General features: G+C 34.7%; 7 protein-coding genes and 1 pseudogene across 12 annotated transcripts; 5 read left to right on the top strand and 3 right to left on the bottom strand.

Annotated features, from left to right (window-relative positions):
* Positions 1-20,417: 20,417 nt before the first annotated feature.
* On the top strand, positions 20,418-26,332 carry LOC122585165 (U-box domain-containing protein 15-like). The gene is made up of 4 exons (XM_043757273.1): positions 20,418-20,865; positions 20,985-21,113; positions 24,402-24,848; positions 25,005-26,332. The coding sequence occupies exons 1-4, from the start codon at positions 20,485-20,487 to the stop codon at positions 26,055-26,057; spliced, it is 2,010 nt and encodes a 669-aa protein (XP_043613208.1). The 5' UTR covers positions 20,418-20,484; the 3' UTR covers positions 26,058-26,332.
* Positions 26,333-27,253: 921 nt separating this feature from the next.
* Positions 27,254-29,049, top strand: LOC122601831 (annotated as a pseudogene).
* Positions 29,050-31,035: 1,986 nt separating this feature from the next.
* Positions 31,036-35,718, top strand: LOC122584899. The gene is made up of 4 exons (XM_043756974.1): positions 31,036-31,150; positions 32,281-32,914; positions 33,012-33,095; positions 35,461-35,718. The coding sequence occupies exons 2-4, from the start codon at positions 32,296-32,298 to the stop codon at positions 35,520-35,522; spliced, it is 765 nt and encodes a 254-aa protein (XP_043612909.1). The 5' UTR covers positions 31,036-31,150; positions 32,281-32,295; the 3' UTR covers positions 35,523-35,718.
* Positions 35,719-36,182: 464 nt separating this feature from the next.
* Positions 36,183-37,260, top strand: LOC122585943 (zinc finger protein ZAT3-like). Its single transcript, XM_043758058.1, has one exon. It carries the CDS (start codon positions 36,214-36,216, stop codon positions 37,204-37,206), a length of 993 nt encoding a protein of 330 aa, XP_043613993.1. The 5' UTR covers positions 36,183-36,213; the 3' UTR covers positions 37,207-37,260.
* A 7,572-nt stretch (positions 37,261-44,832) lies between these two features.
* Positions 44,833-54,499, bottom strand: LOC122603207 (pentatricopeptide repeat-containing protein At2g17140). 5 transcript variants are annotated; one of them, XM_043775861.1, is made up of 9 exons: positions 52,014-54,499; positions 51,726-51,914; positions 51,477-51,617; positions 50,673-50,814; positions 49,925-50,217; positions 49,636-49,728; positions 49,423-49,568; positions 45,549-45,628; positions 44,833-45,128 (listed from the first exon to the last, which is right to left on the bottom strand). In XM_043775861.1, exons 1-2 carry the CDS (start codon positions 54,497-54,499, stop codon positions 51,803-51,805), a joined length of 2,598 nt encoding a protein of 865 aa, XP_043631796.1. In that variant the 3' UTR covers positions 44,833-45,128; positions 45,549-45,628; positions 49,423-49,568; positions 49,636-49,728; positions 49,925-50,217; positions 50,673-50,814; positions 51,477-51,617; positions 51,726-51,802. The 5 variants fall into 5 exon arrangements, with proteins under 5 accessions (XP_043631796.1, XP_043631787.1, XP_043631813.1 ...); XM_043775852.1 differs by having other exon boundaries at positions 49,423-49,728; XM_043775878.1 differs by lacking the exon at positions 49,636-49,728.
* LOC122603238 (protein NLP4-like) lies at positions 45,978-49,385 on the top strand. The gene is made up of 5 exons (XM_043775898.1): positions 45,978-46,106; positions 46,301-47,302; positions 47,404-47,451; positions 47,528-48,380; positions 48,459-49,385. The coding sequence occupies exons 2-5, from the start codon at positions 46,586-46,588 to the stop codon at positions 49,196-49,198; spliced, it is 2,358 nt and encodes a 785-aa protein (XP_043631833.1). The 5' UTR covers positions 45,978-46,106; positions 46,301-46,585; the 3' UTR covers positions 49,199-49,385.
* Positions 54,500-55,691: 1,192 nt separating the features above from the next.
* Positions 55,692-60,326, bottom strand: LOC122584800 (putative receptor-like protein kinase At5g39000). Its single transcript, XM_043756864.1, has 7 exons — positions 59,231-60,326; positions 58,371-58,427; positions 57,223-57,473; positions 57,002-57,137; positions 56,696-56,838; positions 56,485-56,608; positions 55,692-56,324 (listed from the first exon to the last, which is right to left on the bottom strand). The coding sequence occupies exons 1-7, from the start codon at positions 60,267-60,269 to the stop codon at positions 55,996-55,998; spliced, it is 2,079 nt and encodes a 692-aa protein (XP_043612799.1). The 5' UTR covers positions 60,270-60,326; the 3' UTR covers positions 55,692-55,995.
* Positions 60,327-60,925: 599 nt separating this feature from the next.
* On the bottom strand, positions 60,926-64,715 carry LOC122606714 (probable serine/threonine-protein kinase PIX13). Of its 2 annotated transcripts, none has more exons than XM_043779572.1 (6): positions 64,419-64,715; positions 62,935-63,284; positions 62,417-62,552; positions 62,116-62,258; positions 61,904-62,027; positions 60,926-61,553 (listed from the first exon to the last, which is right to left on the bottom strand). In XM_043779572.1, the coding sequence occupies exons 1-6, from the start codon at positions 64,486-64,488 to the stop codon at positions 61,096-61,098; spliced, it is 1,281 nt and encodes a 426-aa protein (XP_043635507.1). In that variant the 5' UTR covers positions 64,489-64,715; the 3' UTR covers positions 60,926-61,095. The 2 variants fall into 2 exon arrangements, with proteins under 2 accessions (XP_043635507.1, XP_043635516.1); XM_043779581.1 differs by having other exon boundaries at positions 62,935-63,270.
* Between the last annotated feature and the right edge of the window lie 7,374 nt (positions 64,716-72,089).

Here is a 72,089-nt window from a genome sequence, read left to right as displayed (position 1 = left end):
GGGGCCCAATAAATCCGAAAATGTAAAATGATTCAAAAATTAAACTAAACATATATAACGACTTATCATGGATAGTAAATTAGAACTAAATTTGTAACATATCTTAAGTCAATTAACTACATAAATATAGTGATGGTGTTGTCTTCATGATATTATACTACAATTATTCTAGAATACTTGCATTTTGACTACGCGATATATATAACCAAGTTCATCAATATTAACTTATCGGGTTTCGGTTTGGGCCCCAAATTTTATTTTTTTACCCAAAACCAATCCAATACCCGATACTTTTATTCGGTTATAACCAATTAACCGACGAAATCCAAACAACCCAAACCCAGTTAACCCAAATCCAATTGGATTAGGCGGTTTTCCGGGTGAAACCAAATAATGAACACCCCTACCCCTTGTCCCTCACTCAAATGCTCCAACTAACACATATTTTTCGTGATGTTATCGATTCGGTTTTTGATTTTTTTGAATTGGGTGACTTCCATTCTAGCTTTAACGGGGTAACAAGAACTTTTGTCTCTTGCAAAGTTGCAAGTGTTGGGTTATATAACTATTTATCATATTAAATCACAAAGCGCGCAACGGAAGACAGGATCTATGCAGTTTAATTAATTAACCAAAGTATAGAATATGTACCTTATAATGGAGAGATTAAAACAAAAACAAGGTTTAAATTAACCTCTCTACAATTGCACACTCAACATTGGAACGTATGTATGCTAGTACTTGATCACGAACCGAACAACCCTTTGTTTCTAGCTATTAATTTCGACCCAAACAAAAACCAAAAACACCTTTTTTCATGTGGAGGTCGAACGAACCAAGAAGGAGGGAGAGAGAAGAGATTTTTAGGGTTTTAGAAAACCTAATTAATTGTGCGTGACAAAACAATTAACCTAGGCCTCTATTTATAGTGTTTAGGAACTTAATGACCAAGTCTTGAGGGTTTTGAGGCCCTAGTCGACCGTCCCCCCCCCCCTTTAGAACATTCTAGAGGGGTTTCCTAAGTGTTTCCTAATTCCAACTCTTTTCCGTTAAGTCCGTTAGTTAAGTACCGTTAACTTTTAACGAACCTCCGTTTGTTTTTCGTGATCAAATTAATTAATAAATTACATTTAATATATTAATCAATTTATAGTTACATTCACGTTGAGGTGTGACCCCGTAGGCTTAAATACTTTTCGGACATACGTTCATTTTACGTGATCATATTCTAACAGCTCCCACTTGAGCTCGTAACGAATGAAGGTAATAACATTGGTAAGCGTCTAGCAACACGCCAATGCTCCCGAAAACATTTAAGTACAGTTTTAAATGGTTAAGGTATTTATTATCCCTTTGTTCTGATACCTTTGTTAAATATGAATATGGATTGAGATCATTTCATAATTTAACGATTATGTTTCTCATTTTATAACTAATTAATGATTACCAAATATAATTGAGAACCATCTGGATTTATTTGGGCACGGCCATGCAAACATCTTAATTAGTTCTAATGAGGGCGCCAAACGGTATCATACTTCAATTTCAAATTGAAGGAACAAATCCTATATTGACTACACGTGTCAGTCATCATATTTCACGACGTTTTCTGAAAATAGCCCTTTATGTACCCCCTTATTCAGGTGAGTTAGAGCTATATCAAGTAAATGCGATTCATATATGCTGACCTACTTGTATCTCAAGTCAAAGGATCAATAAAAAATAACCATTTGCGAATTTCACTTAATGACGTCGATCCATAAACTGATAATACGTTAGTGGGGTAGTCCGATATGCATCCACTATGGATATCATGTGAGTTTGGTGGGAACCATCCATTACATATTCCAAGAATATAACCAATCACTCACATTTGTCTTCATTTAATTATATTCCCATATAATTAATCGACAATGGACAATTTAGAATATTTAATAATATATAAAATATTAAATAAAATATTCAAGGATTAAACATGCAAATATAAGACACAATTTAATATTGAATGAAATCAAACATATCAAGTACTTTATTTCATTATAGAAAATATAAATCGTTCAACATCCTTTATCCAAATACTGAAACAACAGATTTACATGAAATAACTAGCTAATTTAAGTGTTATGCCATCGGCATGCCTTTCAAGCTTGGGCCTAGACAAAGCTTTTGTGAAAGGATCAGCTAAGTTAAAATCTGTGTGAACTTTGAGTAAATTGATCTCTCCCAGTTCGATCTGCTCTCGAACAAAGTGATATCGTCTAGCATAATGTCTGGCACCTTTCTGAACTCCGGGTTCGTTGGCAATGATTAATGCACCGGTATTATCACAGTACAAATCAGTGGGTAATTCATTTAAGGGGATCACGTCAAGCCCGCTAATGAACTTCCTTATTCAGACTGCTTCCATTGCGGCTTCTGAGACGGCAATGTACTCAGACTCTGTTGCAGACATGGCGACTGTGGCTTGCTTCTTGCTTTTCCAGTCCACAGCTCCTCCGTTTAAAACGAAGACGAATCCTGATTGAGACTTCGTGTCGTCTTTGTCAGTTTGAAATCCAGCATCACAGTATCCGGTCACTTTGAGCTCTAAGTCTGGATTTCCTCCATACACCAAAAATATATCTTTAGTAGCTCGTAGGTACTTCAGAATATTTTTAACAGCAATCCAATGGCTTTCACCAGGATTCTGTTGGTATCGGCTAACGATGTTTTGCGCGAACGCCACATCGGGTCTAGTGCATCTAACCACATACATAATAGATCCTACAACCGAAGCATAAGGAATTCTACTCATACGCTCCACCTCACTAGGCGTAGTAGCACCTTGTTTGACAGATAAACTAAGTCTTTCTTGCATAGGTATAGACCCACGCTTAGAGTTCTCCATCTTGAATCGCTTCAAGATCTTATCAATATAAGCACTTTGACTTAGTCCAATTAATCGCCTTGATCTATCTCGATAGATCTTGATTCCAAGAATGAATGCCGCTTCTCCTAAATCTTTCATGGCAAAACACTTTCCAAGATGGGATTTAACATCTTGCAACATTGGAATGAGTTTTCCTATGATTAATATGTCATCGACATACAAGACAAGGAAAGTAACATTATTCCCACTAGCTTTGTGATATACACATGGCTCATCGGGATTTTGAACGAAACCAAACATTTTTATTTCTTCATCAAACCATTTATTCCAACTTCTTGATGCTTGCTTTAGTCCATAAATGGATCTTTGAAGCTTGCATACTTTGTTGGGATGTTTCGGATCAATAAAACCTTCCGGTTGATCCATATAGACTTCTTCATCCAAGTAACCATTTAAGAAGGCAGTCTTAACATCCATTTGTCATATCTCAAAGTCATAGTACGCTGCTATGGCTAAGAGAATCCTAATAGCTCTAATGTCCGCAAATGGAGAAAAGGTTTCTTCATAATCAACACCGAAACGTTGAGTATAACCTTTCGCCACGAGACGAGCTTTATAGGTGTGTACATTTCCATCCATGTCAGTCTTCTTCTTGAAGATCCACTTACACCCAACAGTTTGAGCATTTTGTGGAAGATCAACTAAGCTCCAGACTTGATTGTCTTTCATGGATTTCATTTCCACCTTCGTAGCTTCAAGCCATTTGTCAGATTCCGGATCTGATAATGCAACGTTGAAATTCGGAGGCTCATCGAGATCTCCAACAACGTCTTCTTCTACCATCAGACATAGTCTTTCGGTAGGACGTCTTGTCCTTTCAGACCTACGAAGTGGAATCGCTTCATTATCATCGACTTGAGGTTCATCACTTTGAACATTCCCCCCCCCCCCCAATTTGATGATTGCTAGTATCTTCAGAAGGTGACACATCTTTCTCTTGAGTCTCATGAAGTTCTACAATCCTCCCACTGTTCTCTTGAACTAACTTCTTTTCAAAGAACTCAGCATAACGAGCAACACGAACAGTGTTTTTGGCGGGATCATAGAAGTCGTAACCCATCGTTTCCTTAGGGTATCCGACAAAGATGCACTTAGTAGTCCTGGGTTCAAGTTTGTCAGGCGTATCGCGTTTCACAAGTGCCTCACATCCCTAGACTCTTAAGTAAGACAAATTAGGGACATCACCATGCCATAATTTGTACGGTGTCTTGTCAACCTTCTTGGTTGGAACCATATTGAGAATGCGTACAACAGTCTCAGAGCATAATCCCAAAACGAAAATGGGAGAGTTGTACGGGTCATCATTGATCTCACCATGTCTAGCAAGGTTCGATTTCTCCTTTCAGACACTCCATTATGCTGAGGAGTGTATGGAGGAGTAAGCTGTTGGACAATGCCACATGCTTTAAGATAATCCTTAAACTCTTGGCTTAAGTATTCACCACCTCGATCCAAACGAAGAATCTTGATGGTTTTACCGATTTGATTTTCAACTTCATTTTTAAACTGCTTGAATGTTTCAAAGGCTTCATGTTTATGTTTAAGCAAGTAAACATAACCATAACGACTGAAATCATCCGTACAGGTAATGAAGTAGCTAGCTCCTTTTCTTGACACATGTCTAAATGGGCCACAAACATCGGTATGAATGAGTCCAAGAAGATCTTTAGCCCTTTCTGGCGAATGCTTAAGGGTTTTCGTGTCATCTTGCCGGAAACACATGACTCGCATTTATCAAATGATTCATCATTCAATTTTAAGATCCCTTCACGTTGAAGTCTTTCAATGCGGTTTTTGCCAATGTGTGCAAGACGACAGTACCAAAGATAGGTAGAGTCTAAGTCAGTCTTGGCTCTTTTGCTAACATTATACATTGAATTATTTGAAACACAATCACGCATATCAATTTCATAAATACCATTAAAAGCAATAGCATCAAAATAATGAACATTATTTTTAGAAACTGAAATACCAATATCATTAAAAACATTAATGAATCCGTTGTCTTTCAACAAAGAAACTGAAATAACACCTCTAGTAATAGAAGGTGCATAATGATAATTGTCTAGAACAATAATTAAACCGGAAGGAAGAACTAAATAAAATTCTCCAATCGCTTCAACAGCTGCTGGTAGACCATTGCCTACTATCAACTGCAAAGCTCCGGGCTTTAGTTTCCTCCTTTTTCTAAGCCCCTGTAATTCATTACAGATATGAGTTCCACAGCCAGTGTCATAAACCCACGATTTACGCTTAGTTAAGGAAAATAATTCAATTGTGAAGATACCTGAAGTACTAGCGCCGCTAGCATTCTTCTTCGAGTTCAACTCGGCAAGATACTTAGGACAGTTCCTCTTCCAGTGCCCGACTTCATTACAATGATGACAGCTCTGGTCTTTAGCCGTTGTACCCTTTTCGTTAAAGGCATTTCATTGCCCTTGGCGATTGATTGTTTTCTTTTCTGGACTTTACCCCCTTTGTTTGCAAGGAAATTTCTTTAGAAGCTGTTTTTCATACTCAATTATCATGGCATGGAGTTCAGTGACGGTATTACCCGTCCCATGTAAACGATAATTGCTCACAAATTTCTCAAAGTCTTTGGAAAGTGACTTGAGAATTATTCCAATCATAAATGGAGGAGCATAAGCATTATTCAGTTTTTCCAATTCCTCAAAATACATTTTCAATTTTAGTATATGAGGTCCAACTAGTGTTCCTTGCTTGTGTTGTAGGCTAAGAATTGCTTTATGCAATTCATACAAATATTGCCTTCCAATCGCGGTATCGGTTGCACTCAACTCATTAGTTGCAGCACCAATTCCAGGAACAACTAACCTCTCCTCATCAAGGACTTCATAGTTATTTAGAACCATTCTCGGTCTATGAATGAGATCATTTAAGTTTTGTCCAGAACGAATTTTCCTTTCAATCTTTTGCCGAAAAGCACTGGTGTTTGTGGAGGGATTCATCGCCATCTACAAAACAGATTAAGTTCAAAAATCAGTATTTTCGATAATCAATCCTTAAGAAATTAATTACCCAAATGTTTATAAAATAAACAATTAATTTCATTAAGGCTAGGATCCAATTGACATGCAACCATTTCATCAGTTGATCTGCTAGAAACAATTGCACTCAAAAGGTAAGTGAAGATCAGCAATTGCATTACAAGTGCATTTCCTAGAAAGTATGGGACCTACGTAAGACACTCGATTCATCAAGCGATCTTTTGTAGTCATGTTTTGTCCTATCTTTTGCCACGGGTCAAGGTCTCACCGCTTAACTCGTTTTAAGTCGTCCAACTAAGAACGTGCAAAATTGACCACCACTGTGTACCAGTGAATGGGTTTTGCCATGCAATCGCCATTTCACCACTGTGTACCAGTGAGTAAAATGACGACCCCATGTGTCCTTGACAAATTGGATGGCAAGTGACTTAAGTTTATTGGGTCATACAATTTGATATGTGATCAAAAAGTTATGTTTAGAAGATTCATGCATATCATCTAAACATAATATTTAATAAAATCATTTTTATAGTCTTTAGAAACACAAGAGAGCTCGGTAGCTCCATTTGAACGCACAAAGAAGCGCAAGGGCAAAGGTATGCGATGAACGCGATTTAAAAACCCGCCCTTTTAGAAGGCTAACGCATTCCGGCTTATACCTCTCTTAGAGTTTGTTCAAATGGGTGAGCCGGTGTATCTCAAGGTTGTAAGACTCCAATTTTATTAAAAATCTCTTATTTCGATATTGCTTAGTCAAGTTTATCTTTTCTCAAAAACAATTTTACATCACAATTTATATCTCAATAAATATGCAAAATCATAAACTATAACTATTAAGCATGCAACGAGTTATGGTAGGCCACCTAAACATGTCACTATGGTTTATTCATGTCTAACCCAGCTCCCCCTTCAAAGAAGAGGACCACATACATCAAGTTGCCTTGATTGCGTAAGCCTTAAACATATACATCACAAACAATTATCATATAATCACATAGTTTGCTTTCTGGAAAATCTAGTAGCTTCACGACCTGTTAAGACCTGTTTCTGGTCCGATTCAGATTTCGACCAGAACTACAAAGTTTTAACCCTATGTGTTGAGCATCTACAGTTCAAAGCATGACCTCTAACTCATTACTGATTAAAAGATATGAATTTTTTAGTAAACTGTCGCAAAACAGAAAGTTTATACGAAAAATTCACATTGTCACATAATTATATATACAATTATCGAGCATAATTAACCCTAATGATCAAGATTTCATATCAATATATCTAAGTAAGAATCATGAATGATTTGCATGAAAAATTCATGATTTTTACTTCTTTTTTTAACAATTAAAATTAAAGGTACAACATATAATTACATACAATTTATCACATACACATGTAACTAATCAAAACTTGGATTAGGAACCCTTAAAAAAAACTTTTTTTTTTTATTTTCTGGAAAATTTCGAACCATATATATATATTAAATAAAACTTTTTTCATATTTAAATAATGTAATTAAATTACAAAATCAATTTAAATATATACATATATATATATATCCGAAAAATTCAATAATCAAGAACCCTAACCCCCCTTCAAGTTTTGATCTTTTGGTAATCAAAAAACATACATAGTAGGCTCTGATACCACTGTTGGGTTATATAACTATTTATCATATTAAATCACAAAGCGCGCAACGGAAGACAAAATCTATGCAGTTTAATTAATTAACCAAAGTATAGAATATGTACCTTATAATGGAGAGATTAAAACAAGAACAAGGTTTAAATTAACCTCTCTATGATTGCACACTCAACGTTGGAACGTATGTATGCTAGTACTTGATCATGAACCGAACAACCCTTTGTTTCTAGCTATTAATTTCGACCCAAACAAAAACCAAAAACACCTTTTTTCTTGTGGAGGTCGAACGAACCAAGAAGGAGGGAGAGAGAAGAGATTTTTAGGGTTTTAGAAAACCTAATTAATTGTGTGTGAAAAACAATTAACCTAGGCCTCTATTTATAGTGTTTAGAAAACTTAATGACCAAGTCTTGAGGGTTTTGAGGCCCTAGTCGACCGTCCCCCCCTTTAGAACATTCTAGAGGGGTTTCCTAATTGTTTCCTAATTCCAACTCTTCTCCGTTAAGTCCGTTAGTTAAGTACCGTTAACTTTTAACTCTTTTAACGAACCTCCGTTAGTTTTTCGTGATCAAATTAATTAATAAATTACATTTAATATATTAATCAACTTATAGTTACATTCACGTTGAGGTGTGACCCCGTAGGCTTACAGAATTTTTCGGACATACATTCATTTTACGTGATCATATTATAACAGCAAAAATATTAGCATTTTATTTTATTTGACACCGGTAAAGGTATAAATATATTGAGGTAATATAGAGGGTAGAACTAGAAGTAATTACTTTTTTCATTCAGGAAAAGAAGTAAAACCGTTGAAGCATAAATAGTTATTCAAAGCAAAACGATATATTGTGTGGGTTTAGCTCGGATTGGTTTTTGACAAAAACAAACCATATTCATATTGATTTAGGTTTTCTTTTGTAAATAACGGAAAAAAAACACAAAAACCAAAGTTTGATACGAATCATTTCTACCATATTTTTATATGTTTTTATGTGTATGTGGACGAGTACGTGTAGAACTTACAATAGTTGACATATATGAAGTGACTGGTTGAAGAAACGAACTGGTTTTCTTTGATCCAAGATGTCCACATTCATGTCATATCTAAATGTCTGAATCTATATCTTGTAGCACATTTAAGGTTTTAATAGAAAAAAAAAAGGTTTGCGCCTTAATTTAAGTTCAAAACATTTATTAGTAAAGTTGGGAATTTTGAAAAAGTCAATATTCAAATATGAGTTTTAAACGTTAACTTTTAATGTTAATTTAACGATCAAGATCCATCCAACATTAATAATAATGTTGTTTTTTTTTTAACTTTAAAGGATCCTCGTATGTCACGTCATGTATATCTGCTCGTTTAAGTTGTACAAAATCGTCATCAACATAAGCATAAAACATATTAAAATATAAAATGTAAAAGAAAATAAAAGGGGATCCATATTCCTAGAATTCAAATTTTAAAAGAAAATCTATTAGTTTGGTCAAATATCATCATTTTATACTTATATGATCTTTTGAAAAGGGATGTGCTATATGTACCCCCAATTACTAAATGTACCCCCTATTAAAATCTATCAATTAGTTAACTTTCTATTTTAACACTAATCAGTCAACTTTCAATATTAATAACTAATTATATGTATTCAAACAAGCATTTAATATATCATATTAAATGCTAATACATTTATCTTTATATATAAATATCAATCTTTTTCTCAAATTTCATAAGCAAATCATTAACAAAATTTAAGTACAAAGTAGAGGTAAATTATAAAAACATAAAGGAATCACCACCATCGTCGTACACAATCTCCGGCCACCACCACATACACAATCTCCGGCCACTATTTTGTTTTATAGATGTCGGATTCTAGTGAAGTTGTCACTAATAAGGTAGACATTTTATTTACACATTATTATTATTATTATTATTATTATTATTATTATTATTATTATTATTATTATTATTATTACTATTATTAATTTATTTAATTTATAATTATTATTATTATTGTCGTAGGTATTCATGTCACGTGAAGATTTGACAAATTGGGTGCAAACAGCGGCTCGTTCTTTTGGTTATGTCATTAATACTAAAAGATCTAAAGCAAATGCAAAAGGTTTCACTTATATAAAGATTAAGCTATCTATAAACTATTAAGAAAAATAAATTTATAATGAAATATCTTGTGTTAATGAAATAAATTATAAAAAATATTTTATGTAATGATTAGAAAGAAAAAAAAACTAATAAATGGGGTGTTTTTAAAGAGATATTTTATGATTAAGAAAAATAAAGAGGTATTTAAAGACATTATTAATGATTAGTGTTAAAATAGAAAGTTGACTAATTAATAGATTTTAATAGGGGGTACATTTAGTAAATTGGGGGTACATATAGACACTCTCTTTGAAAATTCATTAAAAAGTATATCGTAACTCATTTTAAAATTCCTTTTAATTAAGATATGGGGAATGATATGAAAGAATTAATATGAAAGAATATTTACATTTAAACATTTTCTTAAAATATACATAACTAGCTATCAATAATTTAATGTACTAGATATTTTATGATATAAAAAGATATTTATATCTGAACTATTTTTTAAGAATAGTTTATTAGGTATTAATATATGTAAACGAACATAACGAACAATTGCTCACGAATATAAACGAATTGAACGAATGTTCACAAATTACAAATTATCGAATGTTCACGAAAGTAAATGAACGAATAAGTGCTTTGTTCATGTTCATTCATTTAATTAAACAAACAAAATTTTGTGTTCATGTTCGTTCATTTAATTAAACGAACGAACACGAGTGAATTTCCTGCTGAAAGGTTCATAAAACAACTAGTGACATCAGTTGTGTGTTTAGGAATAAAAAAATATGGAATAACATACAAAATCTTAAAAGATAATTTTAAAGTTCAACCTATTTAAAAGGGTAGCGAATAATGAAAACATTTGAGCCTCCAAAATAATAGGGGGATTAGTTCCAAAGGTAATCTCAGGTTGAGATACCAGATGCGAAGTTCTAGTATTCACCTATGAAACTCCAATGCTAAAAGGGGTTTCCCGATTAGCGTCAAACATGGTTCAACAAATTCTTGTCATGGTATTCGTAGTGGGTTTTGTAAGTGATACTTTGTGTTTGGTCTCATAAATGGCGCCAAATGATTGAGCACCAAACCACGCCTACTTTATTTGCTAAGCGAAGTTCTTTATGGAGGAGTGATTACGGTTTTAGGGTTTATTGGCAATTCTCCAAAGGTAGTTTGACACCTATTAGAGTTGTGTGTCTTTATTCGGTCGATTGTGATCCTGGCAAATGAGGAGAATGACTTCTCCTTTTATAGATGAGGTTTAGCTTGGGGAGAAAATTAAGATTTATTAACCTCCTCAAAGATTTAGGCATATCAATCCTATTGATATCCGACGTGTTTCCTTACATAACTATCCTATATATTAACCGGATATATATATATATGGGGTTTGCTAAATACAGCCCTTAGGGCTGTGTTTAAGGTGCATAAATTGTTTGTACATTTACCATGAAAATCAGGGGGCGAGCTTTTAATATGGAAGGTACAAGTTTTTTTATGCACGTTAAATACAGTCCTTAAGGCTGTATTTAGCATTTCCCTATATATATATATATATATTCATTTATTATGAATATCTTTTTATATCTTTAAAAAACTTGAGTTTACTGTAAATTGTTTTACTACTTCCAGACTTAGGTCATTCGTATGTGGGCTTTGTGGGCGTTGCCTTTTCATATAGCTAATCGGAGGGGTATATCATCAGTATTCATTGGCATAGTTGCCCTTTTTGAAACGCTATGTGTAACATGTTTTCGAAACAAAGAAGATGATGTTTGTTAATTTACGATTAACATATATATGTTATTTTTTATTTTATTTTTTTTTCGTGAGAGAGTTTTTATGAGAGAATAATGAGATGACAGGTAATCTGGCACACTCACCCACGTTTTTTCAGTTTGCCTCTAAACATTCTGAACCAACAAATTGGGAAGCAAACGGAAGCCCCAATGATAGCAAAGTGAAGGTCCGGTGTGCTTAGTCAACAACTTGAGAATGTTATGATGGTAATTGGGATTAATATTATTGATAGAATGAAGGCTATATATATAGCCAATGTACAACTTGTTGAACAAGTAAAAGATATTTATCTTCCTAATATAAAGATTACAATATATGTCTAGGATTCTAGTTACTCATATTAGGTAGTTTCCTTTATACGCCCCCGCAAGATGGCAAACCCATCGGTTACACCCATCTTGGATCTGAACTTGAGAAATGGACCTTTGGCAAGTGGTTTAGTCAAGGCATCAGCAGGGTGATCCGCTGAGTGAATATGAAGAACCTTTAAATTTCCTGATGTAACCTGCTCACGTACAAAATGATAATCAAGTGCTATATGTTTCATCCGAGAATGATATACGGGATTAGCACACAAATAAGTCGCCCCTGTATTGTCACAAAACAGATTTGGGGGGGAAGAGACCGTAACACCAAGTTCTTTGAGTAAGTGTTGAATCCAGGTAACTTCGGCAACAACATTAGCAAGGGCCTTGTATTCCGCTTCTGTGGAGGACCTTGAGACTGACCTTTGACGAGAAGACCTCCAAGAGATAATGTTCGATCCCAAATAAACCAAATAAGCAGAAGTAGAACGACCACCATCGTTGATGCCACCCCAGTCTGAGTCTGCAAAAGCAGAGAGAGACATGGACGAGCCACGACGGAGAAACAATCCATGGTATATGGTACCCTTAAGATATCTTAGAACACGCTTAAGTGACTGGTAATGTTGCTGGGAGGGTGAGTGCATAAACTGTGACAATCGATTAACAGCAAAGGAGATATCCGGACGAGTAAAAGCAAGATATTGAAGAGAACCTACAATCTTGCGATAAGAGGTGAGATCAGCAGACGGGGAGTTGTCAGATGAACAGAGAACTTCAGAAGACCCGAGAGGTGTGACGACGTCCTTTGCACCATCCATATTAACATCACGTAAAAGATCCGCAATATGACGATGTTGAGAAAGGAAAAGGCCAGAAATAGTTGAAATAACTTCAATGCCTAGAAAATGATGCAGCAAACCAAGATCTTTGACAGAAAAACGATTAGAGAGAGTAGTGATAAAGTGTGCAACAAAGGAAGAATCATTGCCGGTCACAAGTATGTCGTCAACGTATACAAGAAAGTATATGATTTTTGAATGCTTAATATATACGAAGAGCGACGCATCAGAGCGGGATTTGGTGAAACCAAACCGAAGTAAGAAGGATGCGAGTTCTAGATACCAAGCACGAGGTGCCTGTTTCAAACCATAGATGGATTTGCGAAGACGACACACATGATTGGGAAACTGTTCATTAATATAGCCTGGTGGTTGCTGCATATATACCTTTTCATGTAAAGTGCCATGCAAAAAGGCATTGTTAATTCTAGTTTGATAGTCAAGGATTACTTTTTCTTAAATTCTAGATTTGCTTGAGGACAAGCAATGCTCAAGTGTGGGGGGAAATGATGTGAATAATTTATATCCATTACCCACATTGTTATTGGCCATTTTAATACATGTTTTTAGTCGATTTTGTATGCATTTGGCGCGTTTATGGTGTTTGTTAGTGTTTACAGGCTCTAAATAGGTTACGCGTCTAATTGGTACATTTTCGGGTGTTTATTGGCCAGAAAGTACGTTATGTTGATGAGAGTTGATTTGAATGGATGAGACGGCATAGCTTAAGAAGTAATCGAGACTGAAAGAAGTTGGTTCTATACAAGCTCTTAACTGCGCCGCAGTGGGGATGCACAAGCCCACTGCGCCCCAGTCCTGATCCACAGAAATTACTGGACAAACCCCCACTGCGCCACAGTGGGGATGGCAACATAAGGACTGCGCCGCAGTCAAGTGAAAAAGAAAAGAGGCCGTGGATTCATACTGCGCCGCAGTGGTGGTCACACAAGCCACTGCGCTGAAGTCAAGTCAACCAATACCCCACTGCGCCGCAGTGTGGAGAAGTTAAGACCCACTGCGCCGCAGTAGGTGCACGGGGAAAAGAAACCTAGGTCGGTTCTGCATCAGATTTTCAGATGGTATTTAAGCAAAAACCTAAGTCGAAAATTAGGTTATCCAAACTCTTTCTAGGAGCTGCTCTATCAGGATTCTTCCTTCTCCAATCAAGTGAAACACTTAGGCGGACTCATCGAAGATATTACGGGCACCCATCTAGATCGTATCTACTTATTGTCTAGCATTTTATTTTCTTCAAACAATTGGTACATCATGTTTCTCTTCTATTTTATTCATTATTGTGAATTAATCATGAGTGGCTAACTGTTTAATCATCCACCTTGATGAAACTAGACGGATAATGTGATTGCAATATTTTTAATTCAAAAGGGTTTATTTAATTATCGTTGTTCTGTGATCTTGATGATATTAATTCTTTTCATTAATTAATTTCGATATTGGTTGCATATGATTCTTCGTTGGTGGTACCAATTGAATGTGTATGTGATTTTAAAACAGTTACTTGTCTATAAGTAATTATCACTAGTTCATGGTATGATAGTGAACATCAATTTAAGAAAAGATTAATTTTGTCAACGTGATTGATATCGGTTGGTGGTACCACGTTATTGTCACATAGGTTCAATTGATAATTTGATAGTCAATAAAACTGATTGTTAGAAGAATTGTCTTGGTTTTGGTGGTACCGGCTTGGGTAATTCGGCTAGTAGTTAGGTGATTCGATAATTTGTTCACGGTTGGTGGTACCACGTGAGTAGCTTAATCTTGTCACGATTATCTTTTAAACTCTAGAGAATTTGTTCTTCATCAAATGCAATCACATTTGAAGTTAAGGGAAGTCAAGGTGGATGACTTTTAATTATACTGTCTGAACTGTTCTTTTAAATTTATGCAATCATTTTGCAAACCAATTTATTTAATTGTCAAAAGGAATTTCGAAGCAACACCTATTTTCCAAACCATTTTACAGGCAACTAATCATTTTCACAGTCCCTGACAACGAACTCAGACTTACCTCTTAACTATATTACAAACGATCGGGTCCACTGCCCGTGAGTGCGTAGTAGTGAGTTCTTTGGTAATTCTAGTTTTTAAATTTTAAAGCTCGATTTTGCACATCAGCAATAAAGAGCACAAGGCGAATGGTAGCTAAAGGTGTCAAAATAGTCTTTGCCATATTGTTGATGAAAACCCTTGGCAACAAGACGAGCTTTGTACTTGTCTATTGACCCATCAGGTTTACGTTTAATATGAAAGATCCATTTGCATCCGATGGGTGTATGGGAGGTAGGCGGTGTAAGCTCCCATGTGCCATTCGAAATGAGTGCATTGTACTCATTATCCATGGCCTGATGCCAAAGAGGGTCCTGGGCAGCTTGTTTGACCGTTGATGGTTCAATAGAAGGTGGAATAGGATGAGAAGTGGTCATGTTAACAAACGATTGATTGTAGTAACGTGGATTGGGTTTACGGGTACGAGTGGTAGTAATCTGTTCGGGAGGAATGGAGGTAGTGGGAACAGGTTCTGTTGTCGTAGTGGGAACAGGTTCTGTTGTAGTAGTGGGAACAAATTCAATGTGCACTTGAGAAATGGGAACATGGTCGGTCGTAGTAGCCTGTTCAAAGGTAGTTAGCGGGGAAGAATTGGAATTTGTGGGAGTAGGTGGCTTGACTGTGGTGGTTGGAAGGGGAATAATAGGTGTAGGGGAATGATCTGTTGGTTTTTGCGAGTTAGGGGAATGAGAGAGTAATGGAAGTTCAAGTGGTACATCTTGGTTGGTTGAATGATGAAATGGAAATTTATGCTCAACAAATTGAACATGACGGGAGTGATAAAGACGGTTAGTGATAGGATTTAGACACTTGTAGGCTGATTTGGAGTTGGAGTAACCAAGAAATACACATTTGACAGAATGAGGAGCAAGTTTGGAAGTGGCATAGGGTCGTAGCCACGGATAATACTCACACCTAAAGGGCTTATGTTTAGTGTAGGATGGAGAGGTGCCATAAAGTGCTTGAAACGGGGAGTTATGGTGTAGAACAGGTGTGGGTAAACGGTTGATCAAATAGACCGCCGTTTGAAAAGCATGTGGCCAGAAGTGAGTCGGAAGACCCGAGTAGTGAAGAAGTGCAAGGCCCATTTCTACCACATGGCGATGACGGCGTTCTGTCGTGCCATTTTGTTCGGGTGTATGAGGAGGGGTGGTGAAGTGAGAGATGCCAAGAGATTGAAGAATGGGTGTAAGGGCAATATATTCCCCTCCATTGTCAGAGAAAATAGATACCAGGGGATATTGAAAGTACTTTTCAACTAACATTCTGAATTGTGGAAACAAGAGAGAGACATCAGATTTATGTTTGAGAGGATACAACCATATAAATTTTGTGTGATAATCAACAATTATAACATAATATGAGAAACCATCCACAGATTTAGTTGTAGGTCCCCAAACATCAGTATATACAAGCTGTAGGGGTTTGGTAGTATGAAACGAAGTCTTATGAAACGGAAGTTTGTGGCTTTTATTCAATAAGCAAGAAGTACAATGAAAACTAGAATCTTTTACATTGAATCATAGACCTAACTTGCGAATAATTGAACTTAAAACAGAAACTGATGGATGTCCAAATTTGTGATGTAGCTCAAGAGACGAGGTGGAGGTAAGTCGTCTGCAATAGAATGCATCTCGAGCATGTAGTCAGTAATGGTACGGTTTCCACGGGGATTGCTAGATAGTTTAGATTTGAGAGCAATAATCCGGGATCTGGAGGAACTCACGTAGCTTGCTGTAAGCCGGGTCCAAGCTTGTTGTGAAGTGTCAGCAGAAGAGACAATTGGTTGAATCTTGTCATCGCAGCTTCCGAGTAAAGCACTTAGAAGCATCTGATCCTGACGATACCATAGAGTGTATGCCGGATTAGGAACCGATTGGGTTTCATCGATTTGTTTATCTTTGTCTTTGTCAATGGATTGCGTGAGAAGTAGAGGTGGAGCAGGATGGGTACCATCAAGGAATTTATAGAGATCAAGACCAATGAGAGTGGATACAACTTGTTTTCTCCAAATAGGAAAATTAGTGGTTGTGAGTTTAATTGGAAAGTGAGAGGTAGCTTTAAGCTTGAGTATGGTTGGCGGGTTGGATGATTCGGCCATGATTAGGATGTAACTAGGATGGTGTATTCTGATATATATAATATATATTGTGAATTGAATGGAGATTTGTAATTGAATGGTTCAAAATTGGTAGACGTAAAACAAAAAAATATGGCTTTGGGGATGGTGAAATTTAATTTAATATAAAGCTATGGTGGAATTGATATCTGCACTTTTCTTTAAACGAAGAAAAAGTATGAGGTTTACGGATAATAAGTTGTGATTTTGGATCGAATGCTCGTCGGAGCAATTAGGCTCTTGATACCATGTTATGATGGTAATTGTGATTAATATCATTGATAGAATGAAGGCTATATATATAGCCAATGTACAGCTTGTTGAACAAGTAAAAGATATTTATCTTCCTAATATAAAAATTACAATATATGTCTAGGATTCTAGTTACTCATATCAAGTAGTTTCCTTTATAGAGAAGACAAACAGCCTTTGGAGACGATTTTAGGATTATAATTATGATGAAATATTGAAAGCGAAAAATGATGTAAGGCTGAATACATAATGTGAGAAATCGATTTCCTTATTGCCGGAGGAATTATACATCTACAAATTAAATGTCTTACATTACATAATTATGAAAATGACTGACCAATACAGATGATCGATATGTAAATCCACCTTCATTTTTTAGTTGCTAGAAAGAATATAACGTCAGTAACTATTGCTCTTTGCATGTAGATCATATATCCGTAGTTGTAATCAATCACGGGGGTTGTCCTCAATCAATTGCATGATATATTTTATTTGTAATTTATATTACTTTTAAACTATTCTAACAATTAAAAATGAAACTTAAGACTTTTAAAAACATCATTCATCATCGATCTCTACCTCAAAGATGTAAAAAATTGAGACTCAAATCCAAAGAATCTAGTACAAAACGTTACTTACCTAATTGATAGTTTGGTGACCTCATTGATACTTTCGTACTTATATCAACTTCTTTTTATATCTTTTCTACATGTCGTGATTGTCGTCCCGCTTTGACAATTTTAGCCTATAGTAATATTGTTATGGCTATCACCATCATAAATTCATACCCTTTATTGCAATTACCATTTCCATTTTAACAAACCTGTTTTGTTTCTTTTTAACAATTCTGATTCTATATATCTACATGCATCTTCTCCGTCACTTATCCATCAAAGCAAATTTGAATCACATACGCAAAATTTTGGCAATTAATAAATCTCATTCTATATGTCTCATTGTTCAAAGTCCATTTGAACTCACTACATTGTCCGCCGTGACCATTATTATTTTTTTGACGCATGTATTAAAATTTTTTTTTAAATAATACACCTACAATTTCTTTCTAAGAGGCAAGGGTGTAGTCGGCAAATAGCATCGACAAAAAGCATCGGCTAACATTGGCACATTGGTAATCCTATAGCACATGCATCGGCTTTTATCGACAAGTTTAATCGGTAAATTTTGACAAGGTATATCGGCTAGTTTTGGCCGATGCTAGTGAACATTGGACTTGTGCCACGCGGTTGTTGGGAGCGTGTCTATTTTTTGCCCCTTAACTTCTACAAATACAATATACATACATTTTTCATATATAATTAAACAAAACACAATTTATTCTTATTAAAAAACACATTTTACACTTAAAAGAAAACACATAATTAAAAAAGACAGCACATGATAAAAACACGAAATAAAATGCGTACGATTACTCATCATCATCATCTTTGATTGACATACTTTCTAAGTCACGGTAAGCGTAATCGTCGAGCCACCACTTGTCGTGTTGCGGGCATTTGACTTCCCATGTGGTTTTGTCTTCCCCGCAATTGTCGTGGAACGATTCGGCCCAAGTTCATTGGTCACCCAACGTGTGACCGGCCTTGAAAACATCGTCGACTACACTCTTGACGTTGTTGATCTCCCCCTGTAGAAACGAAGAATAGTGTTATTCGTGCTTTGAAACATTGCGGCCTGACGCTTGTATTACTTCTACCTTATGCTTGCATCATCGTCTTTTTTCACTCAAGTCACCCATGACCCCAAAGAGTTCAGTTTGAAGAAGAGTATCCTTTTTGATATCAGCCATGATTTGTGTTTTCATCTCATCTTCGGTCAGATGAGGTCGGCGAACATTCTTTTTTGATGACGAGGATGTCATTTGGTTAAAAAGAGTGAGTTTTTAGAATGATGAACATATTTTTGATGATAATATGCAACTGAATTGGGCTCTAGGTTCGTATTTATAGAGTGACAATACAACTAGCCGTTCAGGGACTGGAAGTGTAAATGTGTTTGAATTTTTAGTCGTTTGAGGGACTCAAAGTGTAAATATTTTGACTTCTGCCGTTGGAGGGTCTAATTGTGATATTTTGAATTTTGAACGTTGAAGGAGTGTCTTTGTAGTCTACTGGTAAATAATGTATTAAGAACATTATCTCAAAACACAAACTTTTATACATTTGAAAAATGGCTTCTTTCATCAAATAAAATGGTTGTCGATCAAGTGCATGAGAGTATCATGACTGATATCTTCTACCACCAAATGGTCAAAGAGAAACTTGTTGCAGTTATGCGAAAACTAAATGCAAAGAAGCAATGATGTCGAGAAGAAATCGATTATATACAAACCGGGTATTGTACTGACCTTGAGTGTCAATACTTTACTTATTTGCAAGGGAAAATCGACAAGATTCAAATTGATGTCGAAGAACTTGCTTCTGCGGTCATCACCTTGGATCCTATGATCATATGGGCAAAAACAATGAATAATTTATGTTTTTAAAGCGTTCTGGAACACTATTAATGTTGTATGTTTCTCTTTAATAAGTTTGTAATGTTTTTAAATTATAAATAAATTTCCATTGTTTAATTACCAAAGGATTTGAGTTGTATCAACGCAAAGCTATTTAAATGAAATCTTTTATTTATTTGTATTGTGTTTTTAAAATTAATGAAAGTTTAGGGTTTATTTGGTAAGTTTTTTTGTCAAAAAATTGACAAGTTTTATCACTACACCATGCCTTTTGGCTACTTTTTTGGCTAATTTTGGCTACTTTTTGGTTAAAACACATGTCATGATTTTATTGGCTTAAAACTTGTCAAAACTTCCCAATTTGACAACGATTTGGCACTACATCTTTGCCCCTAAAGATCATATGTTACATTATTATTATTATATATATCTCTATATCTATATCACTATATAAATTATTTAGACCCATATTGAATGTTTATATTTTTAGATATGCAAAATGACCAATACATTTTTAAAAAAAAATTATATCATTTATCTCTTAACTTTTATAATATTGACATTATCATATTTACATTAATAACGACACTACTTGACGTCATCGTCACTATGCATCTGTCACATTAGGGAGTTATAAACTTATAATCAAATGGAGTACAACAATTAAGAAAAAAATAACAATAATTGCTACATATAGAATCATCTTGGACATAAAAGAAATCTAAAAATGGGGCCGCCATTTACTGGTGCCTTTACTGTCACTCACACCCCCCTCTTATCCTCCATTTCATTCTTTTCTTTTTCTTTTCCTTATAAATCAAAAAATAACAAATACCCAACTTTCCTCGAAAGTTTGCATTTAAAGCATTCTTTCTAGCAATTATAATCAATACCTATTAAACCTCAAGATTTTGATATCTTGATGATATATGGCAGTAATAGAGAAAACCAAAATGGAAAACAATAACAATAATAATAACACATCAAGAAATACTACTACTACTACTACTACTAATAATAATAATAATGATAATGAAAGACAAGGAAATGATGATTTGATAGAAGATATGATGAAAATGATAGAAACAATGGGATCTTACATGTGTTATAGAAAAACACAAAAAAAGGAGTGTTTGAAGCTTGTTAGAAGATTGAAGCTTTTAATACCACTTTTGGAAGAAACCAAAGAGATAAATCAAGTAATACCATTATCAAGTGGTGTGTTTCAAGGTTTTGTTTGTTTGAAGAAAGCACTTTTTTCTGCTAAGAAGTTGTTGAAACAGTGTAACTTTGGAAGCAAGATCTTTCTGGTGATCATTCATTTATTTATTTATTTATTTATAGGTTAATTCATGATATATATATAATATGAATATTGCATAATCAATACTATTACTAAGTTTTGTGTGTTATATAATAATATATATAGGCATTGGAAAGTGATGCAGTAATGAGTAGGTTTCATTGTGTGTATGATAAGTTGAATGAAGCTTTAGATGGGTTGATGATGTTTCATGATCAGCATCAACTTGGGATCTCTGAAGAAGTTCAGGAGCAGGTACATTAAATTAATTCTTTCAAAACTTTCAATATTATATGGTTTTTTTTTTTTTTTTTCTGATATCTTTTAATTAGCTCTAAAAGTATATATTTTATCTTTACCATAAAAATCCAATTAATTACCCAATTTCGTCTTTTACAAAGGTGAAGTGTCACAAACCTAAAAATAAAAATAAAGACTGCTCACGACATTTTGTATAGAATAAGGGAAGTGATAATGGTGTCACAAATTTTGATACGTATTTTACATGTATTATAGCATACTGTATAAGTATGTAATGCTAACATTGATAAATTTATCAAATTTTGTAGTATGAATATCACTTCTCATATAATAAAGATCAAACGGTTAGAGAGATCGATTTTCTAACTCATCTATATTTTAATTTTTATTTGATTATTATGTAAGTATAGATCCTTTCTCATTCCATCGTTTAATTGATGCTTTTAGCTAGGAGTTACAATTTAGTATCTTCTAGATATTCTAAACAATGTTTTTGCTTTTTACTGCTAAATCAACTAGTGTTAATTTATTGTTTAATCCATAAAATTTCCGTTTACAACTTGTCTAGCCCAGCTAACAGATTTAATAATAAAATAATATTACTACATTATTTTTAACAGATAGCCTTAAATTGCGGCCGACTTTACAAAAGCGATATCATTTGGCTTTAGCATTACAAACTAATGGCTTTCCCATCACAATCACATAACGGATTTTACAATTTTATTTCTATATTTGATATTTTTTTAAAAATTTTATGTAAAATTAATTTGCCAATACAAATTCAAATAAATTAAAACAAAAGTTTAATAAATTACTATATTAAAAATCTCATGTAAAAAAACTTTCAAATGAAAGATCAACTTCGGATACAAAACAACTTAAAACACATCCAGCTACGATGCATTTTAAGAACACACTTCTAAAATGATGTACAAAAGGAAGCAACTTGGAATTCATTTTCAACTTGAACTAAATGAATAACAATTAGATTCTTGGCGAGTCAAAGAGAGGGGTCAAAAATGTAACAATTAGATTCTTGGCGAGTCAAAGAGAGGGGTCAAAAATGTGTCTTAAAGCAAGTTTATTAATGTAAGGATTAAACATATTGAGATGCTTAGCATAACAAAGTAAATAAGGTATTTTTAAAAAATATTTGTATATCTATACTATATTATAAAGCAGATTCCTTTCAGATTTTCAACATTGAGTTGAAATTTTCAATATTGATTTTAAGTACATCCCCAAAATACCTCTCTCATCTATTCTATATTTATCTAAAATAACCATAATACCCTTTCTCTCTCCTCAAATCTCAACCAATCATCTTTTTTTTCTCTCCTCCATAAATCATTTATTCCTCCAATTCATTCAAAATCTTTTATCTCAAAAATCATACGTCGATAAATTATAAAAATTGTATGGGTGTTCTTAAAATTTCATGCTCTTTCATTAGAGATGTCATTCGATATACTTTCGACGAATTTTTAAATCCGAGGGCGGAGGCCGTAGGCATTTGACTGTCACATTCTTTGACCTAGCTATCACCCCCACCATCTCACTGCCGCAACGCGCAGGTAATTAGTCTCGTTTTACTAAATCAAGATGTCAGAAGAGTAAGGCATTAATTTATGTCAATATGCATATATGTGACAGAGAGAAAATACTTAGAATAACAAAGTAAATAACGTGCAATATGAGTTGTAAGTTGTAACGTGCATTTACTTTCCCATTTATTTATTGATGATATTATTAGCTGCAAAACTGAAACACTTCATGTTCATTTGCACATGCTGCCATTTCCTAGTACCCCAATATTTTTTATTTGACTTATAATGGTCAAATACTATATTTCTAAGCTCCAGAATGTATAAAGATTATTATTAGTATTAAATTATCATTAGTCATTACTACTATTTTATTACTATTATTATTTATAACCAACGACAGTTAACGGGCCTACACAATATTTAGCTGTTACGGGTATGTTTGGTTAAACTAAATGTAATCTCGCAATGAAGTAGTTAATAAATATAATGAATACGGTAATTGAATGAATCGTGACTAGTCCATTGCTATATTTTCCACAACGAAATGGAATCAAGTAAAGGACTAAAATACCCCATAATACAAAGTGATTCTAACTTTAATAGTTATGGCTAGTGGGGAACATTGGAAAGGCTTGGATGCAACTTAACTTTTATTTCCAGATGGAATCGACAAAAAAAAACCATGGTTTCCCAAAGAATCGATGTTAGTTTTTCTATTTTCTTAAACCACATTGCATATGTAATGCATCGTCCGATTCCTCGATTGCAAACAAACACATTTTTTTTATTCGATCGTAATTATCTATACTATTCCATCTTCCATTTCTGCATAACTAACACATACAAAATGTCATAGGTTCAAGTGGGGCGTTTTTTATGAGGCCTAAAACGAATTTTTAAAGTTGGACTCTTTCATAATAAAGTTAAAAGATACTGTAATTTATGGATTTTGATAATCAAAGCCCTCATGTCTAAGAAGCATACTAAGGGGGTGCTTGGTTGGGGGTATTGGGAGGTAAGGATTGGTAATGAGTATCATTAATGATGCTTGGTTTGTTTTACATTGAGTAATCATTACCCAAAACTATATAATACACCATTACCCAATAAATTAAGGATAATAAAACTAGGTAATCAATACCCCACTAAATAACCATATTTTTGTAACCTCCTCCCACATTTTCATACGGTTGATTCATTTACTTTATAAAGCACATTTACAAAATGGTTATAAATATAATATGACTTATTTATATATTATAAAATATCCAATTTTTTCATCAAAATTAAAAAATAAACACGTATAAAATATACTTTGTATATATGTATAATGAAGAAAGTGTACGTTAACATTTCATATATATTATTAACAGAAGGTAGTTTTATTTATAAATCGAGCAACATTAATGATAAATGGAATACTAAGCAACGCTCACTACATTCCTTAGTATTCCCTTTGCTTTTCCCATTACGATTCCTTAACTTAGAACCAAGCACAACATATCGTGCATACAAAAACAATAATCGTCACCTAAAAATAATTTTCAAATTGTCATGTGCAATATCTTACTAACGATTTTTTCATCGCTGTAAGGGTTAAAATTAGCAAACTCTTTAATTTTTCTTTTGAAGAGCAAGCTATTCTACACCTACTTCTAAATGACAAAATATTACTGAATCAAAACTACTACCATGTTAAGCTATTCTGAGTTTTTAGTGTCAATTTTTGTAGATTGAGCTACTTCGGAAGCAATTACAAGAAGCCAAGCGACGGACAGATACATTAGACATAGAGCTAGCTATGGACATGATGATCATTTTCTCCAAAAATGATGAAAGAAATGCGGATATTGTGATACTAGAGAGACTAGCAAAAAGACTTGATTTATATTCAGTCCCAGACTTGGAACTCGAGACAGTAGCTGTTAAAAAGCTTGTCAGAGAAAGGGGCCCCACGAAGCATGTAGAGAGCACAGAACAAATTGTGGATCTTTTGAAGAAATTCAAACTAGTTGCGGGTTTTGATGAGAATAATAATGGCAATGTTACTAAAGTTCTTGATGATTCGCCGTCTCTAAGATGCTTGGAGAGGTGTCGTTCTATGCTAATTCCTCATGAGTTTCTTTGTCCAATATCACTTGAGATCATGACAGATCCTGTTATAATTGCTACTGGACAGGTACATTTTCTTCACTCTTTGTTTTTGATTTTTGAGCTCATATTCTATGTTTTTGTGATTTATGTTCATGATCTGCTATAAAACAAAGATCTTGTAGTGTTTTTTACTAAATCTGTGTGTATATTCTGAGTTCTATTTTGGTTAAAATATTTGTAGACATATGAACGGGAAAGCATCCAAAAGTGGTTAAGTTCGAATCATAGAACATGTCCAAAAACTGGCGAAACTTTGAGTCATTTAGCAGTTGCCCCAAATTTTGCACTTCGCAATCTAATTCTCCAATGGTGTGAAAAGAACAACTTTGAGTTACCAAAGAAGGAAATTTACGCAATTTCAGAAGGACAAAACAGCTTTATAGATGAGGTTTCTTTGTTGGTTCAAGATATGTCGTCAAGTCAACTCAGTACACAAAGTCGTGCTGTTGAGAAGATCAGAATGCTGTCAAAGGAGAATCCCGAGAACAGAATTTTGATAGCAAATTGTGGAGCAATCCCGCCTCTGGTCAAACTTTTGTATTCCTCGAATTGGAAAGTCAAAGAACATTCAGTCACCGCTTTATTGAATTTGTCACTTGATGAAGCAAATAAGAGACTCATAGCACGAGAAGGAGCGATTCCTGCTGTTATTGAAGTTCTTCAAAATGGGACAGATGAGGCAAGAGAAAATTCTGCTGCTACTTTGTTTAGTCTTTCAATGTTAAATGAAAATAAAGTGATGATTGGTAGCTTAAAAGGTATTCCGCCATTGGTAAAACTGCTACGTAATGGAACAATTAGAGGCAAAAAAGACGCTGCAACAGCTTTGTTTAATCTGTCATTGAACCAATCAAACAAATCTCGAGCTATCAAAGCTGGGATTATCGAGCCATTGCTTCATCTTTTGAAAGAAAAGTCAATGGGGATGGTTGATGAAGCTCTTTCAATTCTTTCACTACTTGCCAAACAGCCCGAAGGGCAAACTGGGATAGGACAGTTATCGGTTATTGAGACACTTGTTGGGTTTGTAAAGGATGGGACACCAAAGAACAAGGAGTGTGCGACTGCTGTTCTTCTTGAGCTCGGGCTGAACAATTCTTGTTTGATACTGGCTGCACTTCAATACGGTGTCTATGATCATTTGGTCGAATTAAGTAAATCAGGAACAAGTAGAGCTCAAAGGAAAGCTAATGCACTTCTGCAACAAATGAGCAAATGTGAGCACATTCTGTAAATGAAATTCTTTTATATACTGTCACATTGGTTTTCTGGGTCTATTTATAAACAAAAATGGCAATTGCGTAAGAGTAATTAAATGCATGCTTGATTTATTCGGATGCATTGCGAGATGTATAGTATGAGTGTGTAATATACTCCTTTCCCAACAACATACTTTGATTTATTTAGTATGTTGGATAGCTCGATGAGCTGGAAGTAAAATTGTAATGTACGATTGTTTTATTATATATGAAATATATGATATTGCAGACGATTGAGATCTGTTTGAAATATAGTGTGTATATGTCATGCATAGAAGAGGCAACGTATATCTCTTATCGTGGTCCTCTTCATCCAGCCTCCTATGCTCTGCGTTACTCGGACCTTTAATCCATCCGTTATAAATGGTCATTTGGTTATCTTGTAAACCGTCATTCAAATGATTACATGTCATCTGAACAGGGTCATTTGATCTTCCACACCATCAGGTACAAATGGTCATATTAACTTAACAAGCATCTACAGGTATTTTCCATATACCATATGTCATAGTATTCTTTTCGAAGGATATCTAGACTTCATTTTTTACAATCTGATTTGTTGATAATCCTGCAACCCAGTATCCTAGTTTGCAACTGCATGATTATAGTTTGCTCCGACTTACAAGGTGAAGTTGATGAGATGTGTGATGTCCTGACATCATTATCGGCGGAGAAAAGTTTATAAAATCCCATCTACTTACTAGGCTCTACAAGTTTCAAGCAGGTTAAAACTCCCTAGAGATGGTTTAATGCTCCTTATTGCCCTGTCAGTGTTGCAAATCGTTTCACAGCTTACCTCAGCATTCCTTGTTGCTTCCATTGTTGGCCTAAGATCTCCCCCTTCATTAAAGTTTCAAGCAAGCTCAGGATTGTGGTCAAAAGTTTCATTCATCTAAGGGTTGTCTGTAATCACCCAAACATCATCTTTAGATATTTGTTAAGTTTTGCTGCTGGAAACTATCAGATAGTGCTCAGAAAAATGGTTTAAGACTGGAAGGACTCCATATGTATCTGGTTTTGGTGGGTTTTGTCTTTGAGGTTTGGATCACACAAATATAATGCAAGACGCGATTAATGTTTTGGTGGGCTTTGTCTGCGAGGTTGTGTCAACTACTAGTCTAATATGTTAAAAGGATGTTACCAACATTTGTGCTGGTCGAAATCCACAACTATGCAGCATGTTCCAAGTGATCCTGAGGGTAAAAGAGTACCTGTATACCTATTTACACGAATACCCCGATGATTTCCACTTGTTAAGACATAGAGTCCACTAAGCATATCTTGAGTTGGTGCAGAAATGGGATCTCCAATAGTTGTAGACAAAAGATTCATATGAGCAAACATAAGTAAACGTGCCTCTGCTTGAGCCTCCAAAGATAAAGTCACATGAACAGCCATTTGATCCCTGTCAAAGTCTGCATTGAAGCCCTTACAAATTAATGGGTGTAAACAATATTTTGAGAGTTGTACTTACATAAGTATAGACAGTCTAAAACAAAAAGCATCTTGTATGAACAGATTGAATTGATATCTATGTTGCAAATGTAATTGTGTGTTCTGACACCGGAGTTTTCTTACACCATCTTTCTGCACTATCTTTCTTTGTAAAGTTTGTCGTCTTTGCCTTCACCCGCCCCACACATCGCCTTAACCTCCCTCCATAGTTGGAAATCTCTTGTAAGTTGTAGGTTCTGGCAAACCCTTCTTCCTATATATCAAAGATTTGTTCCCCAAATACGGACCCATTACGACTCTCAAAACGGGCACTCGAACCCTGGTCATTATGTCCCAAGCTGATTTGGTCCACGAAGCATTGATTCAGAAGGGAAAGATTTTTGCTATCCGGCCAGCTGATGCTTATGTTCAGTTGAAACAAGTTCAGTGTCAATGCTGCATTGTACGCTCCTGTCTGGAGGCCATTGCGCGGAACATGGTGCAAAAGGTTCTTAGTTCTAATAAGTTGCGTATATTTGAGGAAGTGAGAATCAGATGCATTGAAAAGCTTGTGGATAGGTTGAAGGCTGATGCTGCAGCCAATGGTGGTGCCGTTTGGGTGCTGAAAAATGTGTGGTTTACTTCGTAGTGTATACTTTTATCAATGTGTTTTGGAGTTGAAATGGATGACAAAACGGTCGAGAAAATGGATGAGATGATGAAACAAGTGTTGATCAAGATCCATCCGAGAGTAGATGATTTTCTGCCATGACCGTTTTCTTCAAACAGCGGAAGGGGGGGCTTGGAAGTCAGAGAACAGCAGATCGCGTTGTTAGTTGCTTTTTATTCAACAGCAGCATGTAGTAATAGAAATTACATGATGTGAATCCAGTGCCGTGGAATTCTGTTACCTTGATATTCTATTTGGTTTTACTGTTGAAGGACAAAAAGATCCACCAACCACCACAGAGATTGTCATGTTATGCTCAGATTTTCTCAATGGCAGTACAGATGCTACTGTCACTGCCATTGCGAGGTTTGTCCAAAGCCCTTCCATTTAATCACGCCTTCACGACGAGAAAAAACTGGTTGTGGGAGACCAAAAGGTTGACGAGAAAGACATTGAGAAAATGCCTTACTTAAACGCAGCTAAGGAATTGTTCCAAAAACATCCTCTCAGTCATGTCTCTTTGACTTATGTAGTAATCTAATCTGCAAAACTTGGTGGATAGGATATACCAATGGAAACCAATGTGGAGATATATTTAGGTGGAATTGGAGAGGGTCCTAAACTCAGGACACACCCGGAGAGATTTGACCCACCCAGACAGGTTTATTACTGGTGTTGAATTGCAGATAACAGGAGTGACTGAAGTGAAAATGATACCTTTTGGAGCAGGGAGGAGGATTTGCCCGGGGGTGGAGATGGCAATGGTGCATATTAGTTTAATGATTGCACCAATGGCTCAGGAATCCGAATGGACAGTGCTGATGAAAAACAGTCTTACAGCTAAGATCGTGCCTCGGATATGAACTTTAGGACAATGTCGTATGTCGTATCAGCATGATTTCAGTTTTATTAATTAGTGACAAGTTATTTCGTTTATTACGTCTAAACACACGAAACAAAAATGCAGGATGTACCAAACAACGAAAAAAGTACTAACACAGAATTGTAAGCAACTCGATAACAACACATAACATATCAGACCTTTCAAAAAGGAAAACTCGTTGCCAAACAACCCACATAAAAGAAGCATAATGAAGAGGCCCCAATGTTGACTTGACTCGAGCACATCCAAACCTATGATAATCATCATGAGATCCATCAACGACTGCAGCAAATGAAACTGGACACCCTTGAAAGTGAAAATATACATAACTGCAGAACTGCATCATGACCTAAACCACATTAGGCTTCCAGAAATAAGGTCTTGTTGGTTTTCAGATGTATTCTCGAATAGAACTTTTTATTATAGTCAACTGAAAATAAACATTTTTAAGAAGATAAATATATCCATTAGAATAAGTTATGCCAGTATGCAATAGATATGTAGTTAAAACATTGATTAAGATTTTTCATGTGAATTAGAGACCAACATATACAGAAAAACTTTTCGAACAAGAACTAGTTCTGTCAACAAAAACAAGTCTTAGATATCAGCTTTTCATAATAATTTCGCCGAGATACTAACTTATATGAATAGAACTACTTGGGTACAAGGGTGTTATACAGAGTACTCGGCTGAATGTGCAGGGCGTCTTTGCCCTGCACTTTACACCGCTCCCCACGGGTTTTTTTCTTAATGCAACTAGTTCCCAAACACCAACATCATCTCAAAATCCATTGCGTCTCGATTGCTCACCTACTTGCCATAACTTTAGCTCGACGATTTAAACCAAAAACAAACATCATCTTCAAATCCACCTTTGCAACTACATCATCATCTCCGGCAAATGCATAACAACGTCTAATGCTCAGGGCCTAATTTAACTTAACAATGACGTTGAGTCGTTGATGCCGTTTTAACATTCAATTTACGGGGTATTTGTTAGGCTTATCATTGATAAATTAATGTTTTTGTCGCTTGACTTATAATCATATCATAAATTTGTATGAGGCTTATCATTGATAAGAACAATTAACTAAAACTTATGAGGATATTTGTTTCATAATTCTAGTTTTGCTTGGATTATAAGTGTTCTTTGGCTATATATATCTCCAATATTATTTTTTTACACCAAATTTCATTTCCCTCATCTTGCACAGTTGCACATGATAAAATCTAAATTCTAAATTTGTAACATTTTGGATTTATATAAAGTATTAATCGAGATATATTTGATGTAATTAAAATGACCAAAAATTAAACCATTTCAATACTTTTCTGGATTATAATAATAGCAAGAAGATCACATTATTTTTTCTTTGAAAATTGTATAAAAATCACTTTTTTTTTTCTTTTTATTTAATAAATTTGTATCCAGGTTTCGATATGTAAACGGTAGATTGATAGGAACCGTTTGATCCTATGTACCGAATTGGTACCCACATAACCCCCAGCAGAGATAGTGTCAAGGTAATTCAACCCCTTAAATTCAATTCTGTCTCCGGCAAGATTCGAACCCAGGTTGCTCTTAGAAAGTGGCAGCTGGTGGCCAACTCTTCTCTACGAAGAATTGGTTCAGGTTTCGATATGTACATTTAAAAAATTGTATAAGAAATTTTTTTCTCTAGAACCCAGGAGAGGGGTGGCTTCGGTTCCAACTGCTAGCATATTGTCCGTTTGGATGTTGCTGCTAGGGTTCGAATCACTAACCAACGATCAGTCTAACTCTTGCTAATTTCCTGTTAACCGTATCAGTTAATATCAATAAAAATACTAGTAATCAATTATTTAATAATAATAGTTTCGTTAAAAAAATAAATAAATTTAGTAATAATCAAAATAAAATAAATAAATAATGTGTAAACCGGTAATGTTTATATAAATTGTAACGGGAAACTAACAACGAACAAACACACACAGCTTCGAAGTTTACTTCATCTCCAAGCAGATTATTAGTTTCACAATCTCTGACACATCCCCAACCAAAATTCTTATTCTCTCTCTCTCTCTCTCTCTAGGTTACGGTAATTCTTTCTTTATTTCTTCCCTTTTTTTTTTTTAACTGAATATTATCATTATTATTTACTGCGTTTATCTACTTCAATTCAGTAAATTCCATTCATGTGTTAAATTTGGTATTATATGCTGCTGCTGCTGCAATTCCTAGACTATTAATTAATTTTGTTCCTATCATCAGCCAGCCCCATATATATACAAATAATATATATATATATATATATATATATAGATATTCCCTAATTAATTACTGTTTATATATAGAGGAGTAAGTAGATATATAGGAAACCCCTGTAAGTTTTTGTTATTTTTTTCTGAAGATTTTTTGTATTCCATGCCTAAGTAGATCTACTAGCCCTAATTGTTTAAGTGAAATACTATATTGAGCATTTGGTTCTGATTTAATTGACCTAATCGGTGCCCGTTTCCTAGACTAATTTCCCTTCCCATCCCAACCCACCGGTGAGGTCGGGAACCCCAGTTTCCACCTTGCCACTAGGCTAGTGTGGAGACGGTTAATTTCGGTAGTGGAAAATGAAGCAACATATCCAAATTATATCTATCAGATCAACTAATCTCATCAACTCACTTGTGTGTTGATGATCAATTTTGGACCTTATATGTGTAAGACCGTTTAGTTCCTAACAATGGGCCAACACGGCATATCGATTAGATTGTTGTGTACTCGTGTTTGGCAATGTCGAAAGCATACACTACAGATTTTCACACTTTAGTTAGGATGGTTAAGTTTTTTAATAACTTGGAGAAAACATAGAGAGTTAGAGACTTAATTCAGCATTTACCATCAGATCCTGTATCAGGTGTAGTCGCTCACTCGATAGTGTGTATGTTAAGGTTATGATGCAAAATTTCAAAAATCCGTTGCATTTTCTGTGGGCTTAATATTTCTCGAGATAGCACAATTCTCTTCTCTTCTAGCCATTTTGAATTAGCGTAAGTGAGTAATCTAACAAGTAACTCCGAGATGACAGTGTTGTAATGGAATAAGGGAAAATGATTTCCAAATAGATGTTTGAAGCTGATGTGTAAAATCCATAACAACGATCTTTGTTTAGTCTCGGATTTTTTGAATAAATGACCTATAATTGCATCTCATGAGTTAATTCTTTGTTGACAGGTTAAATCACTCTGAATGGTTCAACAAACAGATTCCAAGTTTAGCGAATACGTTCTGGCAAATTCAGAAACCAGCTTTACCAAACATGATAACAAGACATCTTTGAGAGATCTACAAAATGAGGTTCCAAAATTAGATGGAGGCTCTCTTTCGAAAGAAAATGGACCTGATGTTAAGGTTTCTGGCATCAAAAGACCCCAACCAGAGTCTACAATGACGTCTACTTGCCAACAATCGTCTTCCACCAGTAGCGGGCCTCTTGTCTATGTACGCAGGAAGACAGAACCAGAACAACATAAAAACAGCGCCACTGATAAAGCAAATGATCAACCTAGCCGACTACATGAAAATGATGGGAAGAATAATGGGCAAAATTCAGTGAACGATTCTACTATGTTATGTATTCGCAACGATATTTCAGAGCCAAAGACTTGTGGAGGCATGTTATCTACAGTTCCTTTAGCCACACTTGATTCTGGAAAGTCCAATATCACCTCACATGTAGCGGATTCTATTCGTCTTCAAGTGGACAATTCAAAGGGATTAGGCATTCACCTTTGGGAAGAGCGAAAAATTCGATTGCAGAATTTGTTAAAGGTCTTGGATCTTTCTAATCAAGATGAATATTGCCAGAGTATGTGCTTCCATTTACTTATGTTATGTTTTCCCTTTTGATTTTTGTTATAAAGTCCTGTTATATTCTGACATGTTTTATTTTCCTGGTTTGTCAGTGCTCCGATCTCTCTCCTCGGTTGGCCTTAGCAAAGTTGCAGTTGAATTAGAGAAAAGAGCAATCAAGCTCTCTGTAGATGAAGGTAATATTAATATTGAACAAAGTATATACTGACATTCCTTTTTGTTTCAAATTTGATAGTTTAGGTGAGAGACAGAACTTTCTGATGCGACGTTTATAATATCTTTTAGTGAACTGTGACTCGAATGCTATTGTTGACCGCTATGCACTCAAGAGTTGTGATTGATTAATAGAAGGATGTGTTCTAGATTTAGGAAATTAATTCAAAATATGTTTTAGGTGAATCTCCTATTGAAGGCATTAATACATATGTTTAGCGTAAGTGAGGTCTTAAGCAGAATGACCTCATAGAATCTTATTGATTGATTGTGTGATTGTAAAGTATGGAATTTGATGTAGGGGAAACATGTTAATATCAATGATTAAGTGAAAATCTAGAGTGTAAATAAGGGGCCATTGTACTCGATTGTTAAATAATAGAAAGTTAATTAGAGTACATATATATATAGCACTACTTCTTAAAAAAGAGCACAACTGGAGTTGTATGGGCCCTGCATAATACTATATATATAGCACTACTTCTTAAAAAAGAGCACAACTGGAGTAGTATGGGCCCTGCATAATGTCTCCTCAAGGGTACCAATCTAAGCTATAAACAAGAGTCAAGTCAAGATGTTTGGAGTCTTCAATGCACAACTGGGAGACTGTTAGAAGGATGGACTACCAAACTACCAAAACAAGTGATGGTCAGTGCTGATATAATATGCTAGTCTGTTATATTACTTCATTATTGCAATGTATTACCATCAAGCTAAATTGGCAACTACCTAACGTGTGTACCGCCTCTTATACCCAACTAACCAAGTAACCAGTTTAGATAACAGATAAGTAGTCAACTGTCAAGTGTGTCATACCGTTCTGTGGTAGAGAAACAGTAGCTTGCTTTATACGTTTCTGTCTTAAGATATCAGGAATGCAATGTTTTAAATCATATATCTCCCTAGTCCATCTTGTATGGGCAACTTGCATGACTGGAATCTGAATATCTCATGTCCTTTCTGTGACTTCAACTAGACTGCACACACCCTTCAATATAAATCAAGATCTGCGGCAGATCTCAATGGCTTGTATTAGGGGAAACATGAACTAAGTCATCCATACTGGAAGATATAGTTTCTTTTTCATCTTTCGGTAATTGGTTAGTGGTATTCATAATTATTAGACTAGGCTAGACGTTTGGACTCTTTTGAGCAGTAACATTTTGATTGATTTCATGAAGTCACCCATACTTGAAGAGTAATAACAAGGTTAGATTATTCTTCGTATAACAAATATACTATTAAATGTAACTAATTTCAAGGAAAAGAAATCAGTTTTTCTTAAGATTTCACATTTCGATCCTTTGTCATCTTCTTGATACCATACATGCGAGGGAATCCTTTGCCTGCAATACTCAATATCATTCGAGTGGGAGATACATCAGGTTAAGCTTCACAGCTTACACTACCTAAAACTGCCCTTAATTGAACTAAGATACGAGGTTTCTCCCATTTTAGAGATATTGCGACTTTCTGTGACTAAGATAGCCTCTGCAACCCTGTCGGCAGAAAGTTGATATGCCTTATAACCCTGTAGCCAGTAGCCTTGTATAAGTAGATGAGCATACCAAGTATATATGGATATGGGGTAGCATCAGCTTATAGAATCCATAGGGGCATCACAGATGCAGAATGTAGTATGTTATTCTTAGGACATATACACCAAACGTAGAAAATCATCAATCTAAATGCGAAAAAAGAATTTGCCTCGAAGGTAGCATCAGTTGGGAAAAATCAAACAGGTATCAATATGAACATGGGTTGTCTTCTCATAACATGTGATGACTATGTTCCAACCATCGAAAAAGCCCATACAGAGGATAGGCTGGTTTGCTTGATTCCTGTGATGTAAGCTGAGCCTGTTGGTCAATACTGGAAATGAACAAGTAGCAGTAGTATATGCTTTAGTGCTAGAAGCATGAGAAGTAGACAAGGTTCTTTCCTTTGCTTATAGGTGGAACGTTCTAAGGAACGACAATTCAAAATAAAAAATTATCAAGTAGGACCCTCAACTATTTGTCTTAATCTAGTAATAGAGAAGGTATACATAATTACATCCACAGGGCAGCCATCTGTGATATTGCCAAAAAAAAATTCAAACTCGACACATGTAATCAGAATTTCTGAATCCACTTATTCTCTTCACACTTTTTTTCTAGTTATAATATCTTCTATAAATGTACTCTCTTTTACTAGTTTTCTGCTGAACTGGGTTTCTGGGTAATTTCTGCAAAGCTATATCCAGCACATCATATTTGTGAATTATGCATATTTTCAACATTCAGACTAGAAATGAACTAACATTATCTGTTTTGAACTTGCCTGCAGCAAAAGAGGTGCAGCGGGCAAAACATATGGATATGCTGGATAAATTTCCAACTAGTCGATGAAGTCAAACAATACGGTCAACTAACTGAACCCCGAGTTTATAATCTTCCCAATCTTAATCCATTGTATAATTCTGGTTAGCTCTTCCTGCGCCCGTTTAACTTGACCGATTATGTCGTTAAACTTCTGTTTCTGTAGCTGAAAATAAGTCAGATGCAATTGTTAATAGTTACCGTCTTTTCATTTTTTTTTTCATTTATAATTTGTATTTTTTTTTTTTTTTTTAATTTCCAATCTAGTTGAATCTTCCTTGATTGATCAATATGTTAGGGAGTTAAACATAATAAATCTGAATTATAAGGGGGTCATTGCAACTATAAAACTGATAAAAGAACATACTCCGAATAGTTAGGAGCAGTATTATCACTCTGTTAAATCCGTTCTCTCTACTTTAATAAAGGAATGCTGTTACATGTTGTACCTTATGAAGTAAGTATTGTACACTGCTCTGGATTTAACTAGTATATTAAAATAGTAGTATTAGTCTTGGATTAAGCCAAATCCATCCAAAACGTCGCATAACTGAAAAATAACTGCCTTTCTCACATACACACACATTTACTGTGTGTAACCGCCCCCCACTACCATAAGAACCCACATTTGCCCATTTCTTCCCTTTTTTTTCTTCTTTCTTTTCTCGGTCTTTCATTCCGTGTGTGTGTATTTTTTCATAAATCGGTTTCTGACGAAAAAATGGATGAAGACGTGGTGATGAGTAGCAATACTTCACTAAATTTGCAACTCTGTTCTTTTTCTCCGGATTCCCACGAGATTTTCCAACACTATGCTGATGAAAACGCCCGTCCGATCAATGCAATCATCCCCCAACAGCAGAACCCTCGAAAGAAACGAACGAAGATGACGAGGGTCGAGAAAATGAAGGCCGATGTTGGTGGTCATTCAACAAGTAAGCCCAGGTATTATCCAAAGAAACCAGACCCCAGTGCTCCCAAAATTACCCAACCGTGTAGTGAATGTGGGAAGACGTTTTGGTCATGGAAAGCCCTGTTTGGACACATGCGTTGTCATCCAGAAAGGTCGTGGCGTGGGATTAATCCGCCGTCTGATTCATACAATGGGCCTGCATTGCTCATGGCTGCTGATCATGTTGGCCCGAAATATGCAACTACCAAAGAAGACCGCTATGTGGCGTCATGCTTGTTGATGTTGGCCAAGGGGCCAACCCAAATGGGGGATAATGAAGAACAGTATTTGGGCGGTGGGCTTCAGGGGTTATTTGAGTGTACAAGTTGCAACAAGGTGTTTGGGTCACACCAGGCATTGGGTGGACACAGGGCAAGTCACAAGAATGTAAAGGGCTGTTTTGCAATAACGAGAAATGAAGGGGGCGAGGATGTGGATGAACAAGAGATGAAGGGTCATTATGATAAAATTTCCGAAGGAGGGGCAAACAGTAATATGCCGATGATGATGAATGTAGGTTGCAGCAGTGAACATAAGTGCAATATTTGCTTAAAAGTGTTTTCAAGTGGACAGGCACTGGGTGGGCACAAGAGGTGCCATTTGGAGAAAGAAGACGATGCAGGAGTACCGTCGTCTATAACATCGCATGGTCATTTTAATCCCGATTCTACATATATGCTCGATGTGAATGTTCCTACACCTCTACGAGAAGATCATTCAAGGTGTTCAAATGTGGCTTTGGACTTACGATTAGGACTTTGATATCATCATGTACAAGTAATATTGTGTTGCCATTAGATATATGACATTATATACTTGATGTATTAAATGATATAATAATTGTTTCACTAATAAAGTCGAGCATGTTATTTCATGTGATTTTTTTTTTTTTTTTTTTATATTTCATTCATAGTGTGACCTTATGTTTTCTAAATGAGAGCTGATGAGGCCATCTCTATTTCATTTTGGGTGTTCCCACACTTGCACTAATTGGACTTAACAAGCCCACACATTCCTACTGCATTATTAATCGTGGGTTCTTTATTTGAAGTATTTATTTGTTCATCTTATTTAGTATCGGATTAAAGATTGAATACCACCAGCTTCTTAAAACATTTAAACCTGGTTCATTTTCCACTTTTACCTGTCTCGTTTTCTAAAAAGTTTTACGTTTTGAAGAATTTATAACGTGAAAAATAATCATGTGGTTCATGTACACCGGCGGGGTGTATTAAACTATATGTCTATATGCTAACATATTCAATGAAGTCAGTCTAATTTGAATGCTATTCTATTAAATTTAAGCACTTTTGTCAGTTTGTGACTAAAAAATGTACAGTATCTGAAAACTTAAACAGTTAAAATAAAAGAATTGTGGAATTTTTTTTATTCATAGCCGAAATATGATTGGTATTTGAACCAAAAGGGTCGGGTCACCATATTTAGGCAAAACAAATTTTACCCAGCCGTGGTGGAGTATGACAAATTGACAAGTACATGGGCCGGCCCACATGTATTTAAATTTTGTGGAATCATTTTTTATTCTTTTTAATCCAAATGACAACTATTAGGCTCTTATAGTCTTAGGTATAAATATTTTAACTTATTAAAATAATAAATATCTTTATGTTCTGCCATATGATTAGATTATATATAAAAACGAAATGATTAATGAGTTAAAATATAATGATGATGTATTGCTACATGAAATGTAAAAGTTGTATTTAAAATAGTGTTGTGTATTACATATTTAGGGTGTTTTCTCAAAGGGGTTTCATCTTGTGATCAAAGGTTCATATCTTATTAAAGACATTTGAAACAGGGACTTTTATATAATTATACACATCCAATACATAAGAGAGTAACTCCTTTAAAGTATTACCAGGGTTGTAGCTCGAGGTAGGATTGTAACATCCGAGTCTATTTTGTGAGTATCATTTGTACTTCTGAAGTGACTCATAAGGATTAAAACAAAAAAAAAAAAAAAAAAAGTGGTTCTAAACTTTGTTATAATCGTATATTAGTTTACAAATATCTATACATGTCATTATTGCGGAAGTTAAATAAGAAATCATATATGTGGTGGAACTTATACAACACTATTATTGTAGCTACAATAATTTGATTAAATTACTTCCTCTTGTGGAACTTATTGTTTACTTACGTCATACTTATCCTACCAATAATAGAAGTTTTGTAATTAAAAAAAGAATGAAATTATTGAGGGATTTGACTTTTTAATAAAATTAGTGTTTGACTTTCTAATTTAGATTAGTGTCTGACATTTTAGATTAACAAAAGTTTGACTATCCTGAAGTCAACTGCACTTACATTTATATATACGGATTCATGTAACATCTCTTCTCCCTTCTGTGCACGCGTGACTTATCCATCATTTGTAGTTTACCGTTTCTCATCGTGTCACTAATTCATTTTGATTTATACATACCCTTAAAATAGTGTCTAAAAACATGTCTTATAATAAATTTAAGACACATGACAAGATTAAAAATGAAGACAAAAAATAAGAGATGATAAAATCTATCATATTGCTATACATTTTCTATTATACATACGCCTAAACTAGTAAATTATATATAACTGGAAACATATTTAAAAAAAAAAAATCAAGACACGTGAAAAGATTAATACGAAGATCATAGAAAAAAATTTAAAATTATACTTATGTTAATTGTTGAGTTGATTAGCTAGGTTTATGTTAAAATTAATATATACGATTTAAGCCTTTGTATCATCAGTCCATATTATAACTTGGAAAACTTACATATAATTGCTTGAAGGTTAAAGTAGTTATAGCACCTAATTTGAAAATCATACAGTATATTTGCTCAATTAGGTTTAACCAAGGAAAGTGATCTGTACACCACCAGATTTTGACCGTACACCACCAAACATGCTATATAGTATTGTACTGTATAACACTTTAAATCATATTTAGTGGTGTACGGTCAAAAACAGGTGGTGTACAAATCATACCAAAACTTAGCTGATGATGATATGAAATATCATATTGACAACCATAGTCCATATTTGGCTGATAGAATCTTTAATAATTTCATATAAACATTGAAATGTATGAGCTCGAAGTTTGTTTGGTTCACAAAAATTATGGAAATTTCGAAACCGTCATTGTGTGTATTAATAGCCCATAACTTATTTGAAGCCGGAAAAAAAAAATGTCCAAACAGAACTTGATCACCTGAAAGAGTTAACGTAATGATTAAGATTTAGAATTTGTACATCACAAGTTTTGTACTTCTTAATTAAGTTTCAACTGTAATTATGATTTGTATGTGTTAATTAATACATTTTTAAATGTCACGCGCGTATTAGTCATAATACACCTCAACTATAGGATGTATTCAATTTAAGTTCAAGTATAACGGAACTTGATCAAGAAAACTATATATTATTGATTATGTCCATTTCCCGCACTCATAAATATAGTCAAGGTATTTAATCAATGGCCGGAAATTTGAATAGATATTTTAATACACTCAAATACAAATAAATCACAATTCTTTATTATAAAAACAGAAAAGACTAGCATACAGAAGAAAAGTTAGGTTATAAATTTACCACAAATATGCATATTATAACTATAACTTTTAAGGGCTTTTGGTTCATATAATATTTTTTAAAGAATTGGAATCTATCAAAATAATTAGAATTTAAAGAAATTAAAATTTGAAAGTTTTGAAACTTGTCATGTGTTTGGTTGATAAAATTCAATGGAATTTAGTTAAAGAAATCTGAATTCAAACTATAAAAAATGACAATAATACCTTTATTGAACTCTTATAATAAATAAATAAATATATAAATAATAAAAGTAATAAATATAAATAAATTTAAGTAACAATAATATATTTTTATTTATTTAAGGGTCTTTTGGTAAACTTACAAATATTCCATTGCAATGTTAAACTTTTCATCAATTTTGTGATGGAATCTTGAATTCCATGATTTAAGGAATTTGATGGAAAGATTACAATTTCAATTCCATTCTTTTTTTCAACCAAAAATGATAAAGGTTGGAATTCAGATTTCAATTCAACGAATTCAGACTTCCGCCAATCAAAATTGGGTCCCCTTGTATATTTGTATATAACATTTTTCTTATATGAAGTATGTTTTCCATTATTGTTTGGAAATGAGGATATTTTAATTGTAATTTAGACTTTCCCCCTAACAATCCAAAATTTTTATTTATCAAAATTTCATATCTCTTCTAAGGAAACAAGCTAGATGTCAAACGGCAAAAACTTTGTTATGTCAACTGTAAAGTGGAAGAGGTAATATGTCAGGTCAAATTGGCCCCTGCTCGGCACACGCTGTTCAAATGAATGTGGTGATGACATCAATTAATTATTACTCGTATAATAATAATCATATGAATTAACATGATAATTAATTAACACATACAAATCATAGTTTGGACAATAAATGAGAGTTGATTTCTATTAATAGTAGTTTTGGTAGATTGCTTATGTTAGTAGTAATGTAAACAAAGTTCGATAGCAAAATTTACCTTTCAAAAATAAATAAATAAATAAATTGTTTGATAACTCTTTTGTTTAACTAAAGTTTCAGGTACTTAATTAGATGGTTTTAGTTAAAATAAAACAAGTAAAATAAATAAACAATTGTTTTGTGCATTTTCGTGCATTAATTTAACCATGATCTAAGGGTCAAAATCTTGTAATATTTATTTTATTTTAATATTTGTTTTATAATATCCAACCTCTAATGAGAGGATCGAAATCTATATAAATTGTAAACTGTGTGGAGCACGTATGCAAATCTAGTGGTGCACATGTCTAACTATATATTTAATGTGGCATTTCATGAGATTCTCTTGTGAATAATGCTTATAAAGAAACATTAGTTAACAATTAAATTTGGGGTAAAAAATTTTTAAAAGAAAAAGAAAACCCGAAAAAGCTAATTGAGAAATCACAATTTTTTGTAAAAAAATCAAACCAAAAATAAAATAAAATTATAAGTATTGAGTGAAATACGTCACCGAAATATCAGATATGGTGTATCCATAATAACTTTAATGAAAAATAACCATTTGAAAAGGAAAAGAAATAATTGTTACTATTGGAACAAACTTTTCATCATGGACCAGATGAATTTTGATGGACTTGTTAACTAATCTTAATTTGTTTCGAACATCAATTTATTTTATTGAAGATGCTTAACTAATTCAATCAGAAACAAAAAGAAAAATGATTGTTGGATATGTAAGAAATTGTTTATATAAAAAAGTTAGATTTTTTCTTTTAATTGTTTGCTAAATATGTATAAATGACAATAGACGGTGTTTTATTAATCTTAATGCTATACTCCGTATAAATTAGGAAAATGCTATCTGAGCTATGGTTAGTGTGATATATCTTCAATAGTTCAATTCTGAATTTTATGATAAATATATAAATATTTTATGCATGTGAACAGCTTATATAGTTATCATAAGCAAAATCATTTAATTAAGTAGTGTACCCAGAAATGCTGGACTTGCCAATTAATTAATTGTAACTAGTTTAATTTAGATTTTAGGTGTTAAATAACAACATATAAAAAGAAATAAGAAAAATATTCAAATAGGTGAGAGTAGTTGTTTCCGTATTAGCAACATGTTAACCACTTTTGGTTTCTCGATCAACACCCAATATACATATACACATGTATTGTGTGTATATAGTTACACATATAAAATTATAGACTAGTGGAAGAATATTATAAGAGAAATGATGACGCGATTATACGTGTTATACTAGCATCAAGCATACTTTTTTTGGGTTGAAAAACTTAGGTCCCAAAAGTATATCGACATATTCTCAAAAGTGATATATATTTTAATATAAACAATAAGGAAAATGATTTATGATGTTAACATCATCTTTGTTGGATAATGTTGCTCTCACAAACTCACTTAAATCAATTTCTAAACATGTCAAAAAGCCCCCCATGATTTTAATGGTTTGTGAGAGCAACATCATCCAACCAAAATAATGTTAACATCATCCAAGTTATCCCCTAAACAATAAAGTGATGTTTTTAATCACGCCGTGTTAATTTGTAGGCTTGTTTCTTTAGTTAATAACTAGATTTTAGACCCGTATCATATACACTTAACATTATTAAAATAAAAATTCGTATATGAAAAAAATATATATATACGTTAAATGTAAAAAATATATTTAAAAGGAACTTGAGATATTTAAATGTAAATACTGAATGATAAATCATATCAAGGTTGGATGTAGCAGAGTTTTTTTTATACAAACTCTTTCAAAGAAACAATATTTTAACTTTAATTACATAATTGATCGAGTTCTCATTAATGTCTTGCAAAAGAATAATTTTATTCGTTAGCCTTGTTAAGAATAATAAAAGTAGCAGATAGTTTGTGGGGTTTTCAATAATTTTGTCTGTTGTGATTATATATTTAGGTTTTAGTTTATATGATAATTGAAGAATCTGTATCCTAAATATAATTTGATTTCAATTATTAATAACAACAATAATTATTCTAATTATAGTCTGTAAAATTGGGTTAAAAATGTAAATTGATGATCAAAATCAAAAAGTGTAAATTAATTTAGACAAATATTGATTTAACTAAATTTAAAAAATTGAGAGTTATAATTGATCAATTGAGGTTAAGTCAGTTACTTTTGTATATATTAAGATTACACATATTTAAATAAAAAACAATTATATAAAATGACTAGTGTTGTAGCAATAATAAACGATTTCACATCGTCATCCTAAACGCTAACTCAACACCTTGTGATTGGGCACAATAAGAAAAGAAAACCGATCTAACACCGACTATGAGAGATGGTGTAATAAATATTTTGCCATGATAAGGCAAGTAGTGGATCTTTCTTATCAATGATGGTTAGGTTAAAATATTTTACTTAATCCTTAAACAAATATTATGGTATGATAAGTTGGCTGTTTTCTCATAAAAAATGATAGATCATCTTAATATATCACCCTAATAATACTTTTAAATATAATCAATGAATGATGAAAGAAAATAAATGCATTACACATGTCAAATTGTAAGAGAATTAAAAGGATTACTAATAAGCAACAGTGTAACATGATATATCATTTCCTTCGCCATAGAGACGATACGGCTAGAGTAGACATAGATCGACCTTAACATATTCAAATTAGCAGCTTAACACTAGTTCGAAATATATATTATTACATTTCCATCCCAAAAAAAAAAATATTATTAAGTTACAAAATGTGACATTTTTCTTCTTGTAAATTAAAGTACTATAATTAAATTAAAATAGTAACTTTAGTTATGAATGTTATGAATCTCAAGAAAGGGACGAACGCGGCGATATGAAATAGCAACAAGCAAAAGGGCGTCAACTCTCCACGTTCTGAAGAGGTTAAATCTAAGCTAAACATTAACTTTTATTTCACAACCCTCCAAAGTATACAAATTGCCACTAACATCCCTATAACTTTACATTTCTTATGTCCAATTTCAAACGTATAAACATTTAACTATTTAAGGGATGGATGTGGAATTAGTACCATCTTGTACAGGTGCCAGTGCTGACGACATCCAGAAAATCACTAAAACAATATATGTGTTGTCTAAATGTATGTAATTAAGTTATACGTAGAGAGAAGTGTTTGCTATTTCATATAATAATTGGGGCTAAATGAAAAGTTATCAAACATTTAGAAACAAACATTATTTTTCTAGTAAAAAATGACCCTTAAACCAAAAGAAAAAAGGAAGGACAATTAAGGATATTCATAAGCTAAATCTACACTTAAGAATCTAAAACCTTTGGGATTATCTAATGGCCACTTATATCACATAATACCAAAATTGTTGCTATGTGCTAATGACGATTGCACAAAAGTTTGCATCTACTTGTCACTTTCTCAAACTCACCAGATTAAAAGGATCATGACAAATCATAAAGTATTGAAACATGGAAGCGTAAAATGACGCAGTCCACTTCAGTGTCACTGTCAAGCTACTTCTTGTGACTTGTGACGCATAATATCGTCATTTGGTGAGAAGATTGTTATGCATTTCGGATTTCAAGAAAAGAAATAAACCATAACATGAATTACATATGTTGCTTCAGTTGATCATCAACTACGAATATAACAATTCCTACAGTAGGAATTTGAGTAGCGATCCTAGGTAGTACTTTCAGAGAGGAAACACGAAGTAAGAGCTAAAATAAGGTCGGGCGCTAGTGAGCAATGCCTTACATGACTCATTCCAAGAGGGAAGAATCTAGAGATTGAACGTTGAGGACCCATTTAGAAAGTTATTATAGTTGAGGTAGTTTATCGAAATTTCAGGTAGAAAGTACAAAATGCATTCGTTTTATTGTTGGATACTAGATAAAGATTCTTGTATGAAAGAAACATAACATATATATATATATATATATATATATCGTCTTTCTAGCATAAAATCAATGTGCACCTCTAACATATCTTGGAAATCTGAATCAAATCTAATGGATACACCGAAGCTCACCAAATCTTATTTGAATATAAGCAAGTTGAGGATCAAATACCAGTGTCACATTTGCCTTTGCCACCACAGGAGCGCGTGATGCTAAGATCTCAAATTCAATACCTTGAGGTTGCTACATCTGCAAAAACATGACTTATTACACACAAAAAAATATAGCATTTGCAAAATTTTCGAATTCACATGCAGATCCAGAAGGAAAAAATTCCAAAAGCATAGACGATGCAATTTTTTTAGCAAAGATATAATCCAAAAGCATAGAGAAACATCAAATGATCAATCAACAACTCAAAATAGATGCAAGCAAACAAGTATCTGATACCATGTCATCTAAAAAATCTTGATGAGGAATACTTTCTCAAAAGCGAATAAATAAAAAGAATGTGGTCATGCTCAATAATAATTACGGAAAAAGGATTAAGGTATCATATGCTTAATAGACTTGTTTTAACATCATAGAGCAACAAACAATTAAGCTTATTTCTGTCTGCTGCAAGAAAAATAAGCAAGCGTAATTCTGATTAACTGCAAGAAAAAATACCTGATACGAAAGCGCTACTCTTTCCATTCTATGCAAGAGCTACCCTAGCTTTTAGTTGTCTCCCCACATGCAAAAATGAGCTAGGAAAAAAAAAAGTTAAACTGTTAAAACCATGCTTAGGAATCTCATTAGTCAAACTATTGAACAAACACAATTATAAGATTCCTTTGTATCAGTAAAATTGTTAACTACATATTTGTAGGAAAATTTTAAGACATGACATTAAGGTTCCTGGAGAAAAAAGCGTACATCTCAACTTAGTCAACTTTCGTTACATTGTTTAATTATACACGTATATATATCAAGCTAATTATTCCCACCTAAACTTCTATAAAATACAAAAAAAAAACATATGTGGTCCTAATGTCTCATTCTCTTCTATATAAATGCCAAGAAGTGAAAACTTGCGGATGTGCAAATGTGCGTGTATTGTACCTGACCACTACACCAGGTGAAATACAAACTGTGGCTTAGTTTCTGCATGATATCTACATCTCACCACCCCTCATCTTCTTGAATCTTATTCTGAAAGCTCGTACAGCATTACAATTCACTAAAGTGAGTCATTCTTGTCCTTTATGTTTGTTTGACTCTCATATATATCTTTTGCTATTATTTTCTGTAATTCATGTTCTTTAAAGTGTAATACGGTTCTAACTTGTAAGTTTAATGTTTATAATTGTAAAATCAACCTATGTATATCAACTTTCTTCAGAAACTTTCGGACATTTGATTTCAACTTGTTGCTTTAGGTACTCCTGGATGCACAAAAAGCAGGTGCATTTGGCTCTTTATATCTGAAAAAATACGTGTAGCTATCTGTCGAAAGAAGGATGTTAACGCAGCCATACAGACTGACAAGATATCTGCAGACAAGCAAAACCAATCCTTCCTGGAAGTCCCTCTTCTTGTTTTATCTCTATATGAATCTTGTGTGTTGTGGATCCTGATTCATTTCTCCCTACTTTCTACATATACATCTTTATAGCTTTTATTCTCTTATAATATTTGACTTAAGAAGAAAAAATAAATTCATTATGGATAATCTTGCCTCCTTTACACCTAAAACTACCACCATGTTTGGATCGACAAAAGAAAGTTCTCTAACTGCTATGGATGACTCATCATACGACTTGTCATTTTCAAACCCTTCAGATTCGTCATCATCATACCGTAATTCCTCAGAGACATACCTGAGTTGTTTGTACCCAAACCTTTCTCAAAGGAATTTTGAAGAAGAAACAGATGTGAAACCTTTTGGGACACCCTCTTATGCGTACCCATCGACAGACACATTCTTTGATGACCAAACACCTCAGAAGCGACTCATTCAGGCAATTCATTATTTAAAAGAGTCCATAACAGACGTAGATATTCTTATACAACTATGGCTGCCTGTAGCACGAGGAGGTGAATGTGTCCTTACCACAGAGGACCAACCTTTTATCCTTAACTCACGAAGTAAAGGCCTACTCGATTATAGAGAGATTTCCAAGAGCCAACTTTTTGCTACTGATGATGATTCAGAGGCGTTCTTTGGCTTACCTAGCCTTGTTTTCTTGAAGAAGTTTCCCATGTGTACTCCTCGTGGGAAGGAGGATATAAATCAAAATGCTCACCAGTTTTGCGGGTTTCTTGATATTCCTGTTTTTGAACTAGGGAGTGGAACTTGCTTGGGTGTCATTGAGATCGTGACCACATCTCAGTATGTCAACTATCATGATCAACTCAACAACATCTGCACAGCTCTTGAGGTCTCTTCTTAATCAATTTGTGTATATGTTTCTAAATCACATTTTCTCTCCCACTATCTTAAACTCTTGGCTGAATCGTTTCTAAGACGTTATTTTTGCAGGCTTTTGATCTACGGAGTTCTGAGTTCTTGATTCATCCTAAGCTAAAGGTAACGATAGTACCTAAAATATTGCAGCTGGAAATTACAAACACCTTCCTAATATTACATTGCTTCTGCCTATCAGGATTACAACGGATCTTATGAAGTAATTATGGCGGAGATCAGACAAGTATTGAAATCTGTATGCGAGACACATTGTTTGCCATTGGCTCAAACATGGGGCACGTGTGCTCAGCTTGGTAGAGGTGGGTGCCCACAGCAATCTGCTGCATGCATCTCTGTCATAAGTTCGGCTTCCTATGTGTTTGATCCACATGTTTTAGGGTTCTACGAGGCATGCTCTCAGCTACACCTGCTTCAGGGAGAAGGTATTGCTGGTAAAGCACTGGTAACAAACCAACCATGTTTTGCTACTGACATCACAGCTTTTTGTAGAGCTGAATATCCTCTAGCTGAACATGCCAAGTTATTTGGACTTGGGGGTGCGGTAGCAATACGCCTCCGTAGCACCTACATGGAGTCTATTGATTTCATTTTGGAATTCTTCCTTCCTCATGATTGCAGAACTGATGAAGATCAAAAACAGATGCTAAGCTCAATATCTTATGTGATACAACATGTTTCCAAGAGTTTGCATGTAATAAATGATGAGGAATTAGCAGATGAAGTTAAAGAAACAAGTGAGCCTTCTTGGATTTCTCACATGCTGGAAGCCGAACACAGGGGTGAAAGTTTCACTGTTTCCATGGGGTCTCACAAGGAGGAACCACAAGAATTCCAAGTGATAAACCAATACGACACCTTGGGATGTGGAAAGCAGATTCAGCCAGATACGAGACCAAAACGGAGAAGGCGATCATCAGTCACCAGAAGATCAGATGAAAAGAAACGAGTGAAGGCAGAAAGAAACATAACTTTACCAGTTCTTCAGCAATACTTTCCAGGGAGTCTGAAAGATGCTGCTAAGAACATTGGAGGTTAGCTACCATCTCTTTTAACTAATTAAATTGTCCTGTAAAATTTGATAATTTGCTAATTCTGGTTGATGGTTTCAGTTTGCCCGACAACTTTGAAAAGGATATGCAGAGAACATGGAATTATGAGATGGCCTTCTCGAAAGATAAAAAAAGTAGGTCATTCTCTGAAAAAACTCCAGCTGATTATTGACTCAGTCCAAGGTGCGGAGGGTACCATTCAACTTGGATCATTTTATACAAACTTCCCAGAACTAAGCTCTCCCATCAAAAGTAGTCCTAAACCAACTAATGACTGTATCAACCTCTTCAAATCAGCATCATGTTCTTCATCCCATGGCAGCCACAATTCTTGTTCAAGCCTTTGTTGTTCACAAGGAAATACTTCACATATAGGAAAGCCTGGTGGGTTGCTCAAGGAAAAAGCTCAAGATGAAAGAAAGTCATTAGTATGGACTCAGGGAGATAATCACCATCCTCATAGTGGTTTGAAGAGCAGTCCCATATCAAGAAACGAAGGTGCTTTCCGAGTACAAGTTGTTTATGGTGAACAAAAAAAACGACTGACTATGTCACAACATGGGGGTTTTGGAGATTTGCAAAGAGAGATAATGAGGCGATTTAGCATACATGATATGAACAGTATCACTCTTAAGTACTTGGATGACGACTCTGAATGGGTATTATTGACTTGCGATGCAGATCTTGAGGAATGCATGGATATCAACATAGCATCTAAAAGCTGCACAATTAAACTCTTCCTTCACCCATCTTTTCATTTGGAACCAGGAAGTCCTTTTACTAGCAATGGCTCATCCTAACGACAACATATTTATAGGCAGTCGTGTGGAATAACTATATATATATATATGATGCGTGTAAATTTCTATATAAATGTCCATCCATAAGGGCATGGTCGTTGTTAGGTTCTTTCATTGATTGATAACTGTAAGTGTGTAAATAGCTAATTACTATAACAAACAACTAGTTTTCATGCTTTTGGGATTAGGAGTTTGAGTGATTACACTGATTATACTATAAATACCTGGAATTCTGGAAACACACGGACAAGTTCTAGACTTCTAGTAGCCGTAACAACCGTCGCATGAGTTCTCTGTACCTCCATATACTTCTCTGCTTCTATTTCGTTTTCTTTTACTCCCTGACAGTGACTATGTCGAAACTCGAACCCTGTAAATATATTATTGTCAGATTAAATACCATTCTGGTTGCTTTTATTGCATACACTAGATTTTACCTAAGTTATATCGAAAATCAGTAAAGAAGAATAACACAAGAATTCAGATTTCATATTTTCTCCCACTTCCTTCTGCCACATGTTCTAGCAGTTCTATTAGAGAGAAAAACTGTAAATGTAAGTTCTCAAGATTGAAAAACTGTTGAACATCTAATGTTAGAATATGATCGCTTAGTAATACTACAATCAGTAGCTCTTATCCACGTTATATATAGCACGTCCCCATACACGACTGGCCAATGGGAAGGCATTATAATTTTATAAGAGATTTAGGAAAAGAAGAAAGTACTTTGATCGCCTACCCCCAACGATTATGCATTTACGTAGTAGTCAATTCAGCTGTGCCAGTTTGCTCTGATGGTACTGTTAAACCCATACATAACAACACCAAAAACAGTATAATGGCAATGGTACTACAATGATTCAGTTACTAATAACTATAATATATCCATAATTACATAGCTCTATAAATAGGGATTAACAGATATAGTTTAGTATGCTTGATTTACCATTAGATTAGTATAGCATCATTGGAGATATTCTACCTCTTCAATGTAGGTCATTATGGAGAGGTGATCGTCACTGGAAAATAAGCCGATTTAGTATTAATTTGTACTCAGAATATCAAAAGTTATGTCCAATACTTCTACGCATCCCTTAATGCCTGATTCACAAAAGTTTGATGTGTACAATACTTCGCACATCATGTGCAAGATTTAATGCAAAGGGTGTGCAAAAGCAAACACGTAGATCTGATTACAAAAGCAGTCTTTAGTAGAAAATAAGCATTTGAATTCCTGCTATCGGAGAATTACAAAAACCAACTAATCTAGGACCATACTCTTACTGGAATCAAAAGCAAGAGGCAGCTCAATATTTAAACTTTACTGAAGGCACAGTAACTAAGTTTATGATGATTTTTGATTGCAAATAGTTTATGCTTATAGGCCAGCCAATGTTTTTGAAGCATGACATTAAACCGTGTCAATGAAGTATGATGATGGTTGCTGCTATAAACAACTGAGAAGAATTTGTACCTTAACTCACAGGTAAAATGTAATGGCAGCTACGAATTTTACTTGCCTCTCCAACAGATTCGATGTCAGATTTGGCAAATACGTGACCACCAATTGAACACATGGTTTGTTGTTTCTGAATAGCTTTGATTGGCTGAACGGCCTGAACCAAAGATAAACTCAACAATAAACAGCTGTCATGAGCATTAAAGATATTAGCCATCACTAATAGTGCCAAGCTTGAACGCTTGAGTTCCTCCGATGAAGTTTCATGTTTCTTTATTTTTCTTTTCTCTTTTAATTTGTGTGTGTGGTGGTGGGGGGCGGTGGTGGGGGGGGGGGGGGGGGGGGGATAGGGGATGCACAGAACGTGAAGGACCCTGTAGATTATAACCCTTTATTATGTTTCACTCCTGTCTGCAACATCAGTAGTGATAATATAAGCGAAAGTCGCAAATGGTTAAATAGTTAACTTTGGCTTTGGATTTTTCCAAAAGGGAAAGTACAAAATGGTATATGAGGCATCACAAACCAGAAGTTCTGCAATTTTCAGAGACTAGATGGAGCACTAGAAAATTAAGCATTGACCATAGTGAGGGTATATAAAAAGAGAAGAAAATTGACCATAGTGAGCACCTCAGACTGGTAAATAACTAAATACAGAATGAATATTGTGTATCATGACAACCATAGGGACTTAATAAGCAATACGACAGAGCTTCTTATAGATTTGAAGTAGAGCATAATACTAAATAATATGAGTGAGATATTGATTACAATCGTTATATGTAAATCATACAGCCATAGCCATTAGTAATTTGGTACCTTGACATTATTGTAGATGAACAACTTGAGCACTTTAATCTGTAGATGCACAAACATCTTTATTATACAACTTTCCAGACTTTTAAGACACCACAGTGCTCTTGTAGCAGTTTCCTCCCATAAAAAGTTACAGGCTGTAACCTGTTAATAGAAAGACTTTAGTTGAGATTAGAACAAAACCTATTTTAAAAGAGAAAAAGAGATTTGAGAAAGATAAAATACGGAAATTTGATTGGTATATCTTAATACCTTAAAATTTAGCCCTGATTTAAATGGATACATAAGACAAATAACTAGTGTCTGGAAAATTTTATATCAATACTCTCTCAGCTATCAAATAAGTCATACTCGGGGGACTGCAAATTTGATATTCTTGCATGACCCCATCCTTTCTGTAACTTATTCACAATTTTCATAGCGGAACCACTGCCATCATCTCTGTCAAGAATCAGATAAAAATTATACATCAGAATGATATATATAAAAGTTGCTGAACTGGAGCGAGTGATAATGAAGGGACTCTTTTGAAAATCATACCTGTGCAGTATGCTCTGCCAATTGTTTTCTTTGTTGTTTGCAGGTTTTCTGCGGGTAAACACCCTAGCATTTTGGTTAATTTTATTTGTAACCTTAGGCTCTGATCCCATATCAAGCATCCACTGAGCAAATTCATCAGCTTCCGGATTATTTCCTGTCAGGCGCAAGCCATCAATTACTGGCATAAATGAAGCAGGTTCAAATGAGTATCCTGTTTTAATCATTTTCCTGAGAACAATGCTGGCACATTCAATCATTTCAGCCTTGCAGAGTCTACCAATGAAATCTTGGTATATAAAGTTCCCAATGTCAAAACACCTATCCAATGAGGACATGAAAACGTCCTTTGCTTCCAATAGCTCTTCTCCAGCAACTAACTCATTGAACATGAAGCTATACAGAACTTCCTTATGACCAAATATACTTACTGCTATATCAAATACATCCTGGGCTGGTCTGAACTCTCCTATCTGGCATAGAGGTCTGATTAATAATTTAAAGGTCGAAATGTTTGGAGATACACCATTAGTCAACATTTCATCCAATAGTTTAGTGGCATCATCAATTTGCCCCGACTCACATAAACATCTTATCATATTGTTGTACGTAAAAACGTTAGGAGAGATACCTCTTTCTTTCATTTCATCCATCAACCCATACATTTCGAAGAATTGACTCTTCATTCCTAAACCAAGGATTAAAGAGTTGTATGTTTGTAAGCTCTTGTTGTATCCTTTTTTCTCCATGTCCTTGAGAACCCGAAATGCAGAAGATACCTTTCCCATTTTACATAGATTGTATACAAAAATATCGTAAATAATTGAATCTGGGTATATATTTCTCCCTATCATTTCTACAAGCTTCTTTTTGGCTTCATCAAGCTTCCCATCCTTGCATAACGCATTAATAATAGTCGAATAAGTAATTAAGTCAGGTTTACAACTATTCTTATTGTTATCATTGTCAAAGCCGATATATGAATCACCTACGGCACCAGGAGCATCACTCTCTTGATTCCACAATTCATGCATGGTTTCAATTGCTCTGTCCACTTTACCAGCTTTACATAGTCCATCAAGAACGATATTATAGGTCACCATATCCAAGGCATAACCCCCTTCTTTCATTTTATTCAGCAACTCCTCTGCCTCTACTACTTTCCCCTCTTTCCAAAGGCTCTTAAGCAAGCTGTTGCAAGTGTAATTATTGGGAAAACAGCCATTTGCGATCATATTACGTAGAATATTATTAGCTTCACTGATATTACCTTTTTTACAGTAGCCATGAATGAGGATGCTATAAGAGACCACATCAGGAACCACTCCACAACTTTTCATTAAACTCATGACCATTTTTGCATCACGTAACATACCGTTCTTGCATAAACCATCCATCAGGGTATTGTACGAAACAATGGTCGGATGCAAACCCTTTTCTGTCATCTCATCAAGAACAGCTTGTGCCTCCAAAACCAGTCCATTTCTCAGCAAACCCAACAACCATATATTATAACTTTCTACTCCCAAATCAACACCGATTTCCTTCATACATTCAATCAGTGTCTTCACTTCCTCCATCATTCCTTCCTTGCAAAATCCTTCGAGCATCAAATTGTAAGTTATAATATCCGGCTGTGGCAACCCTAAATCCTTATCAACTTGCATATCTCTAAAGATCCTCGAAGCCTCCAAAACTTTCCCCGACCTACATAGACCCGAAATTCTGGAATTAAAAGTAACCACGTTCGGAACAAGCCCATCCTCTCGCATCCTCTCAACCAACTTCTCCGCTTCATCAGTCTTACCTTCCTTACAAAAAGCGGAAACTAACGTATTATAAACAACAATATTCGGGACAGCCTCCATACTCCTCATCACCTCTAAAAGCTCCAAACTTTCACTAGCACGTCCAGCTCTACAATACCCACGAACCAAAATCCCAAACGTAAACTCGTTAACCCGACACCCTCTGTCAGACATTTTATCAAACACCTTACGTGCATCATCTAAACAACCCGAATCACATAATCCGCCAATCAAAAGATTAAAAGTATAAGTATCTGGAGCAACTCTGCACACAACCATATCCTTATACAACATCCGAACACATCCCGTGTCATTTTCCTGAATCGACAACCTTATAAGTACATTATACAACGAAACGGGTAGAGGCTTATTCGGGTGAAGTGATCGAAAAGCTTGCAATTGGGAAACAGCAAGATTGAAATGACCCGAATTCGCAATAGCCCGGATGAGCAAACCCGAAAAATCGGGTGAATTTGAGAGAACGAGTTGATGAAGGGTGTTGATTTGGGTGAACATTTTGGCATTTATTAAGATTTTGGTGAGAAGAGGGATTGATTGATTGAATGAATTGGATGGGAAATTGGGATTTGAAGTCATGCGTTTGAAAATTTGCCATGCTAATATTGGATTGTTGGTGTTTTTTGTTAGAGCTTTGGTCAGTTCCTTTGCAGCTGCTTCCATTTTTCAAATTTTCATAGTTTCTTTTACTAAGCGGGAGATCAAATAACCTCATGTTTGACCTCGGCATCCATCACTTTTGCCAAACGTGGCCACTTTGAACACTATAAAACACATTTAATGGGGTATCATTAAAAAATTGGTGGTAACTGATCACTTTCTTTTTCGACCGTTTAGAATAAAATTTTTTGACATTAGAATCACCTTCTCAAGTAAAAAATTTTTGACATTAAAATCATTTTCTCACTTATTCATTTTTTATTTTTTCCCTTAATCATTTATTTTCCATTTGGTCTCACATACTCAATTTAATACACCATCATATAACTAAACACTCAAGCAAAGTATAAAAAAAATCTTAAAAAAATCTAAAAAAAAAAAAAAAGTAGGAAGTGAGACAAGTGATAGGGTTCACCAGCGAAAATATCACTATTTTTCACCATGGTCTCCTTAACCCTTTCACCCACTCCTGTGATCCCTTTTTACCTAGTCTTTTCAACCCGTCTTTACAAATGATCTAATAACACTTGAAACTTTTTGCTTATCACTTTAACATCACATCACCCAAAAATTTCAATAATTCAGAAATGATTTCAATTTCCTCAGCAAATTAGTGAGAACCAGATTTTGAAGAAATTTATATGCCTCCACAACTTCCTTTTAGTGGCAAGTGACTTTGTGAGTTATTCTCCTAGTTATAGTGATATATTCTCCTAATCAATCAATCACGGGAATAACTATATTTCTACTGTGAGCTGAGTAATTAGTTCAATAGTTCACACTCTTTTTAATTAAGTATTGTTGTTGTTATAGTTGGCGATCGTACGTTACCTTTCATTTGTTTGTTCGTTCGTTCGTTTAGTCCAAGTACATATATATATTCTTGGATTAACATTGTAAATGAATAGTAATACTTAGGAAAATGAATTATAGACAAATATAAACAGATACAAACATTATGTAACCTTTAACCATTGCATGATCTTTTCTGTGTGGACCAGTTTTATAAGAGATATGAAAAGATCTAGAAAGAGATAATTTTTTTTTTTTTTTTGCACTGAATATACTGAAGGCGGCTTAAAATATACCACCTTTTCCTTCAGAGGTCTCACAAACCATACCATGCAAAGACTTAGCATATATCCATAATTGTAGAATTTATGCTACAGGGCATAGGATATGTAATCAACTTATGATTGTATTATTTAGCAATAATTGTAAAACTCAAACAAAAACAACATCAAACTGCTATAAGCTCTTTGAAAGTTTTACACACAATGTACTTGGTCATAAATTAAGCGTATAAAATAACCTATATAATAACACCTGAGACTTTAATTCCACATGGGTAAAATTGTAATTTAACCACCCTTTTGGTGACCGGCGACTTCCTCGGTTCTCTTCTGGTGTGGCATGAGATTGTGGAGAACGTCGATGATGTGAAGGTGGTTCATGGTTGTGAGTGTTGATATAGTAATTAATGGACAGAATTGTGTACTCTAGAGTACCTTTGGCGTTTCACTTATGGCATAGACTTGTTTGAGCTTTTTCACCACTTCTTTCATGGATGGGCGGGATTTTGGTTCGGGTCCAAGACATGTGAGGGCTAACTGAGCGATTTGGCCTGCAGCCTTTGACGGGTATCTTCCTTCGAGTCGTGAGTCCATTATGGTCTTTAACTTCCTTCGGTCAGCTAGGTATGGTTTGACCCAATCGCCCAGATTTTGTTGGGCAGCTGGCCGCTGAGTGTCAAGTGCTCGCATTCCTGTTAACATTTCAACTAACACAATTCCAAAACCATAGACGTCACTCTTCACATACAAATGCCCTGTAAAATAAGAACATAATTTTTTAGATTGCTCAATATGTGGGTGCAATGGATACTGGTTTTGTTTTGTTTTGTATGAGATGAATTCTGAGGTTCAACCAGTTAAACATACAGCTCTAAATGACGTCACTTGCAATAAGGACTCAAAATCTCAAATTACCTGTAGAAACATACTCAGGAGCAGCATAGCCATAAGTTCCCATAACACGTGTTGTAACGTGTGATTGACTATCCGAGGGACCAAGTTTTGCAAGCCCAAAATCAGATATCTTTGCATTGTAAGACTGGCCAAAGCAAGAACAGAAGAAAGTCATGCAAACTGAGAACCACAAAGAGGTCATATTCTTGAGCATATAAGTAACACAACTTACCCCATCTAGCAATATGTGTGACGCCTTGAAATCTCTGTAAATTACATGGTTCTCAGAACTGTGCAAGAATGCTAGTCCCTGAGCTGCTCCTATTAAAATCTTGAGCCGAATATCCCATGGAAGTGGTTGAACATTAGAACCTCCTTCGAAATACCGACAACATTAAAACTTTGATTAGAATATACCATGACATATTCTTTATTTCTCACTGTTATGTAATTTTCTTCTAACATAACATAGACAAGGCCAATATATATATATATATATATGTATATGAACTTTAGCAGCATTTTTGAGAGTGTTTACTTCGAAATAAATGGTTTGCGAAGTTTCCTTTTTGCATGAACTCGTATACAAGTAGCAACTCCGTCTCCTCATGACAATATCCCAATAGTTTCACAAGATTCGGATGAAAAAGCCTTCCTAGAAAGTCCACCTCCGACTGCTCGAATGGACCATGAATATCAACACTGTTAGCATCCGAGACCATTTCAAAAAATTATGCTAATTAATCCCTGAATATCAACCTGCCATTCTTTCAATCCTTGAAGGCTGTTAGAATCCCTCTTTTTCACAGCAACTACATTCTGTTTGGAACTGGAATTCGGCTTGTCTTTAATCCAAGCTTTATAAACCTTTCCAAATCCACCTTCACCTAAAACTGTAACATTTTGAAAATTTCTAGTAGCAACTTTTAGTTCAGCAAAGCTAAATACCCGAAGATTTGGATGTGGCACTATCGAGCCATGTGGATCCACTGTGTTAACGTCACTTGCTGCTGAACATGAAGTATTTACACTGAGTATTAGTTATAATTTAGTTTTAGAATAGTTGGTATTTATTAATTAGGCAGCCTAAAGAACTATGTAGTGTTTTCTGTGAAATGATATATTGGCTTTAACTCGGTTTGCGACAAAAACACCCATTTATTGTTGTCACTTAAACAACTGGTTTTGGTTTGCCCGGCAACCAAAAACCCGTCTACTGTTCTTTGTAGAAACTATTGGTTTGATTAGCTTTGCCTGCCGAAAAACCCGTGTACCGTTGTTGAAACAGTTGATCCTTAGAGAAACATGTGTACCATAAATGACAGTTACTTTTAATTCGCTTTGTGACCAATAAAACTGTGTACTATCTTGGAAATAGTAACTACTTTCCAGTATACTCTGTATCTAGGAAAAACAGTTGTTTTTGATTCATCCTAATTCCAAAGTCTAGAGAGCATCGATTTGAAATCAAACTCGATCCCAAACCAGTGTAGTAGAAAGTGAGTAGGTATTCAATATCTTAAAGTTCTTGATCGAATCTAGGAATAAAAATAACATGTGTCAAACTGGAACTCGTCCGATGTAAATATTTGTGGTGGTAAAAATTTAACCATTTTAATAGAAAAAGGTAAAAAATAATAGTATAAAAAACAATTAATAAAGTTATATAAATTTGTGGTGATAAAAGTTTACCGTTTTAATAGAAAAAAGGTAAAAACTAATAGTATAAAAAAAATGAATATGTTGACCCCACCAAAATAAAATGAAAAAAAAAAGTTACTATTCTTTGCACGGCTTACGAGATTTTGTTTTTAATATATATATATATATATAATTATCAATTTAATTCTTGTTTCATCATTGTTTCTTATCAGGTGTTAACATAAGGGACAAAACCAAAAACCCACCGTCATTATTTGATCCTATTGTTGCCTTTGAAGTAGTGTTCTTGATGAGTGATGGATCTAGGAATAAATATAGCATATGTCAAATTCTAACTCGTCCAGTTTAAATGTTTTTAAAATGTTTACTTTATACCCTAGGTTTATAATATTGGATAACATGTGTCAAGACATAAATGATCATATCCTTGTTTAAAAAATATTCCAGTCTAATCTAGGCTCATGGACCTAAGCTAGAACCATATAGATTTTTTAACGGCAAAGTATCCTAGTCATATTCCTAAACTACCCGAATGCTTGGCATCGAACTCAAAACTTTCAAAAAGACACCAAATGCACCCTTCACCCACCCCCTACAAATGTGTAGAGGCTTCGAACCCGGGTTGGAAACTTTAAGGTACAAAGACCTTATCAATGACCTATCACCCTATTGGGGTATAGTATATGAGATTTTTTTTTATTTTTTTTTTGGAACAACAAATTTCTACACCTATTCTACCTATATCTAAATTCCCCAAGAATTACGCCAAAGGGAGGGTCGAACCCCCACTTACTCCAAAGAAGCATATGACCCTTACCACCCTACCAAAGTGGCGGGGTATATGAGATAATTCACCTTGATATATCTGTTATATATAAACCATGATTTTGTCCAACAGAATAGTTGGAATTAGTCACGGAGGGTCTAACTTTTAGGGAAGATGTGTTAATATACCATATGTTTATGTATTTTGGATATAATATATTAAGACAACATCATTGCTATATATTCTAACAAAAGAATGTCAGTTTTCGAATTTCATAAATAATATATAAAGTTAGACACTCACATGTTGAACAGATCATTACTCACATAAAGGAAATACCTGGGTTTTCAGCAGCGGAGTTGAAGGGAAACACATAAATCATTTTAGTAAATATCGACTTGCCTGGACTTTGCAACTGCAAGGTAAGTATAGATTCGAGACTGAATATAACCTCGGTCATTGTAGGCCGATGCTTTGGATGACTTTCTAAGCATCTTATGGCAATTTTTGCAAACCCCTTCAAACATTTTGGGGATATTTCACCCCTTATACCAGAATCAATTATATTCTTTAAGTTACCTTCTTTGACCGAGTCTTGTGCCCATGTAGCTAAACCAAATTCAAGACTCCTATCCACTGGCCGCTTCTGACACAACATTTCAAGCAATACCACCCCAAAAGCGTACACATCAGACTTCCTTGTCAACTGTCCGGTTGCGAAATAGTTAGGATCAAGATACCCGAAAGTACCTTTTACAAGAGTGTTGACATAAGTGCGTGGCTGATTCGTTGGGCCTATTTTGGACAACCCAAAATCGGAAATTTTAGCTGCCCAGTTTTCGTTTAACAAAATATTTGAACTTTTGACATCTCGGTGTATAACACCAAACTCAATACCAGTTCCAGTATGGAGGTAGTCTAGCCCACGAGCTGCACCTATGCAAATCTTTAGCCGCTCAACCCAAGAAAGATGGGTGCGGAGTGGTTTATGGAGATGATCTTCAAGGGTTCCGTTCTGCATATACTCGTATACAAGGATCATTTCCTGTTCATAGTTACAATAACCAATCAAAGACACTAGATGAGAGTGACGCAACTTAGAAAGCATCTCGACCTCAGCCCAGAACTCTGTTGCTCCTTGATCTGACATCAGATCTAACCGTTTAATAGCAGCGACAACATGACTAGTTCCGACGATAACTTTCCCTTTGTACACTTTTCCAAAGCCCCCACTACCAATCACAAATGATTCGTTGAAGTTTTCCGTTGCTGAAAGAATTTCATGCAGTTTGAATTTACGGCATGGTGGTTGTAACCATTGAGATGTGGAGGTAGAAGGTTCAGACTTGATACCATCGCTAGTTTCAAAAGACATCATTGATGAATCAAACTAGTTGATAGGATAAATCATGAAGACTTTACAAAAGGAAACAGAGATAGTTGGACCCCTCCATGATGACTTTACAAGTCAACTTTTAGAATGATAGTCTTCTTCCTAGAAGATTCTGCCTTTCCCCTGCTCTTCCGGTGTTCATTTTCTTGCTAAGGACAAGAAATTGTGAATTATATCATATTTATGAATATTCTTTATATCAAGCGAAGTTAGTTCTCTTTAACTTAAGTCCATAAATATATGTGTTAGCAACTATCTTGAAATTCTCTGATTATTCAATAAAATAGTTGGTTGAAAATTTAATCTTTTTGTGGACGGATTGAGTAAAGGACATTAAAAACCATTGGGTAATAGCCCAGTGGTCATCAACCGCCATTTTACAGGGGAGGTTCTGGACACTAGACTGGCTGAGAAATTAGTGGGTACAAAATGGTACATAGGATCAGGGAGTTTTCATCCAATTACCTAAAGGACATTAAAAGGACTTAAAAATTCACAAAACATAGTAAGACATTGTTTCTTGTTAAAATCCAGAAAGTTAAACCCTAATCCTATGGGTATTTCTAAAACCCTTATGGTCAAGCCCAGTCCGAAGGGATCAAATTGTAATGAACTTATGATTGTATCATTTTTAGCAGTAATTATAAAAGTATGTTTTAATTCATACTAACAAAAACTAGATTAAACATCTATCTCTAACTACAATAATCTCTTTAAAGTTATACAAACAATGTACTTGGCCTTAAAGTGTATAAAAAAACCTATATATAACACTTGAGACATTAAATCCACATGGGTTAAAATTGTAATTTCACCACCCTTTTGGCGAGCGACGACTTCCACGGTTTCCTTCTAGTGTAGCATGAGGTTGTGGAGAACGTCGATGATATGAAGGTGGTTGTGAATTTCGATATGGTGATTGATGGACAGAATTGTGTACTCTAGGTACCCTTGGCCTTTCATTTATGGCATCGAGTTGTTCAAGCTTTTCCAGTACTTCTTGCATTGATGGGCGAGATTTTGGTTCGGGTCCAAGACATGTGAGGGCTAACTGAGCGATTTGGCCTGCAGCCTTTGACGGGTATCTTCCTTCGAGTCGTGAGTCCATTATGGTCTTTAACTTCCTTCGGTCAGCTAGGTATGGTTTGACCCAATCGCCCAGATTTTGTTGGGCAGCTGGCCGCTGAGTGTCAAGTGCTCGCATTCCTGTTAACATTTCAACTAACACAATTCCAAAACCATAGACGTCGCTCTTCACATACAAATGCCCTATAAAAAAGGAACAAAAGTTTGACCATTAAAACAAACAGCGCTAAATGATGTGTCTGTTAGGGAAGGGCTTTTAGGAGCTTAAAAGCCCCGAGCTTTTAAATATAAGCCCCTTTTAAAGTTATAGTCTTGTTTGGATATTCATTTGAAATCAAAAGCCCCAGCCCCAAAAAGTTCCTAAAAGCCCCGAAAGGTCTTTAAAATAAAAACTTGTGTAAGAAGGGTTGAAATACAAGCCCCAGCCTCTAGCCCTATTTCTAAGCTCCGGCTCCAAGCCCTAGCTGCAGCCCCGGCTCGAAGCTTTTGAACGAAACATACCCGATGTCATTTGCAATAAGGACTCAAATTACCTGTAGAAACATACTCAGGAGCAGCATAGCCATAAGTACCCATAACACGTGTTGTTACGTGTGATTGACTTGCTGATGGACCAGTTTTAGCGAGCCCAAAATCAGATATTTTGGCATTATAAGACTGGCCAAGGCAAGAACAGAAAAATGTCATTCTAACTGAGAAACAGAGAGGTCATAATCTTGATCACATTAGTAGCACAACTACTTACCCCATCTAGCAATATATTTGATGCCTTAAAATCTCTGTAAATAACTTGCTTCTCGGAAGTGTGCAAGAATGCTAGTCCCCTTGCTGCTCCTATTGAAATCTTGAGCCGAAGATCCCATGGAAGTGGTTGAACAGTAGAACCTCCTGCGAAATTCAGACAACAGTAAGATTTTATCCAAATATATCATGAAAGATTCTTTATGTCTCATTGTTAGTTATGTTTTTATTCTCTAACATAATATAGACATAGACACAATATATATGAATATGATTATTTTAGCAACAATTTTAAGAGTTCTTACTTCCAAATAAATGGTTTTCCAAGCTTCCTTTTTGCATAAACTCGTATACAAGTAGCAACTCTGTACCCTCATAACAATATCCCAATAGTTTCACAAGATTCGGATGAGAAAGCCTTCCTAGAAAGTCCACCTCTGTCTGCTCGAATGGACCATGAAATTCAACACCATTAGCATATCAAAAACTTATGCTAGTAAATCCCTGAATAAATGGTAAGGCATAACTGCACAATATATTGCAACAAGTGCTTAAAATTTAAAAGTGCAAGACAAGGTTTAGTTGGGCTGGACACGTCATTTTTCCGAATGGATCAACTGGTTGTCAACTCACACTTTTCTTGCAAGTAAAAAAATATGTTTAATGTATGGTTAATAAAAACAATATTATCACAATATTCTTCAAATTCTTCGAAAAAACAACCCATGAGGTTGTATGCAGCAAAAGTTCACTTTGGGCGATTTTCATCCCTTTGACCCATTTTTGATTATTGGGCTACTTTTCTAATGGATTAGCTAATTACCTGCCATTCTTCTAATCCTTGCATGCTCTCAGAATTCAACTTTTTGACAGCAACTACATTCTGTTTGGAACTGGAATTCGACTTGTCATCAAGCCAGGCTTTATAAACCTTTCCAAAACCACCTTCGCCTAAAACTGTATCACTTCGAAAATTTCTAGTAGCAACTTTTAGTTCAGCAAAACTAAATACCCTAAGATTGGGATGTGACAATATGGAGCCATCTGGACCGACAGCGTCACCACCGCTTGCTGCTGAAAACTGGCTGTCGCGCGATAATTTGCTGCTTGCTCCTGATGATGCTGTTGAATTTGAAGTAGTACTGCTGTTGATGGTGGTCTGTGAAATGCCAACTTTCATATACAAAAAATATTAGATAGAATCATATGATCAAGGTTTTTAAAAGATTTCATGCAACTTAAAGATTAATTTTTTCCATTTAATAAAAGTAACTACTAGATGAGAGTTTATAAGTGTGACTATAACCCATAACCCATGAAATACAATATAAGCACAAAATTTAAAGGGGATTAACCCGTAAACAACACGATGTTTTCTCCAACATTGGCAATAAATCAACAGAGTTCTTTTTTTTTTTTATGAATATCATTATCATCATCATAGTATATATAACGAGTATTAAAGTAAAACAAATAGCATATGATCTTGACCATGATCCGTAAAACTGATTCACAAAGATTCAGTATAAGTATAAACACTCTACAATTTCCAATTAACTGAAAATAACTATTATGTTTGTATACTTTAGTACTCTACTTGTTTTATTTACATCAGAACCTAAATATATATATATATATATATATATATATGGAAAAGTTAAATTAGGGACTCCTTATTTTAGGGATCATTTAGGACACTTCTCAATCATTCATTTTTCACCATCTCCGACCACCACCATGATCCTCCGGTGACGGCGACCACCGTAACCACGACTTACGCATGTGTAAATACAACTTACACATGTGTAAGTTATACAACCACCATCATCTCCGACCACCACCATGATCCTCCGGCGGCCGCGACCACTGCCACCACGACTTACACAACTTACACATGTGTAAGTTACATGTCCCTAATGGTCCCTAATTTAAGGAGTCCCTAATCTAACCTACTATATATATATATATATATATATTTAAGAAAGTATAGCATGCAATCATCCAAATTTGACAATAAGTCATAGGAAGCTGAATATATTATCACATATTAGATACATAGTAATTATATGATACAAATTCATGAAGAAGATCGAGAAATCTATAAAGTGTTGTTGCCATGACCAGGATCATCAGATATCACCATACAAATTAGATGACAAAAGGTCAACATAAATTATCTACCAATTAAAAGAAGCTAAACACACAAAAATATTACGGAGTATCTATTTTAAGAAACGTTGAATATGACAAAAAAATATTTTATTTGAAAAAAGAAAAATAATTAGAAAAGTTGATATTTGTTTGTACCTGAACTGAGATTGCCTGTGGTGGTAGGAGTTTGGTCATTGGAAGAAGATGAAGAAAAGCAAATGCCCATAATTTTAATCAAGTTTTTCAAAAGAAAAACTTCTTCTTTGAATATGTAATGATCAAATGGGTATCATTAAGTCTTGTGATCAGTGTATATGTAGATAACAATCAGTCAAGCCTTTGATTCCCAAAAACTGGTTTTTTTTTTTTGACTAGAATTCCTTTATAAAAAAAATAATATTGATTCTTTTGACTATTTTCTTTGTGGAATTTTTGCATAATAATGAAATGCAACTTGTTAATGTGTGTCCATTATTATTGTTTATCTATTTTTTATATATATATATGGAGGGCATACAAGAGAACAACAAATGATCCCATTATGATTTGTGGGTGTGGAGGTGAAGGATGACCAAGTCTGTCATTTGCTATTTTCATAGTCAAAGTCAATCCTGCGTGTGTTTTAAGAAAATGTGTCTCAATTTTAATTTCCTTAATAATTTCCATTCAAAATAAAATATTTTAATTAATAAAATACTGAAGAATTCTATTCTAGGACTGGGCTCCATTTATTTGGAAATTTACTGGGAAATTCGGTACCTTTACATGCTTTTTTAAGATGTTAGGAAAGAAATTAACTTTAGACCATCGATCTGTATGCTATGTGAAAGTTTTTAAAAAGTTATTGCATGTAAAAACATGTTTAAAACACCGGAAAAAAGGAGGTGTTCATGCATCGTATGCCTTTTTTGTTTTGGATAAGACAATGATAAGGACCAAAATCTTTTTGTAGTTAGCTAGTAGCAAGGTATATGCGCGATCACGCTATGTCAGTGAATGTGGTCTGATGGTGCGGCGACCGGCGGTTACTATTAGTTGGTAGTATTAACATCAAGTGGTGTAGATTGATATATATGTAATGTAAAGTTGATAATAAATATATTTTAGAAGATAACAGTGTAGGATGTACATTAATTCATTATTATTTTTAAATAAAATTACACGTTTTATCCCACTTTGTAGTAGTGAAAAAAAAACTAACATTCTCGCAATACAAATTATCCATCCATAATAATAATTATTTTACAATATAGTTATATGCAGTAAAATATGTTCATATTCAAAGTATGGAAGTATCATGAAGATATCACTCCTTTTCAATAAAGGAGTTGATATTTGTATCACAATTTTTAATGAATTTACCATAGTTGTGCATTAATAGTTTGTACAGACAATTGTATAACTGGTACAATATGATATATTTATTAAAATTATGATACAAATATCACCACTCTTCAATAAAACATTCAAACTGATCCCTTCAACATATATATGAGCAAACAGGAGCATTTAATTTCAAACTAAAGCCCCAATAACACTCTAGCAAGAAAAGGTCGGTGTGAGTTCAAACCGACTTTCACATCCTCTGTTAGATCGAGATGGTCTATGGGATTTTCAAAACCATCAAGTGTGTTTAGCCATTGACCCATCAAAATCAAATCAAGTGTCTAAACTCGTGAGCTATATTTATTGCAATTAGTATCACAATTTATGGTAAAGCTCCGTGTAACTGAAACTCCTACTTGATGAGAACACTTTGACACAAACTAGGATCTTTTATGTCATTGAGATCTGCATCATCGGTCTCAAAATGAAGCCCTGGTTTGTTCTTTTTGTGAGTTAATGCCTGACTCTCATCCTCATTTATTCTTCAAGTGTAGTTTCTCCACTCAGGTATGGACTTTGGTCACGCGAAAAACTGATATACAAGGTTTATCAATTGGGATTCTATTATCGCCGTTGTTAGTTTATTACCAAGGAAAAGAGCTATTAGTGTCATCATTGTTAAATTGGTTCTTGCAGTATCTGTCTATTACTTATGGCGAGAAAGGAATAATGATAGGATCTTCAACAAGAAAAAGAAAACAAGCTTTCAATTGGCCGAAGAAGTGTTGAATACCATTCGCCTTAAGCAGTTTACTCTTAGATTCAAGAAAACAAGCCAAGTTGAAAAGACTTTTGAAGTTTGGAATCTTCCTTATTCTCTTGTTAACGAAAAGTAGGTTTATGTGATGTCCTAGTTTGTGTTTACAATAGGCTAGGTTCTGTGGGCATAACAAATTATGTACCATAGTTTTTTTAGCACATTGGTGCATGTGTATGTACTAGTCAATATGTCTACAAGTCATATTGTCTCAACATTTTTGAGTAATTTATACAATTCACACGGGGTATCACCTTTTACCCAAAAAGTGTAAACGTAAGATTATTTGATAAAATTGATATTTTAACCATCCCTACCTACGAAAATTTGATACAAATTAGCATAAAATTGAATTATCGGTACCAAAACCAATACCATACTACCAGTATCGATATGGATATCTACGGGATGTTATTGGTTTTGTGTTTGAGATGTTTTCGATTAGTAATTTCCAATACTAATCGGTTTGGTACGGTAAGGTGTCAAATACCTAACATCCCACTCCCATGAGCAAAAACTCTAAAACCAAACACCTCATAATCAATTTTTTTTCCCCTCATTTAAATTTAATAGCAACCACATCAACTTATTTGACTAATCAATAATAATAATACGACGTACATCTTAGTTTTTACTTATCACTCTTTGCTTTCACACAGATGGAAACAACGAAAGTGTCATCACCACAAATAATATTACAATTATTTACTAATTTTAGGCATTCTTTTATATAAAGGGATTCCCCCAATAATTTGTATTCAAATTTGTAGTTAGAGTGAACAAATTACGAAAATTTATAACGTTTTTATGTATGTATATATTAAACTAAAGACGTGTAGAAATTTATTCACACTAAAAAGTGTGAAGTTTTACAAATTCATAATTTTAGGTGTAGACTTTCATTTAATTTGTAACAAATTAAATATTGAATTTTACACCTAAAATTGTGGGTTTCTAAAATTAATTCATAACTTTTAGTGTGGATAAATTTATACACTTTTAGTTTAATATAGTTTTACTAAGGTTGCGGAAGTCGCTAGACGCTTCCAAGTCGGATGACTAGTGAGTTGTAAGTACTCGGGTCAATGCGATGAGTACTCGGAGGTCAAAGCGGCCAATTCAAGGAGTACTCGGATTAATCGGACGACTCCGCGTCTTGCCTTGTAGCGAGTACTAAGTGAGTACTCGGATCGACTCGGTGAGCTTTTTTACACACAAAAAACATACATGTCAAACTTTTATAATTTGTTCACGCTAAATAAAAGTTTACATGTAAATTGTAATATTAATTTGTAGTGCATAAACTATTTAAAACCTTCAAAAATCCTTGAAAAAAAAAAAAAAAAAAAGTCACGACAATCTAGTTCTAACCGTTATTTAGATAGATACATGATTAACGTTAAAAAATAGCTGTCTTACGGTTTCATTTTCAATCCAAATTCTATAAGTGGTTTACAATATTCAAAATTAGATAGTTCGAATACATGTTGAATCTTAATATATACTCGTAGTGTGTATAATAAAACATATTTTGTTGTTTAGGCATAATTAATATGGGAAATGATCCTTACACAATTTATTTTTACCATACACAACAAATATATGCATTACATGGTTGTATTGTACAATTGTATAATGCACACAGTGTTATATATGGCTAAAAATTGTTGCGTATGGATAATTTCCCAATTAAGATTCTTAATGCATGCCCGCTTGCATCCAAATAAGATGCTAAAAGAACTACGAGTATTTTACAATCATCATGCTTAAGTTAACTAACAAAATTATATTAACAACTTGGATTATTTTAGAACTAATGTTATAAAACCGTCATTTTAGCCGTCACTCAGGTAGGTACTGTCCATTATATACTATTTTATATTATAACCACGGGGGAAGAATTATATGTTAATAACATTATAACAATAATATATAGTTAGAAATAAACAATTGATGAAAGGCATATCGAATTCACTGCACAGGTTTTTAATATTTACAATAATTGTATTCTCTACCACACGACTTCAAATTAGATGATCAAATTGATAGTAAATTTATATTGGGAGATATATAAAAAATAAAAGTCAAGTCGTTTACTTAGATTCTAAGATGCTGATCATTATCCTTCAATTGCAACGGATACATTTTATAATGGGTTTTATATTATTGATAAACTAGTCTTCAAGCCCGTTCATTGAACGAGTGGTTTCAAAATATATTAATCAAAGTTTTTAAAAATAATCGAAGTATGTTAACTAAAAACTAAATAAAATTCAAATAGATAAAGTATAAAATAAAAAACGAAGCATATAAAGATTTACTCCATATCAATATCTGATGACATACCCCTCCAGCGGTACGCAGACCCTGACATAGTAACGCTGAGATACGAAGGACCATCCGTTACGAAGGCTTACATAGATAGATAAAAATGATAAAAATTGTTCCCCTATAACTTCGGGGTTTGATCTTATCACCTTCAACTTGAAAGGACAAGACTCGATAAACCGAAAACATAAAAAAAAAAATTTATATACCCCATTGCGCCGCAGTGGGTCGAGGACTCCCCACTGCGCCGCAGTGGATATCCTCGGCCAGAACTTGAACAAACCCCACTGCGCCGCAGTGGGTACGACACATCTCCCACTGCGCCGCAGTGGAAAGAACTGAAATTGTATCCATGGGATTCCACTGCGCCGCAGTGGGCAAAGTCACCCCCACTGCGCCGCAGTGGACCACCTGACAGCAAACCTAAAACTCATTTCAACCATGAACAATTCGTAACTATCAAATTTCGAACCAACAGCTGAAAGACACTTTTTAGAGATTTATAACGACTTCATAGACACGTTTCAAACACAATTACAACATAGTTTGTTTCATAAATCCAAGGTCAACCCTAACGGGTCATTTACCCGTTTTGGCACCATTATCACCCCAAATACGACATTTCCAACTTCCAAAACTTTACAACTTGAGCATTTACAGAAATGTTACAGAAACGTGACTCCAAAACAAAATTTACCATGAGCCAAAGGAGCGGGACAACTAGGTATCTACACCAAAAGATTGTCATCCATCCAAGGATCGCCTAAATACCTTCAAAAACTTCCAAGGATTACTTCAAGCTCTAAATCAATTTTCTTCAATCAACAACACTAGTTCCTTCTCCCGGAACTACCTATAAGAGTGTAAACAACTAAAATATAAGCAAAGGCTTAGTGAATATACTTGCATACATTTACGAATACGAATGAGGGCAAAGTACAAGGACTTTCACATGTAACCTATGGCATCGTCATGTCACATTTACATATTCACCTTGCACACTAACATCACATATATGGATCCATATAAGCTAAACAACATAATCATGATCATCTATCGGGGTTCTTAGGCCACCGGAGGTTCTTAGGCCTCAATAGATCAACTATCGGGGTTCTTAGGCCCAGGAGGTTCTTAGGCTTCACAATCACAATGGCCCACATGGGCTAATGCCGCATCAACTACCACACATGGACAAATAAACTTCACCATGAAATGGTCAAAACCACCATGGACAAAAGGCTTCAACATGATGTGGTCAATTGATCCAACATAAACATAAATGTATGCAAATATACTCGCCTCATCCGCAACAAGGACAACAAGGCTAAAAAATAATGCTCAAAAAGCTCAACCTATAATCATATCGTAAGATGACAACTAGGTTAACCAAGGAATTGGGGGGAAATACCCATAATTCAATTTCTAGCAAAACTCCCAAATTGGTTCATTCATGAACCCTAAATTCAAAAGAGGGAAGAAAACTAAATTAAGGGAAATCAATACCTCAATCAATGGAAGATAAAAGATTAGGGTTTTCAAGCCACAAATTCTTCCCCTTCTTCTATCAATTTTCGGCCACCATCACCCAATCCACAAACCCTAGATTTTGGATTCTTAATTGAAGATTATTTGATGGTGATGGATAATATGGGTGTTCTTATTCTTGAATTAAAGAGAGAATTGTCTTAATATGTGAAATGAAAAAGAAGTAATGCATGAAGGAAGTGTTGAAGAACAAAGTGGAAGTGTGAGTCAAGGAAAAAGAAATTGGTTGGCACCTCCCTGGCATGCCACGACTCAACAGAATTTGTGGGTATTTATACCCGCTATCCGCCAAAGTTCCAACTAAATTAACCCCATAATCAAAAATAAAATACTAGGAAATTAATTTAATGTCAAAACTATAAAAAGGGGTTAATTTCTTTTACCTTAAAATATTTGGGGTGTTACAACTCTCCCCCACTTGGAACGGATCACGGCCTCGTGATCCAAGACATATGCAAAGACGGATAATAAACTAGCACATCATGCTCGGATTCCCATGTACAATCGGACATCCTACCATGCCTCCACAATACCTTGTAAGTTCTCACCGTCTTGTTTTGTACTCTTCTAAGCTCTTCCTCGACTATGGCAATCGGCTCCTCAACATAATTCAACTTATTATTGACCTCAATCTCATTCAATGGCACATATGAAGACTCGTCGGCAAGGCATTTTCTAAGATGTGACACATGAAAAGTAAGGTGGATTCCCGATAACTCTTCCGGTAACTCCAAACAGTATGCAACTTTGCCAACTTTAGCCATAATCTTGAATGGACCAATAAAACGAGGACTCAATTTTCCACGCTTCCTAAATCGTAGAACGCCTTTCCAAGGTGAAACTTTCAACAAAACACGATCACCTACTTGAAATTCAGTCGGTCTTCTCCTTTTATCCGCATAAGACTTTTGCCGATCCTGAGCCGCCTTAAGTCTTCCCTTGATCACATCAATCTTTTCGATGGTTTTCAATACTACTTCTGTGCCCCCTATTTCTCTCTGGCCTACTTCTCCCCAATAAATTGGAGACCGACACTTTCTTCCGTACAACGCCTCATACGGTGGCATTTGAATGCTAGAATGGTAGCTATTGTTGTATGAGAATTCTACCAAAGGCAAGTGAAGATCCCAAGTGCCTCCAAAGTCGATTATACATGCCCGAAGCATGTCCTCAAGTGTCTGGATGGTTCTCTCACTTTGACCATCCGTTTGTGGGTGATAAGCGGTGCTAAGCTTGAGCTTGGTCCCCATATCTTCATGAAATTTCCGCCAAAAGTGAGATGTGAAACGAGTGTCTCTATCGGAAACAATGGAGATAGGAACTCCATGTCTAGCTACTACTTCTTTCACATAGATCTTTGCCAACACTTCGGATGATGATGCCTCACGGATAGGAAGAAACAAGGCACTCTTGGTTAGTCTATCGACTATAACCCATATTGTATCAAATTGATTTCTAGGGGTCTTGGGCAATTTTGTGATGAAATCCATGGTGATCTCTTCCCACTTCCATTTGGGAATTTCCAACGATTGCATCATACCATAAGGCTTTTGATGCTCCGCCTTCACTTGTGCACAAGTCAAGCATTTCTCAACATACTTCACCACATCTCGCTTCATACCGGGCCACCAATATTCCATTTTCAAATCATGATACATCTTTGTAGCACCGGGGTGAATGGAGTACTTGGACTTGTGAGCCTCATCAAGTAGAACTTGCTTCAACTCACAAGAGAATGTGATCCAAATCCTCCCAAAACGTAAGGTAGTCAATCCTTTTAAAAAATACAAATCAATTCATCAACAAACACC

The sequence above is a fragment of the Erigeron canadensis genome, chromosome 1 (assembly GCF_010389155.1).
Source record: "Erigeron canadensis isolate Cc75 chromosome 1, C_canadensis_v1, whole genome shotgun sequence".
NCBI lineage: Eukaryota > Viridiplantae > Streptophyta > Magnoliopsida > Asterales > Asteraceae > Erigeron > Erigeron canadensis.
The sequence above is the reverse complement of the archived record's forward strand: the minus strand, read 5'-3'. Positions and strand labels throughout refer to the sequence as shown.

Coding starts and splice junctions, on each gene's coding strand:
- LOC122585165 (XM_043757273.1), top strand. CDS start 20,485: ATGGCAGTAATAGAGAAAACCAAAATGGAAAACAATAACAATAATAAT. Junction 20,866..20,984: donor TTGGAAGCAAGATCTTTCTG/GTGATCATTCAT, acceptor TAATATATATAG/GCATTGGAAAGTGATGCAGT. Junction 24,849..25,004: donor TTATAATTGCTACTGGACAG/GTACATTTTCTT, acceptor AAATATTTGTAG/ACATATGAACGGGAAAGCAT.
- LOC122584899 (XM_043756974.1), top strand. CDS start 32,296: ATGGTTCAACAAACAGATTCCAAGTTTAGCGAATACGTTCTGGCAAAT. Junction 32,915..33,011: donor TCAAGATGAATATTGCCAGA/GTATGTGCTTCC, acceptor CTGGTTTGTCAG/TGCTCCGATCTCTCTCCTCG. Junction 33,096..35,460: donor CAAGCTCTCTGTAGATGAAG/GTAATATTAATA, acceptor ACTTGCCTGCAG/CAAAAGAGGTGCAGCGGGCA.
- LOC122585943 (XM_043758058.1), top strand. CDS start 36,214: ATGGATGAAGACGTGGTGATGAGTAGCAATACTTCACTAAATTTGCAA.
- LOC122603238 (XM_043775898.1), top strand. CDS start 46,586: ATGGATAATCTTGCCTCCTTTACACCTAAAACTACCACCATGTTTGGA. Junction 47,303..47,403: donor ACATCTGCACAGCTCTTGAG/GTCTCTTCTTAA, acceptor TTATTTTTGCAG/GCTTTTGATCTACGGAGTTC. Junction 47,452..47,527: donor TGATTCATCCTAAGCTAAAG/GTAACGATAGTA, acceptor TCTGCCTATCAG/GATTACAACGGATCTTATGA.
- LOC122603207 (XM_043775852.1), bottom strand. CDS start 54,499: ATGGAAGCAGCTGCAAAGGAACTGACCAAAGCTCTAACAAAAAACACC. Junction 51,915..52,013: donor TGGCAGAGCATACTGCACAG/GTATGATTTTCA, acceptor GATTCTTGACAG/AGATGATGGCAGTGGTTCCG.
- LOC122584800 (XM_043756864.1), bottom strand. CDS start 60,269: ATGATGTCTTTTGAAACTAGCGATGGTATCAAGTCTGAACCTTCTACC. Junction 56,839..57,001: donor CGCAAACCATTTATTTCGAA/GTAAACACTCTC, acceptor GGTATTTCGAAG/GAGGTTCTAATGTTCAACCA. Junction 56,325..56,484: donor TCCTGAGTATGTTTCTACAG/GTAATTTGAGAT, acceptor CTTATTTTACAG/GGCATTTGTATGTGAAGAGT.
- LOC122606714 (XM_043779572.1), bottom strand. CDS start 64,488: ATGGGCATTTGCTTTTCTTCATCTTCTTCCAATGACCAAACTCCTACC. Junction 62,553..62,934: donor AAGGATTAGAAGAATGGCAG/GTAATTAGCTAA, acceptor CCATTCGAGCAG/ACAGAGGTGGACTTTCTAGG. Junction 61,554..61,903: donor TCCTGAGTATGTTTCTACAG/GTAATTTGAGTC, acceptor CCTTTTTTATAG/GGCATTTGTATGTGAAGAGC.